The sequence below is a fragment of the Silene latifolia genome, chromosome 11 (genome assembly GCF_048544455.1).
Source record: "Silene latifolia isolate original U9 population chromosome 11, ASM4854445v1, whole genome shotgun sequence".
NCBI classification, from domain to species: Eukaryota; Viridiplantae; Streptophyta; class Magnoliopsida; order Caryophyllales; family Caryophyllaceae; genus Silene; species Silene latifolia.
In genome coordinates, this window is record NC_133536.1 from 74,412,414 (window position 1) to 74,484,502 (window position 72,089).

At 36.8% G+C, this 72,089-nt stretch overlaps 1 protein-coding gene across 1 annotated transcript; it reads right to left on the bottom strand.

The window, feature by feature from the left end:
• Positions 1-34,413: 34,413 nt before the first annotated feature.
• Positions 34,414-34,902, bottom strand: LOC141613557 (uncharacterized). The gene is made up of 2 exons (XM_074432294.1): positions 34,582-34,902; positions 34,414-34,476 (listed from the first exon to the last, which is right to left on the bottom strand). The coding sequence occupies exons 1-2, from the start codon at positions 34,900-34,902 to the stop codon at positions 34,414-34,416; spliced, it is 384 nt and encodes a 127-aa protein (XP_074288395.1).
• Between the last annotated feature and the right edge of the window lie 37,187 nt (positions 34,903-72,089).

The following is a 72,089-nucleotide window of genomic DNA, read 5'->3' on the forward strand; positions in this document are numbered from 1 at the left end:
GGTATATAATGAACTTAGTTGGAGTCATGTCGCGATGTGGATTTGTAGATAGTGACTGAATCTGGGGAATTTGATTTATGAAGAGGTGAACCTAGTGTGTATTTCTTTGGGCACTTAACGGTATAAAGTGAAACTTTGGTTCTAGAGATGTAAAGGGGAGATGCAATTAATTGATGAGTACTCATTGATTGTGTGGACTTCATGGTGACAAGTGTGAGTGAGTAACATGATGAGAGAGAATCAGTGATAATAAAGAATGAGAAGATATTGATATGAATTAATGGAATTTGAGTTGTGGAGCAACGAGAAGGTAACCGGATTACTAAAGAGTTAGGTAGAAGGAGGAAGGAGATGAATTATTAATTGGTATTATTGAGTAAAAAAGGGAAAGAAGGATGGAAGTAAGATGAGAGAACGTTGACCAGAGTTAAGGAGCATGAAGGTAAGGAATCATGGAGATGTACGATAGCATCATGAGAGGGTGTGAGTTAATGGTTATATATGAGTTCCAGGACGACATGTTAATCATGAGTTTTGAGGAATTAAGGGGAGTAAAAAGTTGGTAGAATATTTGCACGATATGAGATTTTGGTGGTGAGTTAGGTGACGATAAAATTAAGGATAAAACTGGAAGGAATGTTGAGGTAAATTTTGTTGATGGATTTGATGTTCGTTATTTGGGATGTTAACCGAAGATATGAAAGAAACCGTGATATTTAGAGGTGAGTGTAAGAGATTTGATATACGAATAGTGGTAGTGTTGAGGTGTTGTCACTAGTGGTTAAAGGTATGATAAATAAGAAAGATAGCCATTCTAAAGAGGTTGATTTTGTAAAGGTCGGATTGATATGTATGGTTGTGAGAGAGTATAAGATGTGGTTATAGGAGGCGGTTGCTTGTAGTTGAGTATTAATGGCACGGTTACATTTTTTAAGAGGTGATGGTTACGCGAATGGGAGAATGTGTTATGAGGAGCATACGAGTTAAGCTCGGATAAGAGGTAACCGTTATCAGGTGGTAACTTACGTGATCAGGATTGGTTAGTTAGATTCGTTATGGGTCTATGATTTGTGTAAGTGTTTATGAGAGGTTTTAACCTCACACATGGTGGTATAATGCGATAGTCATAAAGCTGTTATCTAAATGTTCTGTAATATATGTTGGGTATGGTAACCTAATGGAATGATTTTCAAAAGTCATAGTTTGGGTGATCTGGCATGGCTACTTATACTTGTATGTGTATTCATGATATATGTTTATTCTGTGTAATGGTATGGATGATATTCATGAGGTTCTTATCTGTTTATTCCGTGTAATATGTAGCGTTGTGATCTAGTAAAGCGGTTTTGAGGAAGTTTTCTTGTCCAGGAAGTTATACTGAGTCAGTGTTTATGGGATTTTATAAGTTGTGATGACTATCGATGTGGTTTTTGTGCCTCAGGTGGTGATCCGGGCATGTACTTTGTGTTATGATGCGGGTATTTTCGCGCTGCGGTGCGGCTGTTAGTGGTGGTGTTGCGATGTTGTCATCGATTGTGGTGGAGTAGACGGGATACGTATGAGACGAGTTTTCGAAAGTGTATACTAGTTATATAGATTGTTGTTTTGTTTACTGTTGTTTCTTGTGAGTTTCGGTTTGGACATATAGACTATTGTTTTGTTTATTGATGTTTCTTACCAGTTTCGGCTTAGGAGTAAGGGTAGAGTATGATATGAAAGAGAGTTGGGTATGTTTCCGTTGTCGTCATGGTATAGTAATATTCTGTTGATGGGACACAGTTGCGAGAGGTTGTTGAAGTACTTTTGAACTTCTTTTAGAGGAGGTAGTGGTTGACATAGTAATGGCAAGTGATTTGTGGAACATGTGTTGTACTGAACTGGAAGTTGCAGGTGATTCATAATCTTTTATTGGGACAGTGATTATAGGGTGTTGGAAATTAATATCATGTTAAGTTGTGGATGAGTTTGCGGTAATAAAAGAGAGAACTTGAGGATCGAGTATTAGTGGGTCAAGAGGACGTAACACTTATCTTAAGAGGAGTAGGATGCAACAAAGAGAGTTTGATGGTTGTACATGTTACGGTATAATTGGAAGTTTGAGCATTGGTGTAGAATAAAGGATGGATTTGTGTTGTGGTTGATATTATTAAAGGTCATGGCCGTGCTTATAGTAGTGTGATGTTTAGGAGTGTGAGAATACTTCGATAGTGTTGACAATTGGATGATGATATTTATGAGTGCGAGTAAACTTCGAGGACGAAGTTCTTTTTAAGGGTGGTAGAATGTAACACTCCGTTTGGTGGTTGGTCTTGCTTGATGGATTGTCTTGATATTGGATTCGCTAGTGGATAATATGTTAGTGAGACGGAGCTAGCGGCGTTGGTGGAAGGTATTCGTAGTGTATGAAGTTAGTGTCGAGAGGCTATAATGTAGTTGATACGATATCGTGAGCCATGTTGTGGAGGTAGGCATAGTTGGTGGAGTTGGAGTTACGAGTTCATGTTTTATGGGTTGGGTTTGAACTTCGGGGACGAAGTTCATTTTTAAGGAGGGAAGACTGTAATACTACGGTTTTCTGTACTGTTGGGTACTCTATCGGGTAAGGCTTACCCTGTCAAGTAAGTGAGTCGGTGCGTATAGAACAGTGTTTTGCTGATGGGTAATCGATCGAGTAGGTGTCACTCGATTGAGTAGGGGGGCACTCGATCGAGTAAGTGACTTACTCGATCGAGTAAGTCGGGTTTTATACGGGTTTTTATCGGGTTTTGATAAAAATGCGTGAAATATTATATAAAGCTTGTACGTCAGTTCTTTTTACCTTTTTCCTAGAACCTAAACTTTTTACAAAGAAAACAAAGCAACGTCGATTCTTCTTCTCTCATTGCTATCAAATCCAAAGGCTAGAGTCGTCGGATTTCAAATAGAGTAGCTCTCACTGTTTTCACAGTGTGCGGGACCCATCCTTCTTGCACATCTCATGATTGCAAGTGTACTCAATTTCCGTTGTAAATATCTCTCATTGTTCTTTATTGCCTAGAACGATTCTAGCAAATCTATTTCTTAAATAACATAGCCACAATGGTTCCTTAACCATCTTCACGTGTTTTGAATATGGTTTTGTCTGAAACCTTTCCTAATCTCAATTGTCATTCGTGTAACACCCTTACACAAATAAGTTCATTGCATCAAAAACACTTAACTTTCCATCCTTAATGCTTCCTCAAGCACTTAAGAATAATCTATATGGCTACTTGGTAACTAGTACTTAAATTCGATTTTGAAACAATTCATCATACTCAAAGTGTATGAAGTGTTGTACATCATTACTCATTTAATTGATCCGGCAGCGGAAGCAAATGGAATCAATCAAATATGTTCAACTTGATTGAACTAGTCATGAATCTTATCAACATAAGACTTCTTATTTGACGCTAATATCATGTGGATTTATCTCCATAAATCTGGATATTAAAGATGTATTATATATCTCCAAGTCTTAAATCATTCCCAATGATCAATATGTCATCCACATATTAGACTAATTAAAATTACCGTAACTCCCACTAAACTTTATGTATAAACACAACTTCTCAACCTATTGAGAAAAGTTTTATCACATGATCAAAATGTTGATTCCAACTCATTGATGTCCTACTTAAGACCCTCTCTTAAGTTTCACATTATCTTAGGATGGCAAGAATCTACAAAACTCAAGACATGTATTGAATACATTCCTTCTAATTTAAGAAGTGGATTTTAGATTCACTCGCTATATATATCTCATAATGAAAGACAATCCCTAAGAAGATCCAAATAGACTTAAGCATTTCAACTAGTGCAAAACCCTTTGCTACCAATCAAGCTTTGATATCTAACAATTCACTTGGAATTTATTTCGGATTTTCATGGCTCTAAGCCTTGTATTGAGTTGTGACTTAAACACTCTCATGTAAGTCATATGTTCATTACTTTCCAGAAGTAATCAACTTGAATCAAACAATTTCTTTGTAAGTTGTAAGCTCTTTACTTTCTTAAAATTAACATGAATTCATCATCTTCAACAAGTGACGACTTTAACCTCCTAGGTTTTGAAGAAACAACGTCTTACACAAAACGTCTCATGTAGCCAAGAAAGACCAGTTTCTTGCGACATAACATTCTTTGTGGCTCTTTGAATAATTTCTCCCACTCTGTCTTCTAGAAATAAACTTGTATTCTAGAAAGACAGCTTCACGAGCCACAAACTCGTTGTACTCGTGATTATAGTAAGGAAAAATGAGCATTTGTTTCTTTTGAAAAACTTACAAGTATGGTACTCTACCATTTCATATCTCATATGATTCGTTTTAGGGTTAGTGGAAAAATAATTTAGACAAAATGATAAAATCCCCAAAAGGATCAAGTAACTCAAAGTAACTTGATTGAAGTCCAAACCATATCGAATAGCGTTTGATTTCTTTATCCAACCACACATTATCCCATAATGCGTGCTAAGAGATATTAATTTGTGATACTATATCACATTTCCTTTGGCTTATGTCAAAGTCTTCACTTTGATAATCACATCACGACTAAATCGTGATTCTTTGAACTCTTTGAACTTCTTCAAAGATTTCTCTATTTACCTTATTAAATGAACACATTAGAGTTAACTTAAGTCGTTGGTAAAAGAAAATGATCAACCTATTATGGATCAATGGTTTACAACCTCGATCTCCTTTTCAACCAAAAGGCACGAGATATCTTGCTTCGAATACAAGATACGCATATACCATAAGATTTAACAATCTAATGGTTCCAAGAGTACTCGATAACTCTTTGCGTTCATCATTCCAGAATTTAAGGTTTAATCTTTGGTTACCAATTTGAGTCTTGCATCATCTACATGATGTATCATTCTAGTTTGGTTTAGAATATATTCACCTTGATAATGGGCTAGCCATACATCAAATCGTTGTGTATAGGGTCACAAAAGTGAAACCTCTTTTGTATCTTAACAAGTTTATATTCTTATTTAGAGTTTATGCACTTAATAGTCATAATTAAGTACAACTATAAACCCAAAACTAGATTGATTACACAATGACTCTATCTCTCGACATTATTTGATGCTAGTCGTCATATTATAATCATCTTATGTATCGAATACAATGATGAAAACCTCCACTGGTTTCTAATATTGACGAAGTAGTACTAGCAAAATTTATGTTAATCAAATAAACATTTAAAGAAGAAGGTCCCATTAGATGTCCCACAACTAACTTGTTGATTCTTCAATAATTTGGGGTAGTTTCCTTTCTAGCGTCCAACAATTAAGACAATGGAAACTTTATCGGTCGGGATTGATAGGTTTAGTATCGTTATTCTCAACAACTTTACTTTTAACATTACCTTGTATCAATTCCATTCTAATTTTACTTCTTTAAACCTCACCCTTTTCTTAACGGTTTAATAGAATGCTCCCACTCATTTCAATGAGTCTTTGCTAAGAGAAGCAAAATTGAAATTCATGAAGACTACTCTTCATTCGTTTGTTTACTCTTAAAACTTTCATTGAAGTGGTTGCGGTGTTTTGGTCAATTTTGATTTCCAACAAATCTAGTTACCAAAATGATGTAACGTTTCAAAGTACTTAAACTCAATTAAGCATATGAGAAATAATTCATTGTAAGTAGATATGTTAGTCAAGAATCAAAAACCCTTTTGATCACAAATAACTTTTATCCATACTCTTCACAAGAGATCTTTACAATGGATAATACGAGGTTTTTAGAAGAAAATTTAAATTTTGTCTTTAGTTACGATGTTTTAATGGAGATTTAAACTAAAATCGAAATGATATCGTAAATAAATTGAGGTAAAGAAATAGAACAATATGATAACGGAATAATGAAAACAAAACATTCATCGTTATAATAATACTTGTAAATTTTAATTTAAACAAGTTTTATAGCATTTATCTAGTGACCTCTACTCAACTTGATAAATGATTCCAAGATCCAAATTCATATTAACTTGGGCACGGGGTAGCCGATTCATCCCTCATCAATATAACTCGGTGGATTAACTATTTAATCGATTCTACTTTTAGAATTCTCGGTCGATAAAATTACTCTAATATTTATCTATAGCCCGGAACACATGCGACTACGGTCACGAATACTTCCGTTGAGCTCAATCCAAATTTCAAATAAATGTGTCCATGATCCAAATTCACATTAACTTGGGCACGGGGTAGCCGATTCATCCCTTATCAACATGAATTCGGTGGATAGACATTTATCACCCACTTCCCCTACGTAACAAGGTTTGTACCCCGGTGTGGCCGAGCGCACTCCCTCACGAAATAGGTTTTCATGGTTTCTACTTTTTGGTAAGGCTAAGTCTCAATTGTTTATTTTAGCGAGAGGTTATGTCAATTTATTATCTATCACGTTTTAAGGTAACTAAAGCGGTGAACTACGATAATTGTAGTTGACACGGTCGATAAACTCGATTAAAATGCCTGTTTAGTTATGGCGATTTAGCGATGCATGCAACATATAAATTAAATGCAAAGCATAAAAATAAAATCCTAGAATGACCTTCCTAAAATAGTAAATCTAATAAACTATTACAAATTCGGAAACCAACTCCTTTGGTCCCTTGAACTTCGGTCTTGGCACACATTTCAAAGCAACACTTTCTTTGATGGATCGCCTTCTTGAGTGGCACCGTCTTCAAGGAACTCCGGAATAAATAAATTACATAATAAATTACATAATTTCCTATTACACATTTGTAATTAAAATAAAATAAATCTATTAAATTACAAAACGGTGATACGAGATCACAATAAATTACAACCGAATTGATATTCCCATACATTTCGGGTAATATCAATTAAAACTAAGGCCATACTAAGTAAAATAACATAATTCAAAATTTACATAAAATTAAAATATGACAATCATAAATAAAATGCAGCATTATAATATGTATGAACATGCCCAATTTTATGCTAAATTGCCTTTAAGGAGCCAATATCGTATATTAATCGGTTTTTACGGATTTGCGTGATTTAACCTTTTAAAATCACAATAATTACATAAAATCATATTTATGTACAAGTTAATTACCCTAACCATCTAAGGACTCAAAATTAGTCTCCACTAACATTTGACAATAATTAACCTAGATTTCTTAATATTGTTCATGAATGGACCTAAAATACAAAATTATGTCATAAACTTCAAATTAAATCATAAAATTTCAAATAAATTCAAAATTCAAAATTTAAACTCATGAACATTCTGGAAAAATACCATGACACTCATAATGTTCAAAAAACTTAGGTTAAAAATTTTGAAAATTTATCGAGAAAAACAATGTTGCGGTTTATCGATTTTAACAATTATCACCATAAAAAATAAGAGAAAAATTATTTTTATCACCTTTTCACTTTTAGATCTTAAATATATGATAAGATGCAACATGTGACATTTTTCCTTAGTCATGAAGTATGTTTTAGCATTTTTACTAATTAAAGTCACTATTTATGTGATTTTTTATCAAAAACTCATAAATCATGCATAAAGACTTCATTATAGCCAAATATTTTACAAAAATCTTGTAAAATTGCATGTGACAACATACTAAATTTCCATGACCAGATTCGAAATATAACTCATATTAACCTATTTACCCATTTAAATACGATTTTAACTTGAAAAATCCATATTTCAAGCAAAAAAACTCATTTTATCATGGAAATTTACAGCCCATCAGTAGATAATATATTTGAAAACATATCCAAAAACCACTTAAAAAATCGAAGTTTAGCTATTTTTCGTCCAAAAATGACATTTTTATCATAAAAATCACATTTTAATGCCAATATTATATAAAATGAACAATAAAATCCATAAACAAACCAAAATGTCCTAAAAATCATTTAGGACCAGAAACTTTAATATGCAAATTTATTTTAAGGTTTTTCTTCATAAAACCAATTTAATTAGTTTTGTATGTTAATCATATAACTCGGAAAAACTATAAACCGATTTGCATGCAAACAACCTAATGCTCATGATACCGCTTGTTAGAAATATTAATCTCATTAATTTACATATTCATATATGTGAGAAATTATTTAGTCATAAAATAATTACAAATCTTATGCATGCAAACAAAATAGACAAGAGAAGAAATCGTCTTTCTTACTATGGAATTTCGGATTAAAGGGCACAAGTAAGATCTCCTTCTTACTTGTTCTTGAGCTTTCCTTAAAGTGGATGGACAAAGGATACAAAATAGAATCCCTCCCAAATGTGAATACCCAAAGAAATCCCTTAATAACTAATATTATTTGTACTAGAAATAATACTAATCTTACTAAAAATTGATCCAAAATATTTATCTTGGTCTCTTGCAATTTCGGTCAAGAGGAAGGAATTTTTGGAGATTTTATCTCTCTAATTTTCATAAGATGTAGAGAGTAGTATATTTCTCACACACTAGAAAATATTGTATGAGGTAATGAATAATTAAAGAGAAAACATTAGTCTTTCTCTAGTGGGAATACCGGTTGGGGTATGGGTCATAGGGGAGCCAATGCATGAAAAAATTGCTTTTCTCAAAAGCTAGGTATGCATGGCTACTAGCTAGATTTAATTATTGTGTTTTCCACTAAAGATAAAACACAATATAAATCTTATACTCCCTCCCTTATTTTGGTACACCTAAAATAAAATGGGTAGTCCATTTTATTTTGTCACTTGTTAATTTTGTCACATGTAACATATTACATGACATGTCACAATGTAATGTATTTTTAACATATTAAAAATCAACATACTCATAAAATATGTCATTTAAAAAATCGACTAGTAATTCGTAATTACTTGTACCAAAACGGTTTATCAAATTATAAATTACAACGTCTTGTATTTATAATAAATTATTCATTTAATTTCGATTTCAATTGTTTCGTAAACAATAATTTTATCCAAGTAATAAAACAATTCGATTACTTAGACCGTATCTAATATAATTGAATTACAATAAGACACGTTATTCTCACTCACAAATCATCCGTCAATTTTAAGCAATTTAATTAACTCGTATCGGCATACGATTAATTAAATAATCAATTAAGGGTATTTCCCTATAGGTATGACCTAAGGGGATCAATGATCACCAACCGTCGCACGACAGTAATGTCAAACTCTAGTCAGCCAATCATTACCGATATGTGTGGACCAGTTGACTGTAAAATATTACATCCCATATGTATTCTTAAAATGAGATTTAAACATGTGATCATCATGATCAACAATTGTGATCGCATTATTGTCGGAGGACACATATTCCAACAGTTACCACGTGTCACTAGAGTCTTCCGCTGTGTCGTTGAACTTATATTTCTTTCTAGTTGGTTTTGATATTTTAGAACAGATGTATTTCACTTTACATTTTTTGGATTTTGGTTATGTAATCACTTAAACTCATTTATTTAAGTATGTTCTTTTATGGTCAATATGATATACATTGCCTCGGGTAACCGAGATGGCAGCACTTCCATGCATTAAGTGGTCTTGTTAAGGCACCTTGGTGTATGGGGGTGTTACAGCGACAAAGCCTATTTGGAACTGAGTCAACTAAGTCTGGCTCTTCGTTTCGAGAGAGGATTGACGTTGAAGATCATGGAGAAACTACCTGCTGGGGTTCTTTTCGACTTGAAAGAATTTTATGAGCGCGCGGGACACGCTGAGAGGCTGGTTAATATGGCCAAAGAGGCCAAGGAAAAAGTGACTGAGAAACGTAAGGCGGATAATGAACCTAGAAATCAATCAGGTTTCAAGCGTGGTAACTACAACCAAGCTAATCTTATCCGGGAGGATCTGGCTTTGGTTGGGGATCTCGCTATGGGGTCAGAGTGCTATCGAAAACTCAAGCATACAATGTTTCAACTGTGGCGGGAGTGGCCACAAGAGATTTGAGTTTAAGAGCTATTGAGGAGGAGGCTTCCAGGGATCATACCACGGAAGCTATTCTCAGGCTCCGAGTCAGAGTATGGCGAGTAATAGTTCAGTTTGGGTCATGGAACAGTCAGGGTGGTCAGAGCAACAACAACAATGACAGTTATAACCGCAACAATGATGGATCATCAGCGCCCGAACAACAATGTGAATCAGAATTCGGCAGCTAAGCCTACCGCATAGGCTAGTACTGTACATGGAGGAGTCACAAGAGGAGCGGTAATCTGTTTATGATGGATAAGAAGGCAACAGAGGATGATGCGCAAGTCGTTACTAGTACCTTTCTCGTTAATCATAAACCCACCTTTGTTTTGTTTGATTCAGGGGCTATCCATTTGTTTGTGTCTAGAAGTCATGAGTTATCTATGGGTTTGGGAAAGTTCGAGTTAGTAAAAGATAACGTGTTCATACCATCAGGGGAGTCGGTGTCATTTCGTAAGTTGTATAAGCGGGTATCTATGGTGGTTGGACAAGTAGATTTACCAGTTGACTTACTTGAGTTTTCTAGATAGGGGTTTGAGGTCATTGTGGGGGTGTACTGGTTGGGTAAGTATGAGGCTAAGATCGACTTTCGTCAGACGAAAGGTGTCTTTGAAGGGTCCTAAGGAGATTAGAGTGTCATATCAGGGTTTGTGGTGAAACCCAAGGATAAGATGATTGCATCTATGACTTTAAAGTCATATTTGAGGAAGGGATGTCCTATGATCCTTTGCCATTTGAGGGTCACTCGCGTGGAGGAGCCATCAGCAACAAAGATTCCAGTTCTGGGTGAGTTCGAGGACGTCTTTCCGAAGGAGATACCAGGGTTACCTTCTAAGAGGGATATTGACATAAGTTTGGAGCTTAAACTAGGGATGAGACCTAGATCTAAGGCTTTGTACCGTATGGGGCCAAAAGAGTTGGAAGAATTGAAAAAGCAGTTGAACGAGTTGCTAGATACGGGATACATCAGACCTGGTGTACCAGCTTGAGGAGCACCGGTTCTATTTGTGAAGAAGAAGGATGGCAGCTTGAGATTATGCATTGATTACAGAGACTTGAGCCATGTCACCGTAAAGAACACGTATCCATTGCCGAGGATTGGCGATCTGTTTGACCAGTTGAGTGGTGCTGGGGTGTTTTCAAAGATTGATTTACGATCAGGTTACCATCAGTTAAGGATTAAAGATGAAGACATTCCTAAAACCGCATTCTGATCGAGGTATGGCCTCTATGAGTATGTGATTATGCCATTCAATTTGACCAACGCGCCAACTGTGTTTATGGACCTTATGAACCAGATCTTCAGCCCGTACCTAGACATGTTTGTGGTGGTTTTCATTTATGATATTTTTGTCTATTCCAAGACTAAAGAGGAGCACGAGGAACATTTGAGGGTTGTGTTGCAGACCTTACGAGAGAATGAACTTTATGCCAAGCTGTCCAAGTGTGAGTTCGGTTAGAGAAGGTGGCATTTTTGGGTCACGTGATTTCCAAATAAGATGGTGTAGCTGTGGATCCGAGTAAGATTGAGGCGGCGTCAAACTGGGAAGCACCAAAAAAAGTGGCCGAAATTCGGAGCTTCTTGGGTTTGGCTGAGCATTATAGACGCTTCGTGAAGGACTTTTACAAGATTACGAGGCCTATGAGGGCATTGATGAGGAAAGAGAACAAATTTCGCTGAGATGAGAGTTGTGAGACGGCATTCAAAACCTTAAAGGAACGTTAGACTACAGCTCCTGTCTAAGCTTTGCCACAAGAGAGTGAGAACTTCGAGGTTTATACTTATGCTTCGAAGAATGGTTTAGGGTGTGTTTTGATGCAGAATGGGAATGTGATTGCCTATGCTTTGAGGCAATTGAAGTCTTATGAAGAGAACTATCCTACTTATGATTTAGAGCTGGGTGCAGTTGTGTTTGCTTTGAATATTTGGAGACACTACTTATATGGGGTGACCTTTAAGGTGTTTTCGGATCATAAGAGCTTGAAGTACATCTACACTCAAAAGGAGCTGAATATGCATCAGAGATGGTGGATGAAACCGATTGGTGACTATGATATGGAGATCATCTATCATGAGGGAAATGCTAATGTGGTGGTTGACGCTTTGAGTAGGAAGAGTGTCCATTCGTTATGCACTGCCCTATCATTGATGAAATTGAAAGATGAAGTGACAAAAATGGGGATTCACATGATTCTCAAGGGAGATGCCATTGGTGATTTGATGGTAGAGCCCGATCTTTATGATGACATTAAGAGGAAACAAGTGCTGGATCCGAAGATTCGAGAATGGAAGGAAGGGGGGAAAAGGGTACTACTTCGAGGTTTTCTATCCATTCAGATGGTAGTGTTCGGTTTGATGGGAGGTGACGTGTGCCAAATGGTACTTAGTTGAAGAAAATGATTATGACTGAAGCTCATTGCACACCTTATTCAGTGCATCCGGGAGGTGACAAGCTATATAAGGATTTAAAGAAGGCTTTTTGGTGGCCCAGGATAAAGAAAGAGGTAGCTGAGTTCGTGGCTAGATGTTTAACTTGCCATAGAGTTAAAGGTGAGCATTGTAGACCGCAAGGTAAGATTCAGTCACTTGAAGTACCTGAGTGGAAGTGGGAGTCGATACTATGGACTTTATTGTGGGGCTATTTAAGACTCAGTAGGGTAATAACATAATATGGATGATTGTCGATCGTCTGACGAAGTCAGCTCATTTTATTCCAATGAAAGATACTTGGAGTAAGATTCAACTGGCTAATGGATACAGGAAGCATGTGGTTAGACGACAAGGGGTACCAAAGGATATTTTGTCAGATAGAGATGCAAGGTTTATCTCGCGGTTTTGGCAAGAGTTGCAGGACCTGATGGGAACTACTTTAAAGATGAGCACATCATTTCACCCTGTGACAGATAGGAAAACTGAGAGGACTATGAAGACATTGAAGGATATGTTACGGGCTTGTGTGATGAAATTTGGTGGTAGATGGGAAGATCGCCTGGATTTGATTGAATTTTCTAATAATAACAATTATCACGCGAGTATTGGGATGGCACCATTTGAGGCACTATATGGGAGGAGGTGTAGGAGTCCTGTGTATTGGGATGATAGCGTAGAAGTTGTGGTTTTGGGATCGCAAATGGTGCAAGATATGATTGAACAAGTGCATTTGATTTGACAAAAGATGAAGGCGGGCAAAGAGCTATGCGGATTTACATCGTCGGGATATTGAATTTGACAAGGTTCTTTTGAAATTTCACCTATGCGTGGAGTTTTGAGGTTTGGCAAGAGAGGGAACTTCAGCCAGAAGTTCATAGGGCCTTATGAGATATTGGATCGGATAAGTGAAGTGGCTTATCGACTAGCTTTGCCGACAACTCTTGATCGAGTGCATAATGTGTTTCATATATCGCAATTTCGGAAGTATGTGAGTGACCCATCTCATATATTAGAGGTTGAGAACATTGAGCTAGATGAAGCACTTAATTATGTGGAGATGCCAAAGGAGATTTTGGATCTTAAGTTGCGAAAGACAAGGAATGGGGAGACTATATTACTCAAGGCATTATGGTCTAACCATAATGTCGAAAAAGCTACATGGGAACCGGGAGAAGTAATGAAGGAGCGTTATCCACATATCTTTGATCAGGTATGTTTGGTTACGAGGTCGTAAACTTATTCTTTTAAGTGGGGTAGGAGATGATCGCATGCGTTTTTGGGACATTTTGAGATTGATTTTGGTCATGTTTTGGGTTATTTGTTCATATTTTGGGTCATGTGTTGGTTTAGTTGGTGTTGTGTCAAGTTGTGTTGGATAAGGGTAGGGGTCGTGTTTATCTTATACAGGTATGAGTGTGAACTTCAAGGACGAAGTTCATTTTTAAGGAGGGAAGACTGTAATACTACTCAGTTCTGGACGTCGGGTATTCGGTCGAGTAGGCGGCACTCGACTGAGTACGTCTGTTGGGGGTTTGGTCAGACTACTATCTTGGGGTCACTCTACCGAGTTGTTGTAGAACTCGCCCGAATGTCGTGTGTACTCGACCGAGTGTCCGGTCTATTTCGTGTGTACTCAGTTCTTCTATATGGTTAATTGTGAGTGGTGTGGTGATTTTGTGATTTACTTTGATATAGTATCATAGTTATGTTGTTGGTATCGTACTATTATTGGTATTGCTATTATGATTGTGAAGCCATTGTCGTGAGATGGTCTTCAGTCCTATGTTCGCCCCTTATGGCTCCCGTCATAAGAGGGATGTGCACATTAATGATCTGGGTTCGCTCGTTGCGATGAGCGGAGCTTTACGTGGCAAGGCTGCGGTCTAGCACTTGCTGGGGTGGGTTACCTGTTGCGATGGGTAACGTGGCAAGCTACTCACTGCGGTGTGTAGTCGTGTCTGTGCTGCGGTTTGGACACTAGTTCTTGGAGTTGAAAATGGTTGATTGTTAAAAGAATTATTGGATTGGTTTATATTATATGGTTGTCTTATGATTGATTTTACGGTTGGCTGACCCCTTCGTTGTTTTCAAAACTGCAGTGATCCATTGGAAAATGGTGAGCAGAGAATTTAGCAAGTTTGGATGATTGAGGTTATCTGCGAGATGGATGGGATGCCGCTGAGTCTAGCAATTTCTTCTAGCTTCCGCTGTTTACTTAGTAGACTTTACACATTAGTAGTTTGAGTTGAATTTCGGATTTGGATTTTTGTATTTTGGCTTTGTAATCGAGCAAACTTAATTTTAATTTAATAAACATTCTTTTATGGTCTATTTGATATACTTTACCTCTGGCAACCGAGATGGTAACACTCACGTGTGCTCAAGTAGACCATGGTAAGGCACTTTGGTAGGTGGGGGTGTTACAATTATAATAAAGTTAGGACTTTTGACTCAAACCCTAAGATGGAATTTGGGAATTTTACTCGTATTTGTGAAACAATTTAATACGGACATGTTAATAATAAATTATGGATATTCGGTTAGTAGGGGTACGTGGTGCAAATGTCTGACCATTACCTTGGGGTCTGACCACGACTGACTTGACTTGACCGCAGGTTGACTGGGGGGGGGGGGGGGGTAGTGCTGTTGCGGAGTTGAAAGTGTTATAAATTATTATGTGAAGCATTTCCTCCCGTTTCAAGCATTTCGGGACCAGTTTCTATCCCTTATATTTGCATTTTATATCGTCACTCCCATATTACTTGTGTCCATCTCATTCTGTAGGCAGGGAACCCCCTCCCTACCTCCGAGGAAGAGAAAAAGTGAAGAAGAGCTGGGATAGTTCTCTGCCGGTAGGCCGATAACCGGCTAGCCGACAGGGAACCCTCCTCTCATGCCTTAGAAGAAAAATGGAGATTTTGGGCCAAAAGAATAATAGGCGCGCTGCTGGCAGAGGTACCGGCACCCGGTGGCATGGTAGGGAGTCCAAGAAGAATAAGAAAAGAAGAAGGAGTGTCTATAGCCGGTAGGCCGGCAGCTGGCAAGCCGACAGGGTCACCAATCCAATACTTAGCCAAATTTTGAAGGCAGAAGAAGTCAAAATACAAAAGGGCTCGCTGCCGGCAGCCGGCACAGAGCAGCAAAACGCATTTCAGCACATACCCCTCATTTGTGACCTAATTTCATGGAAGCCTATATATATACCCTCTCATAACTCACTTGTACACACAACCCTAGACTACTAATTATTTCCCAATTTATGTTAAGCATTCCATAATCAAGCACTAATCTTTCCTTAATCAAATTTAATTACTTAGCAATTTAGTGTAGATCTAGTTTAGTTCAATTGTTTACCTTTGTTATTTGGGTTTGTAAGTGAAGATTTTGAAGAAATTCTTCCATTATTAATCCAAAGGTTTCATCTTTCTTAAGTGTTGGTATAATTTTTTTCCTTGTTCATTTTAGTTTTCAATTGTTTACATTTTTATTTCATCTTTAATTTTTGTTTTAATCCATTTAATGTTTATTGTAATGATGATGTTTCTCTCTTCAATTGTTTACATGTTTCTTGTTAAGATGAGTGAGTAGTCCTCCCTAGTGTTTAGGGGGATCTCAAGTAAGGGTTAGATGTTGTCAATGGGTTGTTAACATTTATATTTTGGGTGATTTAATGGTATTTATTAACATACATAGAAGGTGTTTGATGAAATGTGTGAGTGAAAGTTTACATCTTTTATCAATATACGCTTGGTATTTCCTTGAATGAGAGTTCTTAGGGATGTTTATAGTGTGTTTGTGATGAGTTGATAATTAAAGTGAAAATTTCGTGTTCAATTTTAGGAGAGGCTAAGAAATTAGTCCCTTAGTCCTATAACTTGTTAACACCGTTTCTAGTCTACCTTGCTTGGGTGAACCCGATCACCCTAGTTTTCCATCAGTGTTTTACGTTTCATTCTTTAATTAATCTTACTCTCTTTTAATTGTAGTTATAGTTAAGTTAATCACATCTACATCTAATTTATTAGACTAGAATAAGATTTTCAACCAACCAAGTACAAATCCCCGCCATTCTTGTGTTCGACCCCGATGACTACTTGTTTTTACAAAAAATTGATTGAAATAATTGGAATAATAGCATGATCGTAATTGTGCAGCCCGACATGTAAAGGTTTACAAGAGAATGGAAAAATATAGGAAGAAAATGCACAAGAATCCACGCAACTTACCTGCTATGTTGTCGTATCTGTTGGCTTTAATTCGTAGTCGCCTTTAATGATCTTTGTTAGGGGTGATGCTCCCTCTGTCAAAGCTGTTACTGATTCCCTGCACACCTTTGCTAGCATGTTTGGGTTGAAGGCTAACCCTGAAAAGACAAATATCTACATGGGAGGGATAAGGGATGATGTTAAACAGACCATTCTGAGGAATACTGGGTTTATTGAAGGAGTTTTCCCTTTCAGATATTTGGGAGTCCCCATAAATGAAGGAAGATTGAATAAGACCATGTTTGCTGATTTATAAAATAAGATTCAGAAAGCTATGAGTTACTGGGCTACTCACATGCTCTCTTATGCAGGAAGAATAACTTTGATAAACACTGTCATTTTTTGCCTGGAGCAGTACTGGTGTGCTACTTTATTGATTCCTAAAGGAGTTATAAAGCTTATCACCAAATTTTGCAGACAATTCCTTTGGCAATCTGAAGAAGGAACTAGGAAGCTCATAATGAAGAATTGGACATCCTGTTGTTATCCACATAATGAGGGAGGGTTCAATATAAAAGAGATTTTGGCTTGGAACAAAAGTATCTTATGCAAATGGATTTGGGCAATCGATAGTTCATCCAGCAGTACATGGACCCAATGGAATATGGTCTACGACATCAAAGCTCACAATTTCTGGGATATGCAGATTAAACCTCATCATTCAGAGAGCTGGAGGAGTTTCCTGTATGTGAGGAATGAACTGGTATCTAAGGCGGGAGGAGTTGAGATGGCTAGATCCCTTCTGAACAGATGTGTTAAGGCAGGTAAGTTACAATTATGCATGCTGTATGATAACTTCAGAGAAAAAGAGGTACAGCTACCATGGACAAAGGGAGTTTGTCTTAGAGTTGTCCTTCCAAAGCATAGTTTTATCATGGTTTTAGCTATGTAGAGGAAGCTGGCTACAATTGATAGCTTGAGTAAGAAGGGCTTTTGCCTGGTGAATCGTTGCATCCTCTGTAAGGCTCACTGTGAAACACATAGACACTTATTTTCCGGTGCCACTTTGCTGCTGCTGTTTGAAATAATGTATTGGCTTGGTTGGAACTTTAACATAGAACTGAGGACCTGAGTAAGGAACTACGTTGGCTGGCTGGTCGAAGGGTAAGGAAGCATTGGAAATCACCTTGGTTTGCTAGTTGTTTGGGAGCCACTGTCTATTGCATATGGGAGGAGAGAAATGCACGTATTTTCAAAGAAGTTGAACGCACGATTGAATATGTTACTAAACGAATTCAATTCTTTGTAAGTACTAGGTTATTATTTGTAACTCACCCGTCTTATGAGGATGAGATAGCTAGAATTCTTAGTTGAGTAGTCTAATTATTGGATATATCTTTGTAAGATCCGGCCTCTTTATTCCCTCAATGGATGAATAATACGGCTTGCCATTCTTGCAAAAAAAAAAAAAAAAAAAAAACTAAGACCAAAGCCTATCTAACATTACTTTAGATTGCTTCCTCATATACATCCTCACTGATACAATGTACCTAATGCTATCTATTAGAGTCTTGGCAGTATGCTCATGGCCCTGAAAGATTCGTCCATTACGTTCCATCCAAATCCTATAGATGGCAGCAACAAGAGTAGCCCTATACCAGGCAGTAGTCAAACCAGTTTTACTCCCATGATCGTAGCTCCATTTCATCCCCTCCTCCAAACCTGAAACCTACGCAGACAGCTCCTGCCAATGTTGCAAACCAGACCAAATTGCCTGAGAGAAAGAGCATCTAAAAAATAAATGCTGATGAGTTTCAGTTTCTGCTTGCACAAACAACACCTATTTGTCAGCTGAAAACCCCTTTTCTGTAAGTTATCCACAGTTGCTAGTTTCCCTTGAGTTGCAAGGATTGCAATAAGTCTGTGACTAGGAACAATGCTCGAAGGGAACAACACTAAATGTCAGTAATCTTGGTCAGGAGTCTGCAAAAGATAAATCATAAATGATGTTGGTCTGAAGTTTACCCCCTGTAACCCAGGAATCCAAATTTTTTTTTGGCAATCTGAATTGATCCAGCTTGATTAATCAGGAAATCCTAGCTGCTAAAATGCCCTTCATACTGGCAGAAAATAATCTTTGGAAGAAATAGTCCAGATGTTATCATTCTTCAAAACATAATACTGATGCCATCTTGCCCAAAGACCAACAGGAGTAGAGGACAACTTCCAAATCCAGTGTAGCAGTAAGGCTATATTCCAGGTATGCACATCCTTAATATTAAACCCACCTTTCTTCAAAGGAGCACAAATATGAGTCCAAATTTTGAACTGAAGCTTTCTCTCCCATCCTGGACTCCCCGAAAAAAGTTTCGGCTTAGCATAGTAATTTTGTGAAGAACATCTTGAGGAAGTAAGACACTAGAGCACTAGTAATTTTCAATTCCAAAGATAACTGAATTGATTAAATAAACTTTCCCAGCATAAGTGAGAAATTTGGCTAACCAATGTTGCATTTTCTTTTAAATTTTGATTATTAGATTATCAAACATACTAACTGAATATCTGGTTGTTCCAAGAAGAAGTCTCAGGTATTTGAATGGGAACACTCCAACTGTGAATCCTGTTTCAGCTAAGATTGCAGTTCTAATATCCTGAGAAACACCACAAAAGAATATACTAGTCTTCTCCATATTAGCATTTAACCTAGATAGCAAGGCAAAATCAGCTGAGGCTTGTTGAACAACTCTCATTGAAGGTACATCACCTCTACCAAACACCATCAAGTCATCAACAAAGATGAAATGGGTTAAATTGAACTTGCAACACTTGGGATGGAAAGACACTACGGGCTTCTAACATAAAAGTCTCAGGGATCTGGACAAGAACTCTATGCTAAGAACATAAAGATAAGGTGAGAGGGGATCCCCTTGTCTTATACCACTCTTACCATGAAAGAACCCAGACAACCTTCCATTAAGTTTCAGAGAAAACCAGGTCCCAACAATACACCTAAGGATCCATTTAATGAACTTCTCAGGGAAACCAAACTCTTGTAACATACCAGCTACAAAGTTCCATTGCAAGGAGTCAAAGGCTTTTCTAATGTCTACCTTAATCAGGCATCTGGGAGAAATAAACTTTTTATTATACCCTTTAACCAAAGCTTGAGACAACAATATATTTTCATGGATGCTCCTACATTTAATAAAGGCAACCTGCTCCTCCCCAACTATACCATGAAGCACTCGTTGCAGCCTATTAGTTCAAATCTTACTAACAGTTTTATAGAAAACTGTACAACAAGAAATTGGTCTAAAATCCATTACAATACTTGGAGTTTCTTTTTTAGGAATAAGAGAAATAACAGTTGAGTTAGCCTGCTTTGCCATTTTACCCTTCTTGAAAAAGCTTTGAATTGCTTTACAAAAATCATTTGCAATGATACTCCAAGCTGATTTAAAGAACCCAGCAGAGAACTCATCAATTCCTGGGCTGCTATTTGAGTCCATACTGAAAACAGCTTCTCTAATTTCTGCAGTAGAGATAGGTTGAATAAGACAAGTTTTTTCCTCATCAGTAACTATAGAGCCAGTAGGAACATTATCAAACCCAGCAGTAGTAATTGCAGACCCTAACAAATCCTGATAATAATCCTGAAAGACTAAACCAACCTTGTCTATACCATGTTGATCAACACCATTTTTATCTTTGATGGCCCCAATAACCTGCTGATGATGCCTTTCAGAGATTTTGGCAAAGAAATACTTAGTTCCACTGTCAGATAGCTGAACCTGTCTAATCTTAGCTCTTTGTTTCAAGATATTAAGTTTAGCATTTTTAAATTTAATATACTCCTACATCCAAGTCTTCTCTTCCTGAATTAAGACTGAAGAAAACGGATCAAGCTGTAATTGCTTTTGACAATGATCCAGGTGAGGTTTGGCTTCCTTCACCCTTGATGATATTTTACTAAACTCCTGACCATGTAGTTTAGAAAGGGCATGTTTAACAGATTTCAACTTCTAAAAAACACAGAACATATGACTCCCAGTTTTAGAGGTATGCCAAGCAGATTTCACAGTAGAAAGGTAGTCAGGATGCTCAATCCAACTATTTAAGAAACTAAACCTTTTCAAGGCTCTTCTATCCTCAAAAATGGTAAGTAGCATTGGTGAGTGATCATAGACATCTGCTTCTTGGAAGGTTGCATGAGAAGGAAAGAAGAAAGACAACCAAGCAGGATTAGCAAGAACCTTATCCAGCTTAGACCACACTCTAGCATCAGGCTCTTGCTTATTAGTCCAAGTCATATCACACCCTAAACTAGCCAGATCATCTAGCTGACAGTCTGAAATACAAGAATTAAAAGCCAACATATCATGTAAAAGAGGGGGATTAGGGCTAAGCTTCTTCTCAGGGCTCCTGATACCGTCGTTTTAGTATCAAAAATAAATACCTAATACTACTAACAGAAGTCAGCGGTAAGTAGGATCGATCTCCACAGGGAGGCTATAGTATCTATCCGTTAAACTCGTCTATATAGTAACAAATGGGGGTTTTTGAATTGTTTTCTAAACTACTGAAGGTTCAAGGCAAGAGAAATAAAGGCAAGAGCAATAGAGACAAGAAAAACCAGATATGTGATCAGATAAGGAGAAGTATGTCAGGATTTCGGTTCACCATGGCAGTTCACTAACTTGGTCATAAATAGTCTAGACAATCTACTGTGAGAAGGGCAAGGGAAAGGTCCTTCCGGTCCGCTATCCACCCTAGATTACAACTAACTTAACTTCCGTCCTCATTAGGGTAGTCTACTGTTCATAGCAGGTCTGTTCATTCCAATCTTCCGATCTAGGAACGAATTTAACCAGATTAAAGTGGTTTAGAAGCATGCACTCGACTAAACATATTACAGTTATATTGCTATGGGCAAAGTTCTCACAATTAATTGTCTAGTCTATTCACAATATCGTCACATTACTACCATGGCTCCCCTAATCCTAACATAGAGAGATTTAGCTACTCATGCTATCATAATTAATAACAACAACGATGAATGTGCTAACAAGAGACATGATAAATAGATTAAGGAGATGAATTGTATACTAGCAATGATAACAATAAAATAGAGATTAAAAGACAACAAAGAAGAACAATAATTAAATGCAAGCAAAGAATTAGATTAAGGGAGAAAGAATGATTACAAAAGAGCGAATCCGACGTAACGAACAAAGTAGCAGCAGTAATTAGAAGGGAAACAGAGATTAAGAGTAAAGTATGAGTAGTAAAGCGTAATTATGACCTAATCCCGACTTCCTTTATATAAGGAAGTCATTATTAACATAAAAGAAACCTAACACGGACTAAGAAACCCGTGTATAATAGCTAGCCACTCGATTGAGGCTTTTTATTCCTCTCGATCGAGTGGTTCTTCAGAAATTCCTTTCGATCGAGTGGTTCTTCAGAAATTCCTTTCGATCGAGCAAAAGCAGCTCTCGATCGAACACTTCCAAATTACCCCTATTCGATTTAGCACAGAAACTACTCGATCGAACATCTTCATCTGCCAGACTACTCGATGGAGCATCTTCCACTGAAAACAGCTTGAAACGCGTTTGGTTAGTCTTCCAAGGACTCCTTCACGCTTCCCGAGGTACGACATTCTGCTCCAAAATCTCCATCTCCTCAAAATGCATGCTAAGGAGGACGATTAAGGCACGATTCCACTACTTTAAGGTCCATTTCTGCAATTAAGACAAAACAAACCAAAGTAGCCAATTCGGGGCATTTTGCAATATAAAGCGATGATAAAGACATAGAAATGCATGCAATAAGAGGCTAAAAGGACTATATAAATTGCACGTATCAAATCTCCCCAAACCGAACCTTTACTCGTCCTCGAGTAAACTAAATGCAACTAATGGAACGGATATGAAAACTCAGAGCTAGCTATAACTTGTCCACTCAAACCATTTTAATGCAATCAAAACTAACAGTTATAGCTACAACAGTCAAACGCAAACGAGTTGTCGGGTGTCTATAAATAAGCTGACCTGTCGACCTGGCAAGACCTTTAAAAATCGGACTCTCACGGGTCACTCTTCTCTCATGAAGCAAAGGGTGAGTATAAATGTGTAAGAGAAGAAAAGAAATAAGTCACTCACCTAAACTACAACCCACATAAACATGCATGCAACAAAAATGATAGACGATTCTAGTTACCATACATACATTTCAACCAAACAGTGTCCGTCACAGCCGAGGGCTTACAATAGATATGGGAAAGTGAGGTTATAGGTGAGAAAAGGCAAAACAGTTATGGGATATATGGAGGTAAAGCGTCAAGCTAGCACCTAAACAAGACCATATAAGAACATCCAATTCTCAGCTGATTATAGGATCAAAACACAAGTGCCCTTCTTCGGCACAAAACTCACTAACCAATACACAATCTCCTCAAAAAGATATAAATAAAAACGGAGGAGTAAGACCGTCACAAACTTCCCTTTTTTAATACGGTCTATTCTTTTTCTTCTTTTTCCAACTTTTTTTTTTCTTTTCTTTCTTTTTTGATTCTCACGTTTTTTTTTTCATTTCTCTTTTTTTGTTTCTTGCTTTTCTGATTTTCTGCCACAGTTCTTTCTTTTTCTACCAACTCCGTATGAATAAGAACAAACCAACTCGCAGCAATAAGAATTGTACCACAAAACGTACACTAAACTAGTTTGACTGGCAGGCTTAATTTGGGTGTAGTTAATGGGTCAAAAGGCAAAGTTTGGTTAATGTGGAGCAAAATGGGTGAAAATGGAAGAAAGGGGAAAATTGCAAGCACCTCCCTTCATGTTATAAGCCCTAGTCACTCGATCGAGTGATTTGAAACCACTCGATCGAGGACTTCTTCATTCATTCTACTTTATCGAGTAAAATGCCTCTCGATCGAGAACTCCTCTTTTTTGACAATTCGATCGAGGTCTTTAACCTGCTCGATCGAACACTTTTCCTGGGAATTCTTCTCAATCGGGTACAAAAAGTACTCGATCGAGTTGCTTTCTCTTGGCATGCATCTCAATGCAATAAATCTTCTCCAAACCTGCATTAAAACACATAGAAATGCTTCCTGCAAATACCAAATTTAAAAATACGCAGTCTATATTCGGTCTTATGCTAAAACTAACTACGCTATTGTCTAACAGTCTAAACGCAATTTAAAATGTCTAACGGAAATTCAAATTACAAAGAATTACAACGGGGCATTCCCCGCTTATCTTCAAAAACACTGTAGCAGCCCAAAAGAGGGCTTCTGACTGGAGGAGGTCCCTTTAGCATCGCGGACCATCCTCTTGGATCGCCATGAGCTTGAACTTGAACTGATAGAAGAAGAATATTTCGCGTCCACATACGCCTTCACTTTCTTCTGTCCTTTGGCATCCTTACTGGCAGTGGCATCATCATTTGCAGCGTTCCTAACACTTAACTTTACTTTCACTGTACCTCGACCGACAGAATCTCCAGTATCCACTCTATGTGTACCTGCAGCATGGAAAACAACAGAATGGTCCTCCTTTTTGCTCTCAGTCTGAGGTGGAGGTGTCAGAATAGCAGCACAGTGTTCAATATCGTCAGCTGGAGAGTCTATGACCTGGTCTATAGAGGGTAGGGCATTGCAAGGTTGAACTTGCATAGGGGCCCTACGAGCTTTGGACTGATAAAATGTCAGCTCCTCGTCACCTACCTGCAAAGTAAGGGTCTTCCCCCCGACATCAATTACCGCGCGAGCAGTAAATAGGAATAGTCGTCCTAAAATAATAGGAGTATAAGAGTCTTCGGGTATGTCTAAGACCACAAAATCAACGGGAATAAAGAATCTCTCGATCTTCACAGGTATGTCCTCTAAGACACCTAGTGGCCGTGATATCGTATGGCCAGCCATTTGAACGGTCATGTTGGTACAATTAAATTTGGTCAAACCAAGTCTCTTAGCGAGAGACAATGGTAAGACACTTACGCTAGCTCCTAAGTCACATAGCGCGTTTTCAATTCAGTGGGTTCCTATATGACATGGAATCGAAAAGCTACCCGGGTCAGATTGTTTGGGCGGTGTCTTATTCTGAACTAAGGCGGACCCTATTTCAGTCAAAGCTACCGTCTCGTGACCAGTAATATGCCTCTTACGCGTTAATATTTCTTTCATAAATTTTATGTAAGAGGGTACCTGGGTAAGCAGTTCGGCGAATGGAACATTGACGTGAAAATATCTGCAAATTTTCTGAACTGTTGTTCGGCCTTCTTGTTCTGGAATCGCCTCGGAAAAGGAATTGTGATAAGAATTTATAACCCATTATTTCTTTCTGCCAACGTTTCAACACAAGCATCATCTTTCTTACTCGATCGACCTCTTTTGCCCTTCGATCGAGTACTTTCACCAGCCATTTCCTTCGATCGAGCATAATCACCCACTCGATCGAAGTCCTCATTTTCAGCATCACTCGATCGAGTAATATTTTCACTCGATCGAACAGTTTCCTCAGCAAAATCCTTCGATCGAGGACTTTCCTCCACTCGATCGAAATTGTCAATATCAACATTACTTGATCGACCAACAACTTTACTCGATCGAGTACTTTTTCCAGCATTTTCTCTCGATCGACCACCAGAAATGAGTCAATCGAGGACTTTCCTCGGGTTTAGCATTGTTTCGTCCAATGGAGACTGTTCACGGCCTGCAACAGTATTCTCCGGGTCTGATATGTTCTCATCAGTTGACATTTTGGGTCCTTCATAGGAAAGACCGCTTCACAAATTAATCAGGTTTACCGTCTCATGTTGGTTCTTGTCAGGTTGAGATGGTAAATGACCCGGTTTATTGATTGGTGGCAAGTTGAGCTATTTGAGATTCGAGTGACTTAATCGCTGAATCTTTTTGTTGTTCACTCCTTTGTAATTGGACAGTCAACGATTGTATCATTGACTTCAACTCAGTCTTCTCACTTACACCACTAGAAGAAGCTCCTTGATTCGGTGGTAGAAAGGATGGAGGCTTTGGAAAGCCTTGTTGAGCTTTATGAGGAGGAACATATGGTTGTTCCTGCTGTGGTGGAGGTGTAGGATTTAACACATTCTAACTAGTCCATCTCAGATTAGGATCGACTCCACTCTGATTGTTATAGGAACCTCCTTGCCTATATTGCTGAAAGGCGAGAACTTGCTCCTTCTCAGTTAGACAGTCAATAGCATTGTGACCGTCATTACTACCGCACCTTTCACATGAAACATTTTCTTGTCTAGTCAACAAGTGAACCGTCTGTTGATCACCAGCATTCTGCAACTCCAACTTATCAAAACGGGCATTCATGGCTTCAAGCTGAGCCACAACTGCATTATCAACAGAATTAACTGTCCGAATACCATCTCTCGGGTTCCCATACTCAGTACAATGGGTAGCCATCTCCTCTATGATTACTCATCCCTTGTCATCATCATTATTCTTCTGAAATCGCCCATTTGATGAGGCGTCCAAAATAGCACGGTGGTCGTCATACAACCCATTATAGAACTGGTTGCATAAGAACCACTGATCGAAACCATGATGAGGAAGAGACCACACCAACTTCTTGAACCGGCACCAAGCTTCATAAAAGTTCTCATCTGGTGCTTGCTTGAAACTTGTAATTTTTCCCCTCAGCTGATTAGTTTGTTGTGGAGGAATATACCTTTTATAGAAGGCAAGGGCCAGGGTCTCCCAGTTGGTGATCCCAGCTGCGGTTCTGTCAAGATCGATGAGCCATTCACGAGCTCCATCTGTCAGAGATAAAGGAAATAGAACCTCCTTAATCTTGTCCTGAGTCACTCCCTTAGTAGCGGGAATGGTAGAGCAATAATCTGTGAAAACCTCCATATGTTTCCGTGGGTCCTCACCAGCTACACCTCGATACAGATTTCTTTCGACCAGATTGATATAAGTTGGCCGAATATCGTATGTATTGCCATCTTCAGTCCCGAGATTGAAACCTTTATGGATTGAAGCAGCTTTAGGCTCCGAATGACTTGCAATATTAGGCATTTTCACAGGATTGGCGGCAGAAATAGAATTGTCTTCTTCAAAAGACGGGTCTTATGCAAATAAGAAATGTTCTAGCTCGGGTTCAAAAGTAGTCAAGGCTTCCTTTTGAATCTTTCTTTGCAGTCTTTGTCTATAACGGAAAGTCCGCTCTGGTTCAGGATCAGCTGTAACTAACTCTGACCTGTTAGACCTGGGCATAAACAAGACTAAAGAAAATAAATAAGAACTGTCTCAAGGAATTAAAAATTCCCTGAGACTGAGAGACAAACGAATAGAAACAGACAAATAGGCTTATTGCCTCCCCGACAACGGCGCCAAAATTTGATACCGTCGTTTTAGTATCAAAAATAAATACCTAATACTACTAACAAAAGTCAGCGGTAAGTAGGATCGATCTCCACAGGGAGGCTAAATTATCTATCTGTTAAACTCGTCTATCTAGTAACAAATGGGGGTGTTTGAATTGTTTTCTAAACTACTGAAGGTTCAAGGCAAGAGAAATAAAAGCAAGAGCAATAGAGACAAGAAAAAGCAGATATGTGATCAGATAAGGAGAAGTATGTCAGGATTTCGGTTCACCATGGCAGTTCACTAACTTAGTCATAAATAGTGTAGACAATCTACTGTGAGAAGGGCAAGGGAAAGGTCCTTCCGGTCCGCTATCCACTCTAGATTACAACTAACTTAACTTCCGTCCTCATTAGGGTAGTCTACTGTTCATAGCAGGACTGTTCATTCCAATCTTCCGATCTAGGAACGAATTTAACCAGATTAAAGTGGTTTAGAAGCGTGCACTCGACTAAACATATTACAATTATATTGCTATGGGCACAATTCTCACAATTAATTGTCTAGTCTATTCACAACATCGTCAAACACCCCCATTTATTCAGGAGCCTTCAGCTAGACATTCCCAAATAAATAGAACTGTTACCATCTCGGTTTCCCGAGGTAGTGAATAACAAAGTCCAACTCACCAAAGTACTTTAAATAAAACTTTAATGATTACATGTTTATTACAACTCGACCAACTAAAACTTAATATAAAATAATTACAACTCGCAGCGGAAATAAATAAAGTGATATAATTGTTCTATGTGATCTAGACTTCAACTATGGTCCAATGTCGAGCTCTCATCCCAATGCTCCCGAGTCAGCTAATCATTAGTACCTGTCAAATCTGCTCCCCATAAAACGGTTCACCGCAGGTGTTCACGAATACACAGTCAACCGCGAGGTTGAGTAGGAATAAATACTAACAACAAAAGCAAACGATAACAATCGAATTTCCTTTTTACATTGCACAACCCCCTGACAACGTGCTCCTTCCTTTTACTTAGCACACCTCCCTTAACAACATGCTCACTTTACTTTGGTACCCCTCCCTTAACAACGTACCGCCAACATGTAATAGTACCCCTCCCTCACAACGTACATGTTACCATCACCCCAGTGTACAAACTCCCTCAAGAACGTACAACTGACTGTCGCACAGCTTTTCACAATAACCACATTCACAATCAATGATAACAATTCAAATGACCTCATCAATATTATCAACAACAAATCAATATAACTCACCCTTCCAACAATTACGGTATTATCAACCAACATATACAATATAAATCTCCGTTCCAACAGTTACGATTATATCAACCAACACAACTCAATATAATTAATTTCACATCAACATAATCCATTTATTATATCAAACATTATCGAGTAAAAGTTGGGTAGGATTTATCCCTACCTGGCAAGCGATTCCAATTAAGCAGCTTAAGCAATCCAAATAATTAAAGCAATCCGATTATAATTCTTCACAACCGTCACCTAATCAAAATATCATAATTTAAATTAATTAATTTATTTATTTATTCCGTTTAGTATATAAATTATTCAAACCAATTTATTTATCATAATTATTACGGTATTAAAACCCGCTTACAAAATAAACCCGAGTCACCCGAATATCCAAATTAAAACACGATTACAAACAACCCAACCACACCTATTACACAGTTTTAAGCCGTGTTCAAACCACCCCATAAACACCCCTCCACAACGACACCACAAGCCACCACGACCACCACCCTACCTCGACACCCCCAGCCTGCAACCCCACGCATCTAACTCACCGCCAACCACTAGCTAAACCACCACCAACAAACCCACAAACCCACGCCCTAACACACGACACCAACAACACCCCCCCTTCAACCCGTCTCCCAAAACAGGCTGACCCCGACAACCACACCCAACCTTACCACCTCCAGCCACCACCATTGTTACCTTTGACCCACGGTGGTTCCGGTGGTAGTACCCAATCCCCGGTACAGTCACAAACACTGCCACAAAGCCTGTCTTAATATAGCCGCGACAAACTCCTCTGTTCTCCCCTGTTTTCCGCCACCACCGACACAAACCGCCACCTGCCACCATACCAACACCACCAACATGACCGACCACCTTCCCCCGTCACAACCCCTCAATACCCAGGTCAAGACGAGGTCGATTAGGGGTTCAATTACCCATTCCAATCCCCCACGACCAAACCCGCATAACCCTAAACCCGCCACCTTTAACCGCCCAAAACACCACCCTATCACGGTCAACGACGGTCACTGAAGGTCAGGTCAAAGTCTCAGCAGTCCAAGGTTGCTCTAGGTCCAAAACAAGAGTCTTATGGTCGCTCCTAAGGTGTTACACGGTGGCTATTTTAACCATGGTTTACAAGCTATAAAATTAATTAATTTTAAGACGGTTTTTTACCTTTTATCGTTTAATTGCTCTTCCGTCTCCAAAAAGCTCCTTATTCTTCTTTGTGAATTGTGAATTATATTTCAGATTTATCATGGTATTTATAGTGTAAGATTATAGAGAATACGAGGTCAATTAGGAAACTATTATAACTTACCGTATTCCTATTAGTATAGGAATTACCATTATTATAATCACTTGGGGAGCTGGGTTCGGATGCTGTTGCCTTGCTCAAGCGGACCCAGAAATTCTCGGTATCTCAGGATGCAGGGGCTCGGGTGGCCGCTTACATTTTTACTAGACTTAGCTTTGCTAATGCTAAGGGTGTGGGAGCCCAGATTGTCTCTCGGCTCCCCACCAATTTCATGTAAACTTTTATTTTTGTTTTAATGAAAGTTGCGCGCATCCTTCCATAATAATAATAATAATAATAATAATAATAATAATAATAATAATAATAATAATAATAATTATAAAATTATTATTATTATTATTATTATTATTATTATAATTATTATTATTATTATTATTATTATTATTATTATTATTATTATTATTATTATTATTATTATTATTATTATTATTATTATTATTATTATTATTATTATTATTATTATTATTACATATGTTAATCCTACCATAAATAGGATTTCCTTAAACTATCTTTACTAATTTATTATTGCCATAACTTTATTATTATTATTAATATTAATATAATTATTATTAATTTTATATATTATTATTTCCATATTATATTATTATTAATTCCCGATATAAATCCCGATTACACTCATACCAATTTAATAAGTTTTGGCCCAATAAACAATAGCACACGGCCCATATTATATTAGCTAAAACCAATTCCCGACTTATACACTTAATTTATTATTTAATTAACGTCTTACTTGTATTTATTATTAGAAATGTCATTAATTAATTATTAAATTACATAAATTATTCACATAAATTATTATCAAACTACAGGGTATTACAGTCTTCCCCCCTTAAAATGAACTTCGTCCCGAAGTTCGCCCATAACTACTACAATAACATCTATAAGCATCCATACAACTAAGCACCATCCAACTTTTGAAAACACAATCATCCATTTAAAATTATCAACTATACCAATCTTATCACAAGGTATCACAACAATAACTTAAAACATTCGTAGTATTACATTCCTTCCCCCTAAAAATAAACATCGTCCTCGAAGTTCGGAATAACAACAATAGGAACCACTAAATCATTGTTGTAATGTCACAAAATAAAGAACACACTGTAACACAAGTCAACTATTATTTCAAACACAACTCCAAGTAATGATTAAATGAATAACAAAATTTTGAATTTTCTTCCAAATAGCAAACCACATCATATAGGATATTCGAACTAATCTTTACTTAAACTTAAACTTCTTACTTTAGCTATCGACGAATACATTGCCAGACTAATAATAATCTCTAACCAAATACGCATAATTGTTTAGATAATCTTTTCTTAATAATGATATCTAACTTAAACATGGATGCAACTAATATAAATATTTAGGCTTAGGGCAACACGTTCCGCATATCACTAGACATGTTATTCTACTTCACATAATTGACAACATCATAGTATCAAAGTGCAAAAGACAAGAAACAAAACTTACATATTTTTCCAAAGCTAAGAAAACATGTTGTTACTTCTAAAAATCATAAATAAATAATAACTTAAATATTCCTTGAGAACTTATAATTATCCTATAGGTGTGACCTCAATGGATCAACTGATCACCAGCGTCAAACGACAGTAATGTCAAACTCTAGTCAGCCAATTGTTATCGATAAATGTTGATCAGTTGACTATATAATAAATCATCCCTTATGTATTCTTATCATGAGATTTAAATATGTGATCACACTATTGTTGAGGACACATACTCCAACAATCTCCCACTTGTCCGAGACAAGTGTGCGTCACCAATTCTCTTGTCCTATTACTATCTCCTACTCAATGCAAGATGTCTCGCAGGTCGTACTTGCATGCGATCATATCTAGAGTGGTTTCCTTGATCTGGAGAGTAACTGTTTGACCGAAATTATCTGCCGTAGATACCTTGCGAGCGTGGCCACGCATTTTCAGTTCACTACTCCTCGAGTGGCCCTGAGATTTAGATAACCCTGACAAGGGGGTCGACAATTCCTATCGCACTGATCCCTTTGTTCAGCCACAGTTCATGATGACCTAAAAGATGCCCATTTGCACTCCATTTTCGGAAGTGGTAGAGCAAAAATCAAAGCCAATCAGAAACTATGCCAACTTGGGCAAACAGTCTCTAGTCAAAGAATTGACTAAAAAAGAATACTATAGTAGCTCTCGCCACGACGAGGCTATATAAAAATTACCAGAACACTATAAGCGGTCACTGCCCGACAGAGTGTCTCATACAGTCTGCCTATGTGATCGACTAGTCATCTCTTATAACCCTATGGCACTTGAACTTGCCATCAATCGACTCACACTCTAGTCACTAGGACACATCACCTCATATAAGTGACTAGGGATCAATACTATGTTAATCCAGTTCACTTTAATAGGGTTTAACGTTGTCCTTACAACCTATTTGGATATAACAAAGTAATAAAAAGAGTTTTAAAATAAAACTCAAATGATAAATGCGATTATCACATATGAACAATCAATACAATATTATTGCTTCATATCTCATAATCTCAAGATTATAAAATCCATGTTACTTCATGGTGGTTTCATCAAACCTGTAATAAAAACTTGGTTAAAGATTATACAATATAACCATCACCCCAACTTCATAAATTGCAATTTCCTTCTTTCGATGTAATCTCTTAATTACATGAATTTTCTAAGTACATGTCTAGACTTGAGCTCTTTTACTTGAAAGATGCTCCCACTCTTATCATGTAACTTGTGATAAGATCCATGGTTTAAAGGATTTACTTCTACTTCCTTTATAATTCATCTTATCCTTATCACAAAGTACTCAGACTCTATTTGTAGAATTCACAATGACTGACTTTTCAAGGTTCTTTTCACTATTTGCACCTCTGACAATTGACTACAAGATCAGCCTAAGAAACTTGAGCTTTTGTGACCCTTAACACAAAACTCCATGTTTCCCTAAAAGATAAGTACGAATCCTTATTTCTTCTCAAGAACTCAAGGATGTATCTAGCGGCTACCCATTGACCCTCACATGGATTGACTTATCTTGCTTAAAGCATACAATTTATGAGTGCTTGCGCATATCTTAGGATATTAGGTCGAGCCAATGGCGGAAACATTGGGAATCAATTTCATGCGTTCAACAATTTCAGATTCAAAGGATAACTGTGATTCGGTTCAAAGTAATCCCACAATCCATTGGAATAAAATCCCTCTTAGATTTATCCATGCTGAAATCATGAAGAATCTTATCAAAATAAGACTTTTGTCTTAATGCCAATATCCTTTTAGATCTATCTCCATAGATCCGGATATCTAATATGCGATGTGCCTCATCTGAATATTTCATCTGGAAATGATTTCCCAACCACCCCTTAACGGAGGTAAGCATTGGTACATCATTCCCAATGAGTAATATGTGAAGACAATTTTACTCCCACTAAACTTCATGTATAAACATGGTTCTTCGACAAATCGAGTGAAACCATTCTCAATTATCACATGAACTAAAAAAACTCCCACTAAACTTCATGTATAATTGTGGTTCTTTGAAAAAATCAAATGCAACCATTCTCTATTATCACATGACTGGGAAAAATGATTTTTACAATCTCTTTATGCTTTGCTTAAAACCACATATGAATCCCTTAAGCTTACTTAGCAGGTTAGAATTCTCAGACTTAAACCTATGATTAGTGTCACACACACATCCTCTTCTAAATTCCTATTTTAGAAAGGCGGTTTAATATCACTTGCCATGTTTCATCAAAAATGAAATGCGGCAATTACTAACATGATTTGATTCGATTAACCTCACCATGTTCATCTACGCAATTCTATACTTGAAGGCTTTACTTCAAAGAGACCAATATCTTAAAGTAATCATTCTTAGCTTTGCGTATAGAATCTATTACGGATTGTAAAACCAAGACTTCTTTGCAACAAATTCCGATTTGGTTCACAAGCAACAATTTACTCAATAGCTAATAGTTCTATTACTTTCTAAAAGCAACTCTATTTATAACATGTCGATGACTTTTTTTAGAACATTTTCTCGTGTCATTATTCTACAAAATAAGTTTGTAGCGATTTTCTCCCACTCTATCTTTTAGAAATATACCTACTTTCTAAGAAGATAGCCTTAAGAGCTACAAACAATTTTGTTCTTTTTAATGCAAAAGAGCATTAGGCACATGTTATCCTTGAGATATTTATTAAGATATGTTACGATTTTAGAGACTAATCCCTCCCATATCTTGTATGAAGTCTCTTTTTTAATTTATATTGCGCGTTTTCACTTTAAACAACCCATGCTAACATTGGATTTCAAATCGCCAAATATGAGTTCAATAACTCATTTCAACTCTCAATCGATCGATCTTACATTACATAAGAAATATCATGGTGCCATGAATCTTTTAATTGTGAATCAAATTCATAACTTAGGACTTAACCATATTTCAACAAATCATCATTTTTCAATATTATCGATTGGGTTGAGTCGAGTCATTTTATGTTATAGATATTAATAGAGAATGAGGAAAGATGTCTTAAAACTTAAAATGCCATAAACCGAAATGACTTGGGTTGAAAGCCAAGTCATTCAAAATAAAATACAATATTTGTTCGCAGATGCAAAATAAAAGAACCTTCCATGTCTAACATGGAAACAAAATAAGTTTTTAAGACAATGTCATAACATAACTACTATTATGAAGACATATTCAAAATAAAACGCCAAGCCAAGTCCATAGATCTCCATCTATGCGGCGGCTACTCTAGCTTCCCTTGGAGATCCTCCTCATGCTTGCTTATCTTTTCCTTTCTTCTCATGCCCTAAATTCAATAAGAAGAGTGAGAAACACAACTAGTATCTTAATACAAAGTTGAGTTGGAAAATTAATATCAATATCATAAACTTTTGGAAGAAATATTACCTACTGGAGTCACACATCCAGCTTTGATGTCTTCCAAATATTTGGGGCAATTGCGCTTCCAATGGCCGATGCCATTACAATAATGGCAGTTATCATCGGATTTGACTCCCCTTTTGGGTCTGGAAGAGCTATTCTCAGTAGCTTTCTCCTTACCTTTGTAGGAAGTGGGTTTCTTACCCTTGTTAACATTTTTCTTATACTTTCCCTTACTCTTTGGATTGATGTTGAGCATATCCTTGCTAGTGCTTGCATTAAGTCCCATGTCCCTTTCGGCTTGCACAAGCATTTTGTGCAAGTCATGGAGATTGGTTTTCAAGTTTTGCATGTTATAGTTTACCCTAAACTGAACATAGCCCTTGATTCGACTTAAGGAATGAAGCACTCAGTCAATCGCGAGTTGTTCGGGGATCTCAACCCCTTTCAACTTGAGGGTCTCAACATACTCAATCATTTTGAGCACATGAGGACTCACTTTTTGTCCTTCTTTGTTTTTGAGGTCAAAGAATTGGGAAGCCGCTTCATATTGAATAATCCTAGGAGCTTATGAAAACATGGTCACAAGTCTAGTATAGATTTTATAGGCGGTGCTCATTTTTATGGCACTCCTTTGAAGATCGGGTTCCATGGAGAAAATCAAGACATTCTTGACCGCGGCGTATTCTTTTTGGTAGGTCTCAAAGGCCTCTCTAACCGCGGTTGTTGACCTAGCATTAGGAGAAGCGGGAGGAGCCTTGGTAAGGTATTTGAGCTTGTCATCACCTTCCGCGGCTAAGCGAAGTTGCGCATCCCAATCGGTGAAATTTGAACCATTCTTTTCGAGTTTGCAACGATCCATAAAGGATTGAAGCCATGAAACGGTAGTGAGAGGTGGTGCGGACGAGCTAGTGGATGCCATTGTGATAAATCAATTGACTACAAAATATGAGATGAAGGAAAAATTTACATTTATCGTGAATAAGACTTGTAAATATTTTAGACAAGTTTAGCATTTATATAATGACCTCCACCCAATTATATAAACAATTCCAAGACCCAAATTCATATTAACTCGATTGTGACCAACGGGCCCTCTACATCCTTACTAATATAATTTGGTAGGTTAACTCATTTAACCGATTCTACACTTAGAACGCTCGGTCGATGAAATTACACTAAGTTTATCTTTAGCTCGGACCTATTGAGACAGCGGTCCCTCTAATACTTCCGTTGAGATCAACCAAATTTCGAAATGTAATAACATTTTATTACCCCACTTACCCAACGTTAAAAGAAAGCACCCCGGTATAATATTTCAATACCGTATTGTACCCCTAATGAAATTGGGATTCATGAGTTCCTACTATTTGGTAAGGCTAAGTCTCAATTTTATAAAATGTGAAGGTCTTGTCAATTTATTATCTATCTCTTTTAAGTGAACTAAATTAGTGATCTATCGATAATTAAAATTGACAAGATCGATTATTCGATATAAAAAAAATATGCATGAGATGTTATGGCGATTTGGCATGCATGCAAACATATAAAGAAAGAGCATGTAAAGAAAACACAATTTCCTAGTATGACCTTCCTAAAATAGAAAATCTAATAATCTATTACATATTCGGAAACCAACTCCTTTGTTCCCTTGAACTTCATGTGACACGCCTCCCAAGGAAATACCGTCTTGATCGGAACTTCTTTCCGAATGCCTCTGTCTTTAGAAAACTCCGGAATTACAAAATAATAATAAAATACATAGCTATTCCTATTATACATTTGTAATAAAAATAAATCTATTAAATTACAAAATGGTGATGCGAAATCACATTAAAATTACAACCAAATCGATATTCCCTTTCATTACGGGTAATACCGATTAAAATATTAAGGCCATACTAAGACAAATTACATTATTCAAAAATACATAAATTTAAATGACATTTATCCCTAAATTATAAAAAAAAATATATGTATTCAAACATGTAAAATGAATGTGCCAAATCGCCTTACTAGATTATATCGTATATAGCTCGGTTTTTATGGAAGTGCGTGATTTTTAACTTATTAAAATCACTTAATTATTCTTAAATCAAATTTAAGGCCAAATTAATTATCCTAATTGTCTTAGGACTCAAAAATTAGTCTCCACTTAAAATTTGACAATAATCCAACTTGGTTATACATTGTTGCTCATATTTAACCCCATTATCATAACAATTATGAAATAATTCCAAATTCAATTAAAATAATCTAAAAATTTTAAATTTAAATTTTGAACATTCTGTTATATTACCATGACCCTCATAATATCAAAAATATGGGTTAAAAATTTGGAATTAATTTAGAGAAAAATATAGTTGCGATTTATCGGATTTATAAAAAAAAATGCCCAAATCACATGAAAATTATTCTAATAAATTTTCCAACTTTACATATGATGTTTAGGACATAAATGAAACCTAAAATAATTTTTTCATGCCATGAAATTCGTTTTAGCTATTTTTAGCTCATATAATCTCAATTTATTCCATTTTAACCATTAAAATCATAAATCGTGAAAAATTAATCGAATTAATCTCAAATTTTACATACAATAAGTAAAATATACATGTGAGATCATATTAAGATTTCATGGTCAGATTCGAAGTTTAACTATTTTTAGTTAATAAACCACCATTTTACTCACTAAAATGTTATTATTATACTAAAAATCATAAAAATGAGCAATAAACTTCTATAAACCATTTAAAATGAACTAAAATATTTTAGGACCAGAATGTATACATGCATCAAAAATTTCGTGCATTTATCATATTTACACAAATTTTCCAGTTTTTATTTTAGTCAATTAATAACTCGTAAAAAACCTAAAAAGATTTGCATGCAACAACCAAGGCACTTGATACCAATTGTTAGGTTTTATAACCATCTTATTAGACATTTCTAATCTAAGTTACTAATTAATTTAGATGTTGAGAATCTAGTTACATGCAAACAAAATAAGAGTAAAAGGAGAAAACGATTTTTCCTTACATTTGTATGAAATGAAAATGGGCACAAGGATGGACTCCTTCCAATCTTGTTCTTGAGCTTATGAATAAAAGGATGATCCTGCAATTTTCAAAGTAGAAACTCTCCTATCAATTGCACCCAAGATTTTACCCAAATTATTTCTAGTAATATTAACAAGATATTACAAGAAATTAAAATCCCTTAATATTAATTTTATTACTACTCTAGTAATTGGATAATAATATTATGGTTGTGTGATTTTTAGAGAGAATCATGCATAAAATTAGAACAAGAAAAATGAGCAACAAATTGCCCTCTTATTAGCCCCAAAACCGGCACCCATAGAGCCTTAGTGGGCAATTACTTTTCCTTATTTTATTATGCATGCAAAGTGTAGTTATGATTACATTAGGGTGGGTTGTGTCATAAGCATGCAATAGGAGAATTATTACATGCAGATAGTTGATTAAAGAAAAGACAAAAATAAGATGTTGTCCAACAACACCATATTTTCGGCCAACATTAGATAAAATGAACCATTTTGATTTTGTAATGTTTGTCACACAAATATAAGAATCATACATTTATTTATCTCACATAAATATGCATTAGTTTGATCGTATAACAATTATATACTATAAACTAATAATTAATATACATTTAACTCTTAAGTGATAATTATGTCATTATATTAAAATATAATGAGTCCTATAATGTCTAATTTAATAAATTTACAACCCTTTGTAAATATAATAAAAAAATAACCTCTACCTCTAAATATATAAAAACCTCGATTAATTTAACGAATTAAAGATTAATCATTAAATTAAATCCTATTTAATCACATTATAAAAAAATAAAATTTCATTAGTCAATCATCGCATAATTGAATAATAAACTTGTGTTGACTCGAGTTCTAAACTCGATTTCAACAAACTCACACAACTAAATATATCCAAATATAAGGGACTGATCAACCTGTATCAAATTCATTTGATCAGTTAATAATTTGGGTTCCATCCTATAGGTTTGACCTCAAGGGTTCAACTGATCACCACCGTCAAACGACAGTAACGTCAAACTCTAGTCAGCCAATCATTACCGATAAATGTTGATAAGTTGACTATATAATGTATCATCCCTTATGTATTCTTATCATGAGATTTAAATATGTGATCACACTATTGTTGAGGACACATTTTCTCCAACATCGATTGTGTAAGTTGCTCCAAATCTGAAAATTTCGACTCTTTATTTCAAAGATTCATGCTTGTATATCGTTAATCTGGTAATAATTACATCCACTAAACGATTTACATAGGCAAAAGATGATTTCTAAGCCCAAAATTTCTGATTTTTATACTGAACATTTCTAGGGGTTTGCCCCAAAATTTCGATTTTTGGTCACTTAGATTCTTGTAGGATGCTTGTAAGAGTTCAATTGATACTAGAAATGCTCAACCAAGTGTAAATCTTGTGCCTTTGGATAGAAAATTCCGTCTTAAAAGAGAACAAAACTGAAAAATCCCTCTTGATATTGTGTGAATTCCGGAAAGATTCTTGTTGAACTTGTATTCTTGCAGCATGCCGAAAGCTAGAGCACCTCCCAGAAGAGAACCTGTGCCAACACCGTGATGGAGCAGGGACAATCTAGTGCGGAGCCGCTTGTTTCTCCGGTTGACAAGTATCCGACGGTAATATTTGCCGACTTTGAGCAGCGGGCTGCTTTTGTAGACTTGATGGGTCGTACTATGAGATCGACTAGATGTGTGGATCCGGGGGTCTTGAGGGACTTGAGTATTGAATCGGATATAGTGTATATATTCAAAATCTTGGGAATGGAGGGGTTGTATCACCTCCGTAAGAAGTCATATCCCTTTCTTACCCTGGAACTTATGAGTTCATTCAAGTATGATGTGGGTGGGAAGACCGTTAGTTTCCGTTTCTTGAAAATCAACCATGCCTTAACCCTTGACCAGTTTGCCAAGCACTTGAGGATAGAGACCGAGAAGGAGGGGTATATAAGTGATGTGGTGATAGAGAGTGGGGCACCCCACTACCTTCCTTACCTTATCGGCCGAACCGCCTCTACCTCTAGTGCTATGTTAATCAACAATGTTCAACATAGTCCCTTCGCATCTTCTTGTGAATGCTGACTTGCTTGCTTTATGGTCGGAATGTCGCAAGCAAGTTAAACTCCCATGAGGTGATGCTTTTGATGTCATATCTCAATCCCCTTCGAAGGGAGAGCTTTTATTATAGTGCTCCCGGAGTGGTGTGTGCTAGCTTGGCATTTATGGTTTGCTCCAAGAACCGTTACCTTAGCTATGGGGCCATAGTGACCTGCTTGGCTCAGCGTTTGACCGACTTTGAGGCCCCGATTGGGTCTACTTCTGCCCTGTTTGAGACCGCCCCTACTATAGATGAAGCTTACCTGTGCCACGTGAAGTGGTTGAGGAGGTTCGACGATGGCTCCTTGGCATGAAGGGTGAAGGGAACTAGGTGGATGAGATTGCCGGATGCTGAGATTCTACCTGTGATCGACCACTTGAGGGAGTATGACCCGGGAAGTGGGGAACCCGAGCCCGAGCCCTAGTTTTACCTTTCTCCCCTGAGATCCTTCTAGACTTACATGAGTCGGTCATAGCTTCTAGTAAGCAGAAGACGGTTCCGACCCCTCGTGAGCACTGTGGAGTGAGGATGACTAGAGAGGTAGAGACTGAGCCTCCTTACAATCCACTGAGCTTCTACCCGCATCAGTACGCGTCCTATCCAACGGTCCACGACCCTAGGATGCAAGTCAGTGAGCTCACTGAGAGGATATCTACTACCTTAGTGCTGAGGAACCTACATGAGATGGCACATCTGCAGAACATGGGGACCGGTATTGTGCAACCTATGTGGTTGAGAGGAGTTGGTGATGATAGCGGGGTGTTTCATAGTTATGGCGTAGACCGCACTACATGGAGAGCTTCGGTGAGCAACGAGTATGGCTGTCTTGCCAGACCGTGGGGAGCCAACTATGGTAGCTAGCTTGATGAGGCATGGATATGGGTTGGTGGCGACCACGCAGCTGGAGCACATCAGGGAGTGGGGACTTCAGGCACAGGCGGTGGAGAGGACATGGATGAGGATGTGGGTGTCGACCCCTGAGCTCCATTTATTTTGTTGTTTGATTGTTGGATGTTTGTTGAGGATTTGTTAGTACACTTTAACATTTGGATTTATTTGGATAACTGTAATCGGGCCATAAGACCAATACTTTACTTTCTATATTTCTTGGTAGTTAAGACTTAATTTCTTGTGTTCGTCGATGGTTTAATCTTGTATTGCAGGTAGATGTTTGTGATTTCATGTTGTTAGTTGCGAAAAAATGGAGTTCTGCCTCCAGGAACTCGACCGAGTACTGAATACTCGACCGAGTACTGTGGACGTGGGCCAACCGCGCCGCGTGCACCCGCGCGTTTCGATTGTGGAATCGTTTAAGGCGACGACACTGTTGGAATATGTGTCCTCCGACAATAATGCGATCACAACTGTCGATCATGATGATCACATGTTTAAGTCTCATTTTAAGAATACATGTGGGAAGTAATATTTTACTGTCAACTGGTCCACACATATCGGTAATGATTGGCTGACTAGAGTTTGACATTACTGTCGTGCGACGGTGGTGATCAGTTGATCCCCTTAGGTCATACCTAAAGGGTAACACTCTTAATTGATTATTTAATTGATCGTATGACAATACGGGTTGATTAAATTACTTAAAATTGACGGACGATTTTGGAAGTAATATTTACGTATCTCATTATAATTTGATTAAATAAGATACGGTCTAAGTAATCGAATTGTTTTATTACTTAGATGAAATTATTGTTTAAGGAAACAATTGCATTTGAATGAATAATTTATTATAAATACAAGATGTTGTGATTTATAATTGGTAAATTATTTTGGTACAAGTAATTATGAATTACTAAGTCGATTTTGTACATGACGTATTTTTATTAATGCGTTGATTTTTAATATGTTAAAAATGTATAACAATTTTACATGACTTGTGACATGTGACAAATTGACAAATTGACAAAGATAAAATGGAATCCATTTTATCTTAAATGGACCGAAAAAGAGGGTGTATTAGGATAAATATTATGTTGATTAATTAAGTGGAAAACATAATCATTTTACCTAATTACTAGCCATGCATACCTAGTTACTCTTGTGAAGAACACCTTGCTCAGGCATTGGCCCCTTTTACCCTCTCCTACCCGGTTTTTCTTGTAGAAAAGACCAAAGGGTTTTCTCTATTATTTACCTAATACACTACATCAAAATATTAGTGCATATTCATTCATTCTACACATAAAAAACATAAAGTTTTAGAGAGATAAAATTACTTCTTCTTCTCCCTTCTCTTAACCGAAATTAAGAGACCAAAATCAATATTTTGGGTCAATTTTATTTAGATTAATATTGTTCTAGTATTAATAATATTAATTTTATTAAGAGGTTATCTTGGGTATTATTCCTTGGGAGGGATTCAAAACTTGAATCCTTTGTTCATCCAATTTTAGGAGAGCTCAAGAACAAGTGAGTAGGAGAACTAATTTGTGCCCAATAATCCGAAATTTCTATTGTAAGAATGACGATTTCTTCTTTATCTTTATTCATGTTTGCATGCATAAGATCTAAATTAATTTTATGACTAAATTAAATTGTAACATATAAGAATATGTTAAAATAATGAGATATAGTTTTCCAACAGACACTTCTCCCACGGAACCTTGGATAGTTGGTTCGTCGGTTTTGTTACTCGTCGTCAAAAGTTATCTTGACCAAAACAATATTTATAACTTCACAAACTACTCTACTCTTAGTAAAGAGGTAAGTAAAGGTCGGATCCCAAGAGACGGGTAATGATGTAGGATTTTCAATTGCAAATGGTTGTGTCTAGGGGTGTCACAATTTGGGTTGAGATAAGAGATCAACTAAACTAATCAACAATGTAAATAAAGTAATGAAAACAAGCAAGATGATTAAAATGAGATGTAAACAATTGATTAAAATCACTAGGGTGTCATGAGTTCATAGGGGATTCATGGGATTTGATCATACAAACATATTTTCTACTAGATGCAAGCACTAATTATTGTGATGGGATCGAGTTAGTGTATATCTTACAATCCCTAAGAAGGTTTGGGTCCCGGAGCCGAATTGATTAAATTGTACAACACTTACAAGTCGACTTAATCCTTTCTATCCAACTATATGCATGGTCTAATGAGACTCGAGTTGGTTTATGTCTTACAAGTCTCATTGAAAAGGTAAGTGATGGGTAAAAATTGCAAGGATTCATAGGCTCGCATTTCATCAAACATAACATGTGCATAAGTTGGAATCACAACAAGCAAGTAAATTAATTATGAAAACATATTAGATTAAGCATGAATCAATCCCCATGTTGGTTTCCCCTAATTCCCCATTAACCCTAGTTAAGGAAACTACTCACTCATTATCATGTTTAACATGCTAACAAGGTTGTCAATCATACTTGCAAGGCAAAACATGATGAACAAATGAAAATAATTAACAATAATTAAAAAGGATTAAGAGAGAATTATACCTATGAAGATGATTCGAAATAATAGAAGCACTTGATGATTGATGGAAGGTTGTCATGTTAGAAATCTAGATCTCTATACTTAACATATTCTTATATGTTTCAAATTTATTTAGTCATAAAATAAATTCTAGATCTTATGCATGCAAACTAAAATAAATTATAGATCTCCTTCTTGTTAGTTCTTGAGCTTTCCATTATTGGATGAACATACATGACCTCAAAATAGAAGCCCTCCAATTAGTAGCACCCAATACTATCCCTTAAACCCACAAACTAATATGTACTAGATATTTATATTGTGGTTTACCTTAAAATTGATTACTAACACTCATATATTACATTAATAATTTTAGTAATCTTTTGAACAAATTTGAATCAAAAACTCATCTTTTTGATGAAGATTAAAGAGAGAGAAGAGAGTAAAAATACATGAACTTTTTGCATGTCATATTAGAATGAATAATAATATGTGAGAAAACTCTCTTATTGTTCTCTCAAAAACCGGTGGCCTCATGCTTGCATAGACCATAATTATTTTTTCTTTTTGTCTTCACAAGACAAATAGGTGTAAGGCTTTTGCATGGTCAAGTCACTATCAAGTGTCTTAGACAAAAGAATAAGACAAATGAATAAGACCAAAACCCACTAAAACTCCCACCTAATTTCGGTTTACATGTAGTACAATTGTATGTCATGTGACATGTGACATGTCTTATGTCATGTTTTAATTTAAAATGCATATTTAACAAATTAAATATCATTTACAAATTAAATAAATCATATTTAACAAATTGACTAGTAATATAAAATTACTTTCTCATAAAATGGTCATTTAATTACTAGTTAGTATAATTCACAATATCTTGTAATTATAACTAACCTATCATTCTCATCTCGCGTGTTTCGCAAACACCGATTAATTTTAGTAATATAACTTCTTAAATTACTAAATAAAATCTCATTTAATCACATTATAATAAGATGTCATTTTCTCTCTTATGATAATAATTTGTTCAATTTTAAGGAATCAATTAATCCGTATCGGCGTACAATTAATTAACCTTTTCAATTAAGGGAATCGTCCTTTAGGTGTGACCTCAAGGGATCAACTGGTCACCACCGTCGCACGACAGTAATGTCAAACTCTAGCCAGCCAATCATTACCGATATGTGTGGACCAGTTGACTATATATATTATGTATCATCCCTTCCGTATTCTTGAAATGAGATTTAATAATGATATTTAAATCATATGATCGCAATATTGTTGAGGACACATTTCCCAACAATCTCCCACTTGTCCTCGACAAGTGTGCGTCACCAATTCTCTTGTCCTATTACTATCTCCCACTCAATGCAAGGTGTCTTTCGGGTCGTACCTGCAAGTGATCATATCGAGAGTGGTTTCCTCGATCTGGAGAATAACTGATTGACCGAAATTTATCCACCATGGATACCTTCCGAGCGTGGCCACGCATTTCCAGTTCATTACTCCTCGAGTGGCCCTGAGATATTGTTTTAACCCTGACAAGGGGGTGGACAATTCCTATCGTACTTATTCCCTTCGACTAGACACAACCATCATAACCCAAAATATGCCCATTTGACCCCATTTACGAAGGTCGTAGTAACATAAATCAAAGCTAATCTGAAACTGTGTCATCTTAGGCGAACAGTCTTTAGTCAAAAGAATCGACTCATTAGAATACTATAGTAGCTCTCGCCACGACCAGGCTATATAAATTTGCCAGAACTCTATAAGCGGTCACTGCCCGACAAAGTGTTCCTAACAGTCTGCCTATGTGATCGACTAGTCATCTCACATGACTCTATGACACTTGAACTTGCCATCAATCGCATCACACCCTAGTCACTTTGAAACGTCAACTCATACAAGTGACTATGGGCGAATACCATGTTAATCCGGGTTCACTTTAACGGGGTTCAATGTTGTCTCTACAACCCGTTTGGATGTAACAAAGTATGATAAAAGAGTTTTATAGTAAAACTCAAACGACAAATGCGATTATCACATATGAATAGTCAATGCTTGATTACTACTTCATATTCTATAATCTAATTTGATCTTTTATGTAGTTATTCATCTCAATTTAATTGAAATGACATGACTCATCATGTTAAGCCTATGAGAAGGCTTTGGTTAGTAGGTTTTATAAACTTCTTGTACCTTACTCAACCTTACTACATACTCGTTTTCCTTTGTAATGTATACATTTGCATTACAAAACTTTCTGAGTATGTGTCGAGATCCAATCAAGACATAGGCCCTCTAGCCTTAGAATAGCTCCCACTTGTTTTTCACAAAAGATGCGGGACTCATCCTTCTTGCACCTCTCATGATTGCAAGTGTACTCAATTTCCGTTGTAAACATTTCTCATTGTTCTTTATTGCCTAGAACGATTCTAGAAAATCTACTTCTTAATTAACATAGCCACAATGGTATCTTAACCATCCTAATGTGTTTTGATTATGGTTTTGTCAGAAACCATGTGCAATCTCAATTGTCAATTGTCACTTGTGTAACACCCTTACACAAAATTGCATCAAAAACACTTTGCTTTACTTCCTTAATGCTTCTGCAAGCACTTAAGGGTAATATTTATGGCTTACTTGGTAAAGATTACTTAAATTCGATTTTTGAAAACAATTCATCATACTCAAAGTATATGAAGTGTTATACATCATTACTTATTTAATTGATCCGACAGCGGAAGCAAATGAAATCAATCAAATATGTTCAATTTAATTGAACTAGTCATGAATCTTATCAACATAAGACTTCTTATTGACGCTAATATCATGTGGATTTATCTTCATAAATCCGGATATTAAAGATGTATTATAATACTCCAAAAGTCTTTAAACCATTCGCAATCATCAATATGTCATCCACATATAAGACTAATTAAAATTACCGTAACTCCCACTAAACTTCATGTATAAAAACAACTTCTCGACTTATCGAGAAAAGTTTTATAACATGATCAAATCATTGATTCCAACTCATTGATGTCCTACTTAAGATCCTCTCTTAAGTTTCACATTATCTTAGGATTGTAAAAATCTATAAAACTTATGACATGTATTGAATACATTCCTTCTTGTTGAAGAAGTGGGTTTTAGATTCACTTGCTGTGTGCATATCCTTATAATGAAACACAATCCCTAAGAAGATCCAAATAGACTTACGCATTTCAATTAGTGCAAAACCCTTTGCAACCAATCTTGCTTTGAAATCTCTCTTTATTAGTGCAAAACCCTTTGTCACTAATCAAGCCCTTTTATTTCGGATTTTCATGGCTCTAAGCCTTGTATTGAGCTGTGACTTAAACAATCTTATATAAGTCATATGTTCATTACTTTCTAGAAGTAATCAACTTGAATCAATCAATTTCTTTTATAAGTTATAAGCTCTTTACTTTCTTAAAAGTAGCATGAATTCATCATTTTTAACAAGTGACGAATTTAACCTCCTAGGTTTTGAAGAAACAATGTCTTACACAAAACGTCTCATGTAGCCAAGAAAGACCAGTTTCTTGCGACATAACATAATGTCTTACACAAAACGTCTCATGTAGCCAAGAAAGACCAGTTTCTTGCGACATAACATTCTCTGTGGCATTCTTTGTGGCTCTTGCATAATTTCTCCCACTCTGTCTTCTAGAAATAAACTTGTATTTTAGAAAGATGGCTTCACGAGCCGCAAAACCCGTCGTACTCGTGATAATTGAAGAGGGAAAAATGAGCATTTGTTTCTTGTGAAAACTTACAAACATGGTACCCTTACCATTTCATATCTCATATGATTCGATTTAGTGGAAAAATAATTTAGACAAAAATGATAAAATCCCCAAAAGGATCAAGTAACTCAAAGTAACTTGATTGAAGTCCAAACCATATCGAATAGCGTTTGATTTCTTATCCAACCACACATTATTCTATAATGCGTGCTAAGAGAGATTAACTTGTGATACTATATCACATTTCCTTTGGCTTATATCAAAGTCTTCACTTTGATAATCCCATCACGACTAAATCGTGATTCCTTGAACTCTTTAAACTTCTTCAAAGATTTTTCTATTTACCTTATTAAGTGAACACATTAGCGTCAACTTAAATCGTTGGTAAAAGAAAATGATCAACTTATTTTGGATCGATGATTTACAACCTCGATCTCCTTTTTAACCAAAAGGCACGAGATATCTTGCTTTGAATACAAGATACGCATATACCATTAACAATCTAATGGTTTCAAGAGTACTCGATAACTCTTTGCGTTCATCATTCCAAAATTTAAGGTTTAATCTTGGGTTACCAATTTGAGTCTTGCATCATCTTCATGATATATCATTCTAGTTTGGTTTAGAATATAATCACCTTGATAATGGGCTAGCCATACATCAAATCGTGGTGTATAGGGTCACAAAAGTGAAACCTCTTTTGTATCTTAACAAGTTTGTATTCTTATTTAGAGTTTATGTACTTAATAGTCACAATTAAGTACAACTCCAAACCCTAAAACTAGATTTAGTACTCAATGACTCTATCTCTCGACTTCGTTGTTGCTAGTCGTCATATTCTAATCATCCTATGTATCAAACATAATGATGAAAACCTCCACTGGTTTCTAATATTGACGAAGTGGTTCCAGCAAAATTTATGTTTAATCAAATAAACATTTAAAGAAGAAGGTCCCATTAGATGTCCCACAACTAACTTGTTGATTCTTCAATAATTTGGGGTAGTTTCCTTTCTAGTGTCCAACATTTAAGACAATGGAAACTTTATCGCTCGGGATTGATAGGTTTAGTATCGTCATTCTCAACAACTTTACCTTTAACATTACCTTGTATCAATTCCATTATAATCTTTACTTCTTGAACCTCGTCCTTATCTTAACGGTTTAAGAGAATGCTCCCACTCATTTCAATGAGTCTTTGCTTTGAGAAGCAAAATTGAATTCATGAAGATTACTCTTCATTTGTTCGTTTTAGTCTTAAAACTATCATTGATGTGGTTGCGTTTTTTTGGTCAATTTTGATTTCCAACAAATCTAGTTACCAAAATTTGAAACAATTCATTGTAAGTAGATGTGTTAGTCAAGAATCAAAAACCTGTTTGATAATGAATAACTTTAATCTATACTCTTTACAAGAGATCCTTAGCAATGGTTCATTTGAGGTTTTAGTAGAAAATTCAAATTTTGTCTTTAGTTACGATGTTTTAATGGAGATTTGAATGGAAATGATATCGTATATGAATTGTGGTAAAGAAATAGAACAATATGATAACGGAATAGTGGAAAACTTAACATTTATCGTTTTATTAATACTTGTAAATAACAAGTAAAGCATTTACATAGTGACCTCTACCCAACTATGATAAATGATTCCAAGATCCAAATTCATATTAACTTGGGGCACGGTGTGCCGAAATACCCTTTATTAATATAACTCGGTGGATTAACTCTTTAATCGATTCTACTTTTAGAACTCTTGGTCGATAAAATTACATTAATATTTTATCTCTAGCCCGAAACACATCCGGAAATACGTCGTGAATACTTTCGTTGAGTTCAACCCAAATTTCGAATAAATGTGTCCGTGATCCAAACCCATGTCAACTTAGGGCACGGTGTGCCGAAATACCCTTTATTAACATAAATTCGGTGGATAGACATTTATCACCCCACTTCACCAACGTAACAAGGTTTGTCTTACGGTAAAGCCGGCTCAACTCCCTTGCGAAACTGGTACTTCATGGGTTTCTAATTTTTGGTAAGGCTAAGCACTACTACAAATTTAGGCAACTACAACGCCCCTTTAAGAACGATTATTCACGAAAATCACAATAGACGTTGTAGAATGTATGGCGCGAATTTTACTAAAATCAATTACAACGGGTATAGTTATAAAAACCGTTGTTATTATTTTTAACAACGGGTCACACATGCGGAACCGTTGTTAATAATTTGGCGCAAAATTGGCGCAAAGTTAGTGAAAAGTAATCACAACGGTTACTTTTGAAACCCGTTGTTAAAACATATTTGACAACGGGTGTTTTTTACAACCGTTGTTAAAACATATTTCACAACGGTTGTTGTTTAATAACCGTTGTCAATACCTTCCATACTATAAACCACACAAATGTAAGTCTGCTGCCCACAAAACACAACCCTTAATACACAAACACAAACACAGCAGACAAACAAACACAAAACACATACACACTCTCTTTCTCTCTTTCTCTATTTCTCTCTTTCTCATCGTCGCTTTATCTTCTCGCCGTCATTGTGATTTCATCGTCTATTACGTTCGTATTTATCGGTAAATCTCGCAAATCCTTTGTCATCGTCATTATTTTCTTTTTCTATTTATTTCTTTTGCATATATGTGTTTTTATCGACCATTATGTTATTTGTTTAAGTATTGTTCGCATAATTAGTTACTAAAACAATGAAGAAGCAAGATGAAGAAGTAAGATAAACATAATTAATATATATATATATATATATATTTATAAATACATAAATTAAAAAAAAAAATTACATATGTAAAAATGCAATTCTTATATTTTCATGGAGGATCTTATTGTGCTCTATCGTATCCATCCTCTCCTCCTTGGCTATTTGGAGGTTCCGTTCAGCAGTTGCTATATCGTCATATAGCCGCAATCGCTTCTTTGCTCCGTCAAGCCATCTTCTTTGGCGTGCTTGGTGCGGATCGAGCTTCGCAAGGTAGCTCCTGAAACTTTCCTCAATATGGAGGAACCGGCGGATGAAGTTGTTGTTGTTCTCGATCATGGTAAGAGTCTTTAGGATGAAATCATTCATTTTCTTAGTGTTTTTTGAGTTTGATTTGAAAGATTAAGTAGAGTTTGTTTTTGAGTTAGAGTTTGGAGATGAATATATGAGATAATGGAAATGTTAGTTGAGATATGCAATGTATTTATACTAAGCAATGTGTGGGTTGAGTTAATTGCTTTTTAATTAATATATATGTTAGGAAGTTGTGCCATAATCATCATCATCTCTCTCAATAATGCTGCTTCAAATCCTATTACTAACCCTTCTCATTCCATATTATCCGTTCATATGTACAGTGAATGTCAGTAATAATGCATGCATTGGAATTCTAACATGCCGTAATTATGCATGCATCTAGTAATATTTAATTTTTTTTTTTTTTTTTTTTTTAAGAACAAACAATAACGGTTATTTTAAAACAACCCGTTGTCTTTAGTTATAACAACGGTTTTGTATATTACAACCCGTTGTTATAACTTTCCCCCCAAAATTGAGTCACACTTTCCACAACGGGTTTTTATACATAAAACCGTGGTTAATATTTTTAACAACGGTTTCCTTAAGTAAACCAACCGTTGTTAAAACCTTCTACAACGGACGCTTTAACAACGTCCGCTTTTTTATATAACAACGGTTTTTGACCGTTGTTATAGCCTGTATCTGTAGTAGTGAACAAATACTTGAAATGGAAATTGCAAATGAACTTGAAATATTTAAAGGAAATTACAATAAGGAAATGCGTAAGGGAAATCTAATCTAACCTAAACTAAGAACTGAAATGAGAGTATAAAAGTTGTGTAGAAGGTGTGTAAGAAGTGTCGGATCAACACCCTTTATATAGGAGTGAAAGATGAAACGTAAACAATTAAGAGGAGGTTAACCCCGATCGGGGACACCACACCTCGATCGGGGTCGTGGTGATTTTGCTTCTTTCACTTAAATCCGTCTTAAATTGTATTGAGAATCTGATGCTATGCCTTAATGCTCCATAATTCCTCCAGTTGAATGCTTCAAATGGGTTCCTAAGCTTAGCATTTCCCACATGAACTTGGACTTTTCTTTTGGGCTTTATTTTGTATGATCATTTTGCATATCAACCCAAGCTTCATACTTCTTACTCGGGCTTAGAAATTATGAAAATACCCTTCCGAGGCCATGCTTAGTTTTTTTAGCCTCGTGAACTCACGTGCTTGCTACTTTGAAGGGAAAAAGCTACTAAAAGCTTAATTTTCTACAAAATGTAATGAATACGAGCAAACACAACTAGAACACGGAATTAGCTCATTAGATCACTAACATTAGTGCAAATGACATGTAAAATAGAGCTAAAATAAGGGGTTAAAATGTATATAAAATGGACTTATCAGTTCCATATCTTCCGCATACCGTGATAGCTTATTGAACTTGTGATAGTACTCAGATACCGCCATGCCATCAGTCATGACAAATGAGTAAAACTCAGCCCTCAACTTGCTTCGGACATGCTCGGGAACAAACTCATGTCTCATAACGCTCTTAAATTCTTCCTAGGGAATCACGGGATCACCCCTACTCTTGAAGAAATCACGGGCAACAGCCCTCTCACGGTGCTACCATACCCTAGCTTGGTCCCTTAGATAGAATGCAGCCTGCTCCACTTTCAAGTCGTCCGGACATTTAACAACCTCCAGGACGCTCTCCATCTCTTGATGCCAGTTAACGAGCAAGTTTGGCGCACCTGTGCCCTCATAGGTGGTAGGTTAAACTGGGAAATAGCGGTGCTCAGTTTTGATGCATCAACAATTACTTCCTTTTCTTTCCCTACGTTCTTTAGGGCCTCAGTTAGCGCATCATTTTACTCAATAAGGCGAGCTATCTCATCAATGTTCATCTAAACAGTTTTAGCATAAGCGGCAGATCTCTTTGGCGACATTTTGAGTTTCAATAACCAAAACAAACGTAAGCATATAGCCTACTGCTCAAAATAAAACAGCATCCGCCCAAAGAGGTAATCAGTCGAGTATCCTGAGACACTCGGCCGAGTACAAGCCACTCGGTCGAGTACTCTAGTTACTCGGCCGAGTGCTTACACTCCAGCAGCTGGTCCAAAAATCACATAGAACGCACTCGGTCGAATTCCTAAGGTACTCGGTCGAGTATGTCCCGCTTGGTCGAGTACCCACTATACTTGGCCGAGTTACCACATTCCAGTAGCTACTGCAGAATCACACATACCTTCACTCGGTCGAGTGTCAGAGATACTCGGTCGAGTTCCCCGCCACACTCGGTCGAAACATGCCAAAAACGATTCCCAACATATTCTGATACATATAAGCAATCAATCAGCCTATTCTCATGTTTCTAAAATCAAAAGTGCCAAGAAATTATATCATCAATGCATATAGCATGCCACACTATATCCACATTATATTCTTCACTCCATTTCCATAAATTCACATCATGATACTTCACCCTTTTATAGCATACACACATCCACTCTATACGTACATACAAACACACATATATTCACAACGATCCCCTTGACACACCCCATAGTGACCGGCTCGAAATTGTAAAGGTCATAGTGCGGTCTTAGGACGTCTCCTAAACCTTTGCGGTAGCTCCAAACAATTCCTACTCGGGTTCATTTTATTTAGACACCCTACGTTCATTGATTATTTGGTTTTAGGTTCCAAAATCGTCGCTCTGATACCACTTTGTAACACCCTCATCTACCAAAGTGCCTTAGCAAGACCTACTTTAGCACACATGGGAGCGTTACCATCTCGGTTGCCCAAGGTAAAGTATATTAAATACACCATAAAAGAACGTTTATTAAAGTAAAATAAAGTTTACTCGATTACAAAACCAAAATACCAAAATCCAAAATCGAAATTCAACTCAAACTACTAATGTGTAAAGTCTACTAAGTAAACATCGAAAGCTAAGAGAAATTGATAGACTCAACGGCGTCCCATCCATCTAGCAAATAAGCTCAATCATCCAAACCTGCTAAATTCCCTGCTCACCATTCCCCAATGGATCACCGCAGTTTTGAAAACAACGAAGGGGTCAGCCAACCATACAATCAATCATAAGATAACCATATAATATAAACCAATCCACTAATTCCTGTAACAATCAACCATTTCCAACTCCAAGAACTAGTGTCTGAATCGCAGCCTGGACACGGCTACACACCGCAGTGAGTAGCCCTGCCACGTTACCCAACGCAACATATAAGACTAATTAAAATTACCGTAACTCCCACTAAACTTCATGTATAAAAACAACTTCTCGACTTATCGAGAAAAGTTTTATAACATGATCAAATCATTGATTCCAACTCATTGATGTCCTACTTAAGATCCTCTCTTAAGTTTCACATTATCTTAGGATTGTAAAAATCTATAAAACTTATGACATGTATTGAATACATTCCTTCTTGTTGAAGAAGTGGGTTTTAGATTCACTTGCTGTGTGCATATCCTTATAATGAAACACAATCCCTAAGAAGATCCAAATAGACTTACGCATTTCAATTAGTGCAAAACCCTTTGCAACCAATCTTGCTTTGAAATCTCTCTTTATTAGTGCAAAACCCTTTGTCACTAATCAAGCCCTTTTGTTTCGGATTTTCATGGCTCTAAGCCTTGTATTGAGCTGTGACTTAAACAATCTTATATAAGTCATATGTTCATTACTTTCTAGAAGTAATCAACTTGAATCAATCAATTTCTTTTATAAGTTATAAGCTCTTTACTTTCTTAAAAGTAGCATGAATTCATCATTTTTAACAAGTGACGAATTTAACCTCCTAGGTTTTGAAGAAACAATGTCTCACAAAACGTCTCATGTAGCCAAGAAAGACCAGTTTCTTGCGACATAACATAATGTCTTACACAAAACGTCTCATGTAGCCAAGAAAGACCAGTTTCTTGCGACATAACATTCTCTGTGGCATTTTTTGTGGCTCTTGCATAATTTCTCCCACTCTGTCTTCTAGAAATAAACTTGTATTTTAGAAAGACAGCTTCACGAGCCGCAAACCCGTCGTACTCGTGATAATTGAAGAGGGAAAAATGAGCATTTGTTTCTTGTGAAAACTTACAAACATGGTACCCTTACCATTTCATATCTCATATGATTCGATTTAGTGGAAAAATAATTTAGACAAAAATGATAAAATCCCCAAAAGGATCAAGTAACTCAAAGTAACTTGATTGAAGTCCAAACCATATCGAATAGCGTTTGATTTCTTATCCAACCACACATTATTCTATAATGCGTGCTAAGAGAGATTAACTTGTGATACTATATCACATTTCCTTTGGCTTATATCAAAGTCTTCACTTTGATAATCCCATCACGACTAAATCGTGATTCCTTGAACTCTTTAAACTTCTTCAAAGATTTTTCTATTTACCTTATTAAGTGAACACATTAGCGTCAACTTAAATCGTTGGTAAAAGAAAATGATCAACTTATTTTGGATCGATGATTTACAACCTCGATCTCCTTTTTAACCAAAAGGCACGAGATATCTTGCTTTGAATACAAGATACGCATATACCATTAACAATCTAATGGTTTCAAGAGTACTCGATAACTCTTTGCGTTCATCATTCCAAAATTTAAGGTTTAATCTTGGGTTACCAATTTGAGTCTTGCATCATCTTCATGATATATCATTCTAGTTTGGTTTAGAATATAATCACCTTGATAATGGGCTAGCCATACATCAAATCGTGGTGTATAGGGTCACAAAAGTGAAACCTCTTTTGTATCTTAACAAGTTTGTATTCTTATTTAGAGTTTATGTACTTAATAGTCACAATTAAGTACAACTCCAAACCCTAAAACTAGATTTAGTACTCAATGACTCTATCTCTCGACTTCGTTGTTGCTAGTCGTCATATTCTAATCATCCTATGTATCAAACATAATGATGAAAACCTCCACTGGTTTCTAATATTGACGAAGTGGTTCCAGCAAAATTTATGTTTAATCAAATAAACATTTAAAGAAGAAGGTCCCATTAGATGTCCCACAACTAACTTGTTGATTCTTCAATAATTTGGGGTAGTTTCCTTTCTAGTGTCCAACATTTAAGACAATGGAAACTTTATCGGTCGGGATTGATAGGTTTTGTATCGTCATTCTCAACAACTTTACCTTTAACATTACCTTGTATCAATTCCATTATAATCTTTACTTCTTGAACCTCGTCCTTATCTTAACGGTTTAAGAGAATGCTCCCACTCATTTCAATGAGTCTTTGCTTTGAGAAGCAAAATTGAATTCATGAAGATTACTCTTCATTTGTTCGTTTTAGTCTTAAAACTATCATTGAAGTGGTTGCGTTTTTTTGGTCAATTTTGATTTCCAACAAATCTAGTTACCAAAATTTGAAACAATTCATTGTAAGTAGATGTGTTAGTCAAGAATCAAAAACCTGTTTGATAATGAATAACTTTAATCTATACTCTTTACAAGAGATCCTTAGCAATGGTTCATTTGAGGTTTTAGTAGAAAATTCAAATTTTGTCTTTAGTTACGATGTTTTAATGGAGATTTGAATGGAAATGATATCGTATATGAATTGTGGTAAAGAAATAGAACAATATGATAACGGAATAGTGGAAAACTTAACATTTATCGTTTTATTAATACTTGTAAATAACATGTAAAGCATTTACATAGTGACCTCTACCCAACTATGATAAATGATTCCAAGATCCAAATTCATATTAACTTGGGGCACGGTGTGCCGAAATACCCTTTATTAATATAACTCGGTGGATTAACTCTTTAATCGATTCTACTTTTAGAACTCTTGGTCGATAAAATTACATTAATATTTTATCTCTAGCCCGAAACACATCCGGAAATACGTCGTGAATACTTTCGTTGAGTTCAACCCAAATTTCGAATAAATGTGTCCGTGATCCAAACCCATGTCAACTTAGGGCACGGTGTGCCGAAATACCCTTTATTAACATAAATTCGGTGGATAGACATTTATCACCCCACTTCACCAACGTAACAAGGTTTGTCTTACGGTAAAGCCTAAACTCAACTCCTAAAACCGGTACTTCATGGGTTTCTAATTTTTGGTAAGGCTAAGTCTCAATTGTTTATTTTAGCGATATGTCATGTCAATTTATTATCTATCACGTTTTAAGTGAACTAAAGCGGTGAACTACGATAATTGTAATTGACACGGTCGATAAACTCAATTAAAATGACAATGCATGTTTTAGTTATGGCGATTTAGCGATGCATGCGACATATAAATAAAATGCAAAGCATAAATAAAATAATCCTAGTATGGCCTTCCTAAAATAGAAAAACTATTTAACTATTACATATTCGGAAACCAACTCCATTGGTCCCTTGAACTTCGGTTGAGGCACGCATCTCGAGGCAACACCGTCTTTAATGGATTTCCTTCTTGAGTGACACCGTCTTCAGGGAACTCCGAAATAAATAAATTACATAATAAATTACATAATTTTCCTATTATACATTTGTAATTAAAATAAAATAAATCTATTAAAATACAAAACGGTGATACGAGATCACAATAAATTACAACCGAATCGATATTCCCATACATTTCGGGTAATATCAATTAAAAACTAAGGCCATACTAAGTAAAAATTACATAATTCAAAATTACATAAAATAAAATTATGACAATCATAAATAAAATGCAGCATTATAATATGTATGAACATGCCCAATTTTATGCTAAATCGCCTTTAAGGAGCCAATATTGTATATTACACGGTTTTTACGTATTTGCGTGATTCAACGTTTTATAATCACAAAAATTACATAAATTCATATTTATGCACAAGTTAATTACCCTAACTTTTTAGGACTCAAAAATTAGTCTCCACTAACCATTTGACCATAATTAACTCATATTTCTTAATATTGTTCATAAAAGGACTCAAAATTACAATAAAAATGCTATAAACTTCAAATAAATCACAAAAATTTCAAATAAATTTGAAATTTGAAATTTAAACTCATGAACATTCTGGAAAAATACCATGACACTCATAATGTTCCAAAACTTAGGTTAAAAATTTCGAAAGTTATCGGGAAAAACAATGTTGCGGTTTATCGGATTTATCAATAAAAATCATAAAAACATGAGAAAAATTATATTCATCAACTTTTCAGTTTTAGATCTGAAAAAGATAATAAAATGCAATATGTGACGTTTTTCCTTAGTCATGAAGTATGTTTCAGCAATTTTCACTAATTAAGTCACTATTTATGCTATTTTTCATCAAAAATCCATAAATCATGCATGAAGACTTCATTATAGCCTATTATTTTACACACATCTTGTAAAATTGCATGTGACAACATACTAAATTTCTATGACCAGATTCGAAATATTTCTCATATTAACCTATTTTTCATTTAAATTCGATTTTTAACATGAAAAATCCATATTTCGAGCATAAAAACTCATAAAATTATGAAAATTTCCAGATCATCTAAAAATAATATATGTGAAAACATATCCAAAAATCACTGGAAAATTCGAAGTTTAGCTAATTTTCGTCCAAAAATGACATTTTTATCATAAAAATCACATTTTAATGCCAATATTATTTAAAATGAACAATAAAATCCATAAACTAAACCAAAATATTCTAAAACATTTTAGGACCAGAAACTTTAACATGCATAATAAATTTCGTGATATATCATAATAAACACAAATTTATAAATTTTGTATGTTAATCGTATAACTCGGAAAAACTATAACCGATTTGCATGCAAACAACCTTGTGCTCATGATACCGCTTGTTAGAAATCTAGATCTCTATACTTAACATATTCTTATATGTTTCAAATTTATTTAGTCATAAAATAAATTCTAGATCTTATGCATGCAAACTAAAAATAGATAAGATAAGAAAATCATTTTCTCACCATATGAATTTCAGTCAAATGGGCACCAACAAGATCTCCTTCTTGTTAGTTCTTGAGCTTTCCATTATTGGATGAACATACATGACCTCAAAATAGAAGCCCTCCAATTAGTAGCACCCAAAACTATCCCTTAAACCCACAAACTAATATGTACTAGATATTTATATTGTGGTTTACCTTAAAATTGATTACTAACACTCATATATTACATTAATAATTTTAGTAATCTTTTGAACAAATTTGAATCAAAAACTCATCTTTTTGATGAAGATTAAAGAGAGAGAAGAGAGGAAAAATACATGAACTTTTTGCATGTCATATTAGAATGAATAATAATATGTGAGAAAACTCTCTTATTGTTCTCTCAAATACCGGTGGCCTCATGCTTGCATTGACCATAATTATTTTTTCTTTTTGTCTTCACAAGACAAATAGGTGTAAGGCTTTTGCATGGTCAAGTCATTATCAAGTGTCTTAGACAAAAGAATAAGACAAATGAATAAGACCAAAACCCACTAAAACTCCCACCTAATTTCGGTTTACATGTAGTACAATTGTATGTCATGTGACATGTGACATGTCTTATATCATGTTTTAATTTAAAATGCATATTTAACAAATTAAATATCATTTACAAATTAAATAAATCATATTTAACAAATTGACTAGTAATATAAAATTACTTTCTCATAAAATGGTCATTTAATTACTAGTTAGTATAATTCACAATATCTTGTAATTATAACTAACCTATCATTCTCATCTCGCATGTTTCGCAAACACCGATTAATTTTAGTAATATAATTTCTTAAATTACTAAATAAAATCTCATTTAATCACATTATAATAAGATGTCATTTTCTCTCTTATGATAATAATTTGTTCAATTTTAAGGAATCAATTAATCTGTATCGGCATACAATTAATTAACCTTTTCAATTAAGGGAATCGTCCTTTAGGTGTGACCTCAAGGGATCAACTGGTCACCACCGTCGCACGACAGTAATGTCAAACTCTAGCCAGCCCATCATTACCGATATGTGTGGACCAGTTGACTATATATATTATGTATCATCCCTTCCGTATTCTTGAAATGAGATTTAATAATGATATTTAAATCATGTGATCGCACTATTGTTGAGGACACATTTCCCAACATGTCAATCCCCCAAATAAGCCCAAATAATCTTCTAACTACCCAAAATAAGTGATGAACAATAGAGAAATTAAGGAAAGATTAAGGAATGAGATTTGTATTAAGACTAAAGTAAGAGTTGATTACAAGATTAAGAGAGTATTCGGATAACACTAAAATTGGATTCAGACTTGGTTCTAATCTAGGTAGTACAAAGGGGTATTTATACTAAAGATTAGGTACAAATATTAGGGTTACTAAGGGCTTAAATGACTATTAAGACCCTTAATAAAAGTTGAGGAAATGCTCCTCTCCAAAGAGATGCGCATCTCCGTTTTGCTAGTCCCACGAAGATATGCTCGTCCCGAGCGTGTAAGAAGTTGGCACGGTGGAGTCTGTAAGGGGATCCGAGCGGATCATGGGAGAGACAATCGGATTGCTTGGCTTCAAGACGAGCGTCTTGGTGTCGGGACGCTCGGATTGCTGGGCAGGGAGACGCTCGGATTGGCTGCAATCCGCTCGGATTGTGAGACAGTCACTTCTCTTTTCTTCTTTCCTCAACAATCCGCGGGGATCTTGTTGAGGATGCAAGGATCCTTTCATTATTGCCCAATCTACTTTATTATCTACATAGGCCTTCTAGTATCATCTTCCCTTTGATGCTTGGTCATTGAATGCGATCAATTAAGTTCCATTTCGCCATGAAAATGCAAGTTTTGCACTCCTTTCCTACCAAGGAAACAAAACCTCAAAGAATATGCAAAATGGGAAACTAAAAATAGTAAATGACCCAATTATGCACTATAAAGCATAGGAACGAGGCTAATTCGGGGACTAAATGTGCTCAAATATGAGTCACATCAAATATCCCCAAACCGAACCTTTGCTCGTCCCGAGTAAAGAGGTGACAAAGACTAGGACCGTTATTCAAACTAACCTACTAATATAGTCGATGTGAGACAATTAGCGGGTCTCACTCCGCTCCTTCAACTCACAACAAGACAACCATGAGGTAGGATTCCTTCTTGCAAGGCAAAGTGGGGCTTGCCAAAATGGCGATTGATGCGACCATAATTGGCGCATATTTAGCCCCCGAATTACCATTGTTTCCATGCTTTTTAGTGCCTATTTGGGTCATTTCTTATCTTTAGTTCTTTGTTTTGCATATTCTTTGAGATTTTTATCCCTTGGTAGGAAAGGAGTAAGAATCTTGCATTTTCATGGCAAAACAAGGCTAAATTGATCATATTCAATGACCAAGCATCAAGGAGAGACAAGACTAGAAGGCCTTTGTACATAGCATAGTAGAAGAGCATTGTTGAGAAAAGGATCCTTGAGTCCCCAAGGAAATCCTCAAGGAATTCATGAAGAAAAGGGAAGAAAAAGAAGAAGGAAAGTTGCTGAACTACAATCCGAACGGATTGTAGAGAATCCGTCCGTCCGTCCCAATCCGAGCGTCCCGCAAAGGAATCCGCTCGGATTCCCCCTCGCCAGTCCGAGCGTCTTGCCCAAGAATCCGCTCGGATCCTTCAGCCCAGATCCGGCCGTCCCGACTCCCATCCGCACGGATCGCAACACAGCACGTTTTCATTCCTCAAGCATCGATAAGAGAAGCCCTTCTCTCGGATAATCCCGGAGGCTCCTTGCTCAACTTAAAAAGTGTAATTACTAGTTTAGCCCTTAGTTAACCCTAATGCATCCTCCCTAATTTTCACTATAAATACCCCATTAGTCTAATTAGAGGAGGATGTTCTTCTTATCAATAATTAGAGTAGTTAATATCAATCAAATCTCTCTTCAATATTGTAATCAAATATTAATCAAGTTTTAATCCAAGTTTTAGTTCTTTAATCTCTCTCTTGTTCTTACTTTATTTTGGGTAATTGAAGATTATTTGGGTTATTATTGGGAGATTGACAACCTCTCAATCTAGGATTCAAGTACTTCTATTATTCTTGCTTTATTATTGGAATCATTAGTAGGTATAATCTCTTAATCCCTTTTTAATTATTGCTAATTACTTTCATTTATTCATCATGTTTCATTATGTTAGTATGATTGACAACCTTTCTAGCATGATCAATATGATAATGAGTGAGTAGTCTCTTAGCTAGGGTTTAATGGGTGATTAGGGGAAACCAACATGGGGAATGATTCATGCTTAAATTAATATGCTTTCATATCTTATTTGCTTGCTTGTTTTTATCTTAATACATGCACATGTTATATTTGATGAAATGCTAAGCCTATGAATCCTTGCATTTACTATCATCTTCTATCCTTTCAACTTGACTTGTAAGACATAACCCAACTCGAGTCTTGTTAGACCATGCATGTGTTAAGTAGGGAAGATTAAGTCGACTTGTAGGTGTTGTACAATCCAAGAGATTCGGCTCCGAGACCCAAACTTTCCTAGGATTGTAAGATATAACCCAACTCAATCCATCACAACAATAATTGCTTGCTTATAATTTGAGAACATGTTTGTATGATCATATCCCATGATTCCCCTATGAACCCATGACACCCTAGTGCTTTTAATCAATTGTTTACATCCCTTATTTCATTTACCTTGTTAGTTTATTTTCATTGCTATCTTAGTTTAGTAACCTTCTACATCAACCCAATTTGTGACACCCCTAGACACCACTAGTTACAATAGAATCTTCATCTCAATACCCGTCCCTTGGGATCCGACCTTTACTTGCCTCTTTACTAATTGAAGAGTTGTTTGTGAAGTATAAATTGTGTTTTGTATCGACCATTGACCAACGACCACATATGCTTAATTGTGAACACCAAATGGCTCCGATCAAAAATGGCGCCGTTGCCGGGGATGGTGTTTAATTGATTTAAGATTTCTTTTATTGTTTTTAGTTGTGTCTTTTTCACCTTGGGGAAGTAAAACCCCTCGAGGTTTGCTCTAATCGTTTTCAAGTTGTTTGGTATTTTGCGAGAATGGATTTCATAGATTGTTTTGTAGAGGACCATTTGAGTATCCCTTACTTCAAGGATCCCATGCAAGCATTAGAGGCCTTAGAAGCAAGTAAGGCTAAGAGCATGTATTGGGAGTTGGAGGTGGATCTCTTTGAGGCCGCTCTAGCTAACAAAGAACTCACCCATGCACAATCCGAGTTGGTGCATAATATTCTAGTAGAAGCATGTCAACCCATAGAGGATGAGCAATCTATCCTAGAGGATATTCTACAAAATCAAGAGCAAGAGGAACCCATCATGGAATTTGAATATGATGAGGTTAATGAAAGTGAAGTTGAGTATGCTATGAGAATGGAATGTCTAATGGAGATGGAGCAAATTCTCAATGACACTCCAGAGGAGGAAAGTGAGGTACAAACTCCTACTTTAAAACCCCTTCCCCCAAATTTGAAATATGCTTACCTTGATGAATCAAAGACCAAACCCGTGATTGTTAATGATAGACTTGATGATGACCAATTGGGTAAATTGCTTAATATGTTGAAACAACATGAAAAGGCTATAGGTTATAGTCTAGATGACCTTAAGGGGATTAGTCCCAACTTTTGCATGCATAGGATTCATCTAGAGGACGACCATAGACCTACCATTCAACCCCAAAGAAGATTGAACCCCCACATGCAAGAAGTTGTCAAAGGAGAAGTCATGAAATTACTTGATGCGGGAATCATATATCCCATATCGGATTCTTTGTGGGTTAGCCCCGTCCAAGTGGTACCTAAGAAAGGAGGTACTACGGTAGTGACAAATGAAAAGAATGAATTAATACCCACAAGAATGATCACCGATTGGCGTATGTGCATTGACTACCGTAAATTGAACTCCGCAACAAGGAAAGATCACTTCCCCTTACCATTCATTGACCAAATGCTTGAAAGGTTAGCCTCTAACAAATTCTTTTGTTACCTTGACGGGTATTCGGGATTCTTCCAAATCCCTATACACCCGGATGACCAACATAAGACCACCTTCACGTGCCCTTATGGCACTTTTGCATATAGACGGATGCCTTTTGGATTATGTAATGCCCCCGCTACTTTCCAAAGATGCATGATGAGTGTCTTCTCCGATTATCTAGAGACCATAATGGAAGTTTTTATGGATGATTTTAGTGTTTATGGAAAGGACTTTGACTCATGCTTGCATAATCTTTCTCTTGTATTGCAAAAATGTGAAGATGTTAGTCTTGTTTTAAATTGGGAAAAGTGTCATTTCATGGTTAATGAAGGAATTGTTTTGGGTCATTTGATTTCGGAAAAAGGCATCGAGGTCGATAAAGCTAAAGTTGAGGTGATAGAGAAACTCCCACCTCCCGTGAATGTTAGAGGGGTGAGAAGTTTTCTCGGTCACGCGGGTTTTTACCGTCGTTTCATAAAAGATTTTTCTAAAATAGCAAAACCCCTCACTCAACTTTTGCTTAAAGATGCCCAATTCCAATTTACTGACGAGTGCGTTGAAGCTTTCAATAGAATCAAAGAAGCATTAATCTCGGCACCAATCATCCAACCCCCAAATTGGGAGTTACCTTTTGAGATTATGTGCGATGCTAGCAACTACGCCGTTGGAGCGGTTCTTGGCCAACGGGTAGGGAGAGCTCTTCATGCCATCTATTACATAAGCAAGACCCTTGACCCTTCTCAAGTGAATTATGATACAACCGAAAAGGAGCTTCTTGCCATTGTTTATGCTTTGGATAAATTCCGTTCCTACTTACTTGGATCTAAGGTGATTGTATTTTCGGATCACCGTGCTCTTCGACATCTCTTGATAAAGAAGGAGGCAAAACCAAGGTTGTTGAGATGGATTTTGCTACTTCAAGAATTTGACTTGGAAATAAGAGACAAGAAAGGAGCCGAGAATGTAGTAGCGGATCACTTGTCAAGGATCCGGTTTCATGATGAAAATGGAGAAACCCCGATCAATGACTCATTCCCCGACGATATTTTGATGGTTATTCAAACTCAACTTGAAAGGCACATCACCCCATGGTTTGCCGATTATGCTAACTATATTGTTGGAAAAGTGCTCCCTCCTAATTTGAACCACAATCAAAGGAAGAGATTCCTATTTGAAGTGAAGAGGTACTTTTGGGATGACCCAAACCTCTATAAGGAGTGTAGTGATGGGCTCTACCGGAGATGCATCCCTCAATGGGAAATCCAAGGAATCTTGGAAGGATGTCATTCATCACCCTACGGTGGGCACCATGGAGCAAGAAGAACCGTTGCGAAAATTCTCCAATCGGGCTTCTATTGGCCCACAATGTTTCAAGATACAAGAGAATTCATCATTCATTGCGATGCTTGTCAAAGAACGGGCAATATATCTTGGAGGAACGAAATGCCACAAAGAGGCATCCTAGAGGTAGAGATTTTCGATGTTTGGGGAATCGACTACCAAGGACCCTTTGTGACATCCAATGGGAATAAGTACATCCTTGTGGCCGTAGATTACGTTTCAAAGTGGGTAGAGGCAATTGCTACCCCGAATGATGATGCAAAAACGGTCACCAAGCTTTTCAAGAAGATAATTTTCCCAAGATTTGGAGTTCCTAGAGCTATCATTAGTGATGGAGGAACACATTTCCACGAAAAGAAGCTTGCATCCCTTTTGACCAAATATGGTGTTCAACATCGAACCGGCTTGGGATATCATCCTCAAACAAGCGGTCAAGTGGAAATTTCAAATAGAGAGATCAAGCAAATTCTTGAGAAAGTTGTGAACAAGACTCGGAAAGATTGGAGCACAAATCTTGATGATGCTCTTTGGGCTTATAGGACGGCCTATAAGACTCCCATAGGTGCCTCCCCCTACAAGCTTGTATATGGAAAAGCATGTCATTTGCCAATCGAATTGGAATACAAAGCTTATTGGGCAATCCGAGCACTCAATCTTGATCTCAAATTGAGCGGTCAAAAGAGGATGATCCAAATCCAAGAGTTGGAGGAATTCCGACTACAATCTTATGAGAATGCAAAGATTTACAAAGAAAGAACAAAATTGCTTCATGATAAGAGGATTCGACAAAAGGCCTTGCACAAGGGAGACAAAGTCCTTCTATTCAATTCCCGCTACCGGCTCTTTCCGGGAAAATTGAACTCTAGATGGATGGGTCCCTATGTGATAACCGAAGTTGGGAAGTATGGAGATTTCGAACTCAAGGCGGAAGATGGAAGCAAGTTCAAGGTAAATGGTCAAAGATTGAAGCCATACTATGAAGGAGCATTTGTTGGAGAGGTCGAGGCTACCTACCTCGGTCCCCCTCCTCCTTGACATCTCATCAAGAATGAGAGTTTGGTGGAGTCCTCCCTAAACCACCATTTGTAAATATACTAACCCTCTAACTTGTATTTATTATTTAATTGTATTTGTTTAATAGCATAAATTCTTTTCATGAGCGCAAGTGAGGGAGGGTTACTAATGAGTTTTTGAATGAAGGAAGGAGAAAATTCCTAAGTGTGGGGATGCATTGAAAGAAAGGAGAAAAAGTCAATACTCGCAAAGAAGAATCCGTGCGTCTCTCTCGGAAATCCGGACGCCCTGGGCGAATACGGACGTCAAGGGAAAAATCGCGCGTCCAAGTTTGTGTTGAGAAATTGAAGGTTTCGGACGATGAAGAATCCGAGCGTCCTAAGGAAGAAGACGCCCGTCTGAGAGAATCCGGCCGGATTAGTGGAAAGACGCTCGTCTTTTCCCCTGAGCATTTCAAAGAAAAATCTCTGTCGAAGAATCCGCCCGTCTTCTCAAGAAGACGCCCGTCCTGACCCTGAAGAATCCGAGCGTCTTATGCTCGGGACGCCCGTCTTGAGTCGAGAAAAATTCTGGGATTATACTCTGTGGCAGAATCCGGGCGTCTTGCCCAGAATCCGCCCGTCCCGTGAGAGGAGAATCCGAGCGTCTCGGCTCGAATCCGCTCGTCTCCCGCCCGTTTCCCGACCCGACTTTTCTCAATTAAATTACACCCCACCACCCATATAATGACACATCACTACTCCTTCCACTCACCCTATAAAACTCACCCCCTTGTAACTCCCATACATATCCAAATCACTCTCTTCACCCACAAAATCAAAAACCCCCAAATTTTCTAGGGTTTTCAACACTCAATCAACAAGTAGCAACCTTACTCTTTCACAAATCAAAAGAACTCAAGGATGGCACCTAGAAGATCCTTCTTTAGAAGTGCAAGAAGACCTAGGATGATGGGAAGTTCCTCTACCTCACATCTCAACACCATTAGAAGAGAGCATGTAGAAATTGTAGACCTCACAAGGCTCGACGATTTCTCGAATGTGGAATTCCTTGATGATGTGCAGCGATTGGTCTTCCATCGACTCTTAAGTAAGAATATTCTTCCCACTAAATTTCTTTGTCATGATACCTTAAGAAAGCTTGGAATTTTCCACCAAGTGGAGGCTTTATTTGAGGTTTTTGGTCTTTCAACACTCTTTCGCATGTTTGAACCCACCTATCGGTCTCTTGTGCTCGAATTCTTGAGTTGCTTAAAGATTACAACTTCAAACAAAGTGATTAGCATAGAGTTTAGGTTGGAGAATGTCTCTAGAACAATGACCCTTGTGGAATTTGCGAGTGTGTTCGGTCTTGATGTTTCGCCTACCCGAACATCAAGACCCAAGAAGTATAGTGTCGCACCTTTGTGGAGGGCCATGACGGGTCGGGACTTCATTCTTACCAAAGAGTGTCTTGCTTTTCACATCCAAAACCCAATCTTGAGGCTCACATACCGATTTCTTTCGGGTACCCTCTTCGCCCGCCGAGACCCGGCTATTGTGAATCAAATGGACGTCATGTTCATGGAATCCTATCTAAACATTCAAGGAAGAGACGGGTATCATCTCAATGCACCTCTAGTCTTGCTAGAAAAGTGGGCGAAATTCGAAATGGATGATGATGATGGGAAGAAGCATATAGTGAATGGTGGACTCATAACAAGACTTGCAAAGCACTTTAATCCTAGGTTCAATGAGAACAATGAGTACACTCCACTCTCGGGAGGAATGAGAATTAATGAAGACCTCCTTGTTGTCCAACACCATTGGATAACCCTTGAGGGGGTTGATAAAAGGATCAAATGGTTGACGAAAGGAAGTGATCCTATCTACCTTCCGATGGCCGACCTACCTCGAGTCTCCCCAAGGAGAGGAAGCTTGTCCCCAATACCCTCTTACCTCATTCAAAGTCAAGAAAGGCAAGCTCCACCCCCACAAGCTCCTCCACCAAAACAACAAGAACAACAAACTCAAGGTGAAAAGATAAAGGTGCCTCCCTACCCCTTTCCCTACCAACCTTACAACCATCCGAATCCCTTCATCCTCCCCCGTGACGACTTTGTCACGGGAATCTTGCAAGACTTGCACTACCGTCAATATGAAACCAAGGTGGACAACTATTATGCTCTTTACCCTCAATACCACGACATGGTTCAAAAGGGACGGATAAGTGAAGAAGGAGCTTTTCCTTCATGGGCTCAAATGGAGTTGCTCTTTCCTAACTCGGACAAGGCCAATGAAGGGGCAAACGGTCGCAAAGGGGAGGAGAGCGGCGACTCTTGTGGAGGTGATACGGTGAAGCTTGAGAGTGAAGAAGATGAATTCATGGATCCAAGTTTAAGTGCTGCTTCTAGGGATATTTGGGATACCGATATTGAAGGAGATGATGCCGATTTCTAGGAGATTACTTCATCACTAGGTGGAGCGGGCAAGAGGCACCCACCTTAGTTCAAGTGAAGTTTTCTCATCTCTCCTCTTTATCTTTTTTTTTTCATGAAAAGAACTTCGTATCTTGTTTCCTTGTATTTTATTTAACTTTGATCATTGTTGGTTTAGTCCTAGCAACATCAAAGGACTCACACCTCGGTTCCTTTGAGGTGTTCTTTATTGTTCCCATTTTTGTAAAATCCAAAATGACAATCTAGTTTCATACATAGCATAGTGTGTGCATGAACTCCCCCATGCTTTGACATTAGCAATAGTGTCTTACTTGGTTTGGGGAAGTTAATGCATACACAACGGGAGGTAATCTAAATTATCCTCTCCCTCATAACAAAAACCATGCATCATGTAGTATAGCTTAGTGTAGAATTGCATTTAGTATAGAAATCATGCATCATTCTTGCATAATTTCCATCATTTTGGCCATTGAGGACAATGCCCATATTAGTGTGGGGATGGGAATTCTAACACTTAAACTTTTATTCAAAAACCATAAAAATTGAAAAATTTCAAAAATCATAAAAATTTGAAAAATTGAAAAACCAAAAACAAGTTCATTTCCTTTGTATATATTGTCTTGTATATATTGTGTTTGTTCATCCTTGTTCACTTTGATTGACTACGCCACATCCGAGACATGAGGATATTGAAGACCGCATGGTATGATCTTTCCAATCTCCTTTTTCCTCTTTATGTTAATGACTATGTGGCTTTATTTTGATTGATGCGGTAAAAACAATGTGAACTTAGGATTGCATTTAGTTTATATGTCATATTAGTTGGTAGAATCATATGCATTAGGATGTTTATATGCTAGTTGCATCATGGCATGTAGTTGCATGTTAGAAAATTTTGAGAAACCGTCTACTTGGGAAGCTTGACAAGTATACATAGGCCCTAGTAGATGCTTTTTATTCTTAAGACTTTGCTTGTTAGAATACTTGTAAAACACCCTAGGATGTGTCATGCTAGTATCCTTTGACCCATGGTTTAAGGCCGAGTCAAGAGTACCTTGTGGTGTGATAACTCCTTGGCTACCGTTTATTCCAAGGTGACCCTTGAAACCATGCATACTTCCATCATTCATCCATGTTCTACCATATTTTTGTCATCAAAGGGAATGGGCACAAAAAGAAATCAATTTGAGTTCAATGAAATGAAAAGTGAAAGAAAGTTTGCAAAAATGCATCAAATGAAAAGAGGAGCAAAAATAGAACTCCTAAAGCTTCAAATACAAGGCACCCTCGTTACTAATTGGGGTGACTTTGAAAATGTTCAAAAGAAATGCAAAAAGTTGTCAAGTATTGAAATGCCAAAAATCAAAAAGAATGGCAAAGAAAGTGTTCTCAAAAAGTCAAATGCCAAAGAAATTTGGGGGGAAAACAAAAATGAAAGCAAACTCCCAAAGTGAAGCTCAAATATCTATTGATCCCTTTATCCATCGTATCCATTTTTGTGCATGGTAGAGAGGGGACGACCCTTCTTCTTGTCTAGGCAAGAGGGGGAATTCCGCGATCCTCCAGTGTTTCTAACACCATAGGGAGTCTACTCTTGACAAAAGCATTTAACGATTGAGGACAAAGGTACCCTAGCTTGACACCTTTTGGAGGTGATTTATTGGTATCCTTCTAGGCTTAGTAGTTTGAACAAATTGCATCTATGAAGGATTGTGTACCCTTGAATTGCTTCCCTTGTAGATAATTTCCGCCACTTAGATGAGGAAAGTGGCTATTCTTTTTGTAGATGCATCCATTATGTGTTTTTGTGTGCTTTAAAGTTTGGATGTGTCGCCATTTTGGCAAGACCCACCTTGCCTTGCAAGAAGGCATCCTACCTCATGGTTGTCTTGTTGTGAGTTGAAGGGGCGGAGTGAGACCCGCTAATTGTCTCATATCGGCTATTATTATTAGGTTAGGTTAGTATTGGTCCTAGTCTTTGTCACCTCTTTACTCGGGACGAGCAAAGGTTCGGTTTGGGGATATTTGATGCGACCATAATTGGCGCATATTTAGCCCCCGAATTACCATTGTTTCCATGATTTTTAGTGCCTATTTGGGTCATTTCTTGTCTTTAGTTCTTTGTTTTGCATATTCTTTGAGATTTTGATCCCTTGGTAGGAAAGGAGTAATAATCTTGCATTTTCATGGCAAAACAAGGCTAAATTGATCATATTCAATGACCAAGCATCAAGGAGAGACAAGACTAGAAGGCCTTTGTACATAGCATAGTAGAAGAGCATTGTTGAGAAAAGGATCCTTGAGTCCCCAAGGAAATCCTCAAGGAATTCATGAAGAAAAGGGAATAAAAAGAAGAAGGAAAGTTCTTTGAACTACAATCCGAACGGATTGTAGAGAATCCGTCCGTCCGTCCCAATCCGAGCGCCCCAAAGGAATCCGCTCGGATTCCCCTCGCCGATCCGAGCGTCTTGCCCAAGAATCCGCTCGGATCCTTCAGCCCAGATCCGGCCGTCCCGACTCCCATCCGCACGGATCGCAAAGACAAAGACGTTTTCATTCCTCAAGCATCGATAAGAGAAGCCCTTCTCTCGGATAATCCCGGAGGCTCCTTGCTCAACTTAAAAAGTGTAATTACTAGTTTAGCCCTTAGTTAACCCTAATGCATCCTCCCTAATTTTCACTATAAATACCCCATTAGTCTAATTAGAGGAGGATGTTCTTCTTATCAATAATTAGAGTAGTTAATATCAATCAAATCTCTCTTCAATATTGTAATCAAATATTAATCAAGTTTTAATCCAAGTTTTAGTTCTTTAATCTCTCTCTTGTTCTTACTTTATTTTGGGTAATTGAAGATTATTTGGGTTATTATTGGGAGATTGACAACCTCTCAATCTAGGATTCAAGTACTTCTATTATTCTTGCTTTATTATTGGAATCATTAGTAGGTATAATCTCTTAATCCCTTTTTAATTATTGCTAATTACTTTCATTTATTCATCATGTTTCATTATGTTAGTATGATTGACAACCTCTCTAGCATGATCAATATGATAATGAGTGAGTAGTCTCTTAGCTAGGGTTTAATGGGTGATTAGGGGAAACCAACATGGGGAATGATTCATGCTTAAATTAATATGCTTTCATATCTTATTTGCTTGCTTGTTTTGATCTTAATACATGCACATGTTATATTTGATGAAATGCTAAGCCTATGAATCCTTGCATTTACTATCATCTTCTATCCTTTCAACTTGACTTGTAAGACATAACCCAACTCGAGTCTTGTTAGACCATGCATGTGTTAAGTAGGGAAGATTAAGTCGACTTGTAGGTGTTGTAAAATCCAAGAGATTCGGCTCCGGGACCCAAACTTTCCTAGGATTGTAAGATATAACCCAACTCAATCCATCACAACAATAATTGCTTGCTTATAATTTGAGAACATGTTTGTATGATCATATCCCATGATTCCCCTATGAACCCATGACACCCTAGTGCTTTTAATCAATTGTTTACATCCCTTATTTCATTTACCTTGTTAGTTTATTTTCATTGCTATCTTAGTTTAGTAACCTTCTACATCAACCCAATTTGTGACACCCCTAGACACCACTAGTTACAATAGAATCTTCATCTCAATACCCGTCCCTTGGGATCCGACCTTTACTTGCCTCTTTACTAATTGTAGAGTTGTTTGTGAAGTATAAATTGTGTTTTGTATCGACCATTGACCAACGACCACATAAGCTTAATTGTGAACACCAAATGGCTCCGATCAACGATACATCCAAGCATTAAAGCACACAAAACAAGTAATGGATGTATCTACAAAAGAATAGCCACTTTCCTCATCTAAGTGGCGGAAATTATCTAAAAGGGAAGCAATCTAAGGGTACACATTCCATTATAGATACGGTTTCTTCAAGCTACTAAGCCTAGGAGGATACCAATAAATCACCTCCAAGTTGTGTCAAGCTAGGGTACCTTTGTCCTCAATTGTTAAATGCTTTCGGCAAGAGTAGACTCCTTATGGTGTTAGAAACACTGGAGGATCGCGGAATTCCCCTTCTTGCCTAGACAAGAAGAAGGGTCGTCCCCTCTCTACCATGCATAAAAGTGGATACGATGGAAAAGGGATCAATAGAACTTGAGTTTCATATGGGAGTTTGCTTTTTGTTGTTGTTTTTCCCCCCAATTTGTGGCATTTGACATTTTGAGAACATTTCTTTGCCATTTCTTTGATGTTTGGCATTTTTCAACTTTTTCTTGCATTTCTTTTGAACATTTTCAAAGTCACCCCATT

Coding starts and splice junctions, on each gene's coding strand:
- LOC141613557 (XM_074432294.1), bottom strand. CDS start 34,902: ATGCAAAACTTGAAAACCAATCTCCATGACTTGCACAAAATGCTTGTG. Junction 34,477..34,581: donor AAGCTGGATGTGTGACTCCA/GTAGGTAATATT, acceptor TATTGAATTTAG/GGCATGAGAAGAAAGGAAAA.